Raw genomic sequence first — 72,089 nt, forward strand, 5'->3', positions numbered from 1 at the left:
TGAGCATAGTCACCTCATGGCTGCTGGTGTGTTGCAATATTTTCAGGGGAGGACTTATTTTAGCGCATGCGCTTAGAAGCCCAATTGGGGAGGTTTTATTTTCAAGGAAACAGGGTAATTTTAGCTTAGTTTATTTGTTGCCCTTAAAATACATAATATAAACCGCACACAAACAGATATACATATGTATATATACACGTGATCTACAATCCATAGATATAAAATGCTAATTAAAGAGCTCTTCTGAGATTCTCCTTAACAGTATCTATTTAGTAAATAGGAACATAATATTTTTAATGAGGGAGGGAGGGAGGGAGGGAGGGAGGGAAGGAAAGGAAGGAAGGAAGGAAGGACGAACGAACAGCAGTTGGGGTGGGGGAGAACGTACATATTCCATATCCTTTAATGTAGAAGCAGATTATAGCTCAAGTTGGAGGTCCTAGGTTAGTAAATAGGCATTAGCCTAAAAAACATTACAATTAACAGCTAAATAATCATCAATTCTCTTTTATTTTCATATCCCATCCATTAATTGTTAGTCATTGTGAAAACAAGACTAAATATTAAGATCTTGGTTCAATCCCACAACTCTGTATATAAATATGCTGTATGTTATTCCTGCATGAATTTTACACTGGATTTTCACATGGTTTCATTTTTGATTAATAGCCTTGTAGATCTGAACTGGTTACATTCTCAAATTTACACAAATACTTCAGAAAATGTTTAATAAAACTTGGTTACAATCATCCAGTGGTTATAGATGTTAAAGCCTTATGGTTTGGATTTGTCTTATTATTTTTGCAAATTAGGCCAACATCAATATGATTGAGAATATATCCCAGGAACATTCTCCATATGTTAATGATACAAATGATCTTCATGCAAAAACTCAATGTCTTTGAGATGAGATAAACATAATTCCTTGATGAATGTAACACTTATTCAAGCCAACCATTAAAACCAAGTCTACTACATGTAGAGATAAGGTAGTTTTTACTTTTGGTAGCATTGTACCATCCATCAACAATTACCATATTTTTCGGATTATAAGACACACCTTTTTCCCCTCAAAAAAAGGCTGAAAATCTGAGTGCGTCTTATACACTGAATACAGCATTTTTTGCCTCCAGAAATCACGCCCCCTTCACCAAAATGGCCGTGCATAGCTTGTAGGAGACTTTCAGAGAGCTGGGGGCTGAGGAGGGCAGAAATGAGCAAAAAATAGGCCATTTTTTGCTCAATTTTGCCCCCCAGGAGCACTCTACAAGCCTCCTAAGGGCTATTCATGCCCTTTAAAAAAAACAAAACAGGCCCATTTTCGTGAAAAACGAGCCATTTTGGGGAGGTTTGCAGAGTGCAAAAACTTTTTTTAAAAATTTGCTTCTTCAAAACCTTGGTGCGTCTTATATTCCTGTGCCTCTTATACTCTGAAAAATACAGTGAGATTCTCACAATAAGAGGGATGATGCAATATAATCACATAGGACAGAGGTCTCCAACCTTGGCAACTTTAAGCCTGGACGAAATAAAATAACTATAAGTACAAAGGAATAGCAATCCTATCCTACCCAATAAATCAAAACAGTTAATTAAAACCAAAAGTTTTCATAGTTTAAAGGCAAAGCCAGGTATTAAAACATCAGTGCCAAACCAATGAAAAGAAAGCCTGTAGACATTGCTAAAAAGGCATTAAGAATTGTTAACCTAATTTTGGGAAGCTGCTTCTTTAGTAACATTATACAGTTAACTAGGGCATACAAAACCTTTGCAAGACCAATTCTCAAATACAGCTTGTCTGCCTAGAATCCACACTGTATTTGGACATTAATATGATTGAGCAGGTCCAGAGATACTTCACGAGAAGAGTACTCCACTCCTCTACTCACAATAGAATTTCCGATGCCACCAGGCTTGAAATTTTGGGTCTGGAGTCTGGACAATCTGGAACTGCGCCACCTGCGGTCTGATCTAAGCACAGTACACAAAATTGTCTGTTACAGCGTCTTGCCTGTCAACGACTTCTTCAGCTTCAACCTCACTAATACTCGGGCAAATAATAGCTACAAATTCAAAGTAAACCGCTCCAAACTCGATTGCAGAAAATACGACTTCAGAAACAGAGTGGTCAATACCTTGAATGCTCTACCTGACTCAGTTGTTACATGCTCAATCACCCACAGCTTCAACCTTAAACTGTCCACCGTGGACCTCACCCGATTCCTAAGAGGTCCATAAAGTGGGCGTGCATAAGTGCACCAGCGTGCCTTCCATCCCTGTCCTACTGTTCCTATTTATTTGTACCCATTTCCTTTGTTTATGTCCATGTTTATACTTATACCTGTTATCTTGTACACCTTTGACGAACTAAATAAAATAAATAAATAAATAAAACGTGCAGATTTCTTCCCTTTACCCTGAAACTTGATAGAGCAGTAATGGCAAATCATTTTGGCAACAAGGGCCAAAAAGGGAGCGTGCATGGGGGGGCCACAGAGTGCCAAAAAGGGAGCACTTAGGTGCGTGCACGTGTTTTGTGCACACACATGCTTGTCTGAAACACAACCAGGAAGAGGAACTGCCCAGGGGGCATGCACACACTGGAAAATGAATTTCTGATTTCCGGCAGGTGCATGCACACCAGCCAGCAAGTCTTCCAGTTACTGCTGCACATGCACAGGTGCCAATCAGCTGGCTAGTATGCATGCTCATGCTGGAAATGGAAGACCAGCCTTTTGGGGTTTCTGGCACTGCCGCACATACAAAGGCTGGGTGATCATTGTGTGCGCATGAATACCAGAAACCCCAAAGAAGAACAGGCGACACTGTGTGTGCCAGGCGACATGGTTCTGTGTGCCACTTCAGACACATGTGCCATAGGTTTGCCATCATGGGTATATGGAATGCAATTTAATCTGGCTTCATTATAATGTATTATACCAGTCATCTCCAAACCATCAAATAATTTTCTGAGGACAGAAACACTTGGTTCAGCACTTCTAGCGCCTTCTCTATTAATAGGTGAAGCCAAATTCAAGGCTGCCAAATGTTATAAAGTCTGCCAGTTGTTATCAACTCTGAATACAATTTAGGTATTGGAGGCGAGAGACAATTTTTCACTGCTTCTCTTTATTTAGCAACTGGAGTATGATACACAGGGTGCCTGGGCTGATGTAATTTGCCTAGTTTTGTCTATCTGCTAATTTACACAAGATATAATATTAGTGCTTTTGCTTATGTGGGATTATCTTCTCTTTGTAGATGGATCTCTGAAAGCTGGGCCATTTTATCCTTGAATCAAGCAAACAAAAATATAATGAGATTGATTTTTTGGGAGGGGGGAACAAAAAAGACAACCTGGTTTAAAAAAAAGCTGTCTTTGGAGAGTAGGCAAGTGATGGAATAATGATTGTGGAATGAGATGAATATGACTAAGTAATAAACAATATCGATTAAAATTTACATATAAATAAAAGTCATCTCCATCGCCTACAAATCTGATTAGTTTCTCCTTTGGGATATAACTGTAACAGCGCCTGAATGGCAGATATTGTTTAGAGTGGTAAACAAGAATGAAATTTCAGATAGCAAGGTCTTTTATTCATTCATGTCCTTCCTTTGCTTCTATAAATATACTCACTTGTGATTTGTGTACTTACCTTTCTGCAAACTCTGAAATAAGAACAACTAGATTAAAAAGCACTGATCTTTATCACTAATAATAAAGAGAACAGAATGTTTTATTTAGCCATTATTCCAAAAGATCCATTAAGCTTTTAAAAAATACTGTGCAGAGCTTTCAATGCTTGTTCAATTTGAACTTCATAATTGCACTGTTACATAGCTGTGCTGTTAGTGACAATAATAATGGTAATCTCTTGGAGAAAAAGTAACTTTTTATCAAATTCAAGAGTAGCCTTTTTTGCTGGGAAGTTATGGAAAGATATCCCATTCCATATTATGTTGGGGATGGGATATATTTCTATAATATCCCATATTGGGGAGAGCCAATGAATTTAAAAATTGCGAATGGGATGGAATATCTGTGAATGGAATAAAAATTTGATATATCAAATGTACCCTTTTTATTTAACAGCTTTTATGATAATCTATTAAACTCAATGAAAAATTGCCACTGCATTATATGGAAATGGGGATATATCCTGGGTTTGTAAGGTGTATTAATGCAATGTTTTACATAATAATGTAAAGTGCATATTGCAATGTTTTACACAATCCTGTAAAATGTTCAACTTATTTTATTTTACAGATTATTTTGTCTGACATTTGCTTTACTTTGGCAAATGTCATATCAGTGGTGGGTTTCAAAAATTGTTGGAACCTACTCTGTGGGTGTGGCCTCCTTTGTGGTAATGGCTTGCCACCCATGTGACCAGATGGGAGTGGCTTGCTGCCCATGTGACCAGATATGAAATTATGAATTAGTACTTAGGTCAGTCCAAGTAGCTATTCAGAAACTCTGGCATTGAAGCATGCAAGTCTTAAAGCTGTCAAGTTACAAGATCCTTGCCAGTGGTGGGTTTCAAAATTTTTGGGAATCTCTTCTGTAGTATGGCCTGCTTTCCGGGTCCACTGGTGGAACCTCTTCTAACCGGTTCGGTAGATTTGACGAACAGATTCTATCGAATAGGTGCGAATTGGTAGGAACCCACCTCTGTGTCATATATAACATGCAAAAATTAAGGGATAAATAGTTATTCTATGTGAATCTGTATGAATATGCTTTAAAAATAGAAAAGATCACTTCTAAAAGTGATAGAATATATCCAACCAGTGGATTAGAAAGTCTATTTTTAAAATAGCATTTCCTGATGAAAGAATTTTTCAATACAGTCTTATGATTTTGGAAAGAAATTAGAAAATTTTGGAAAAAAATAACTTGGTTACAATTAAGAAAGACAAACCACATCATTTAACACAGGGATTGCTCAGATGTTTCATATCATTGCAAATACAAAATTCTTATGACATGTGAATACAAAGAATGAATGAAATATAATCGATCTATAGCAGCAATAAGATAAAATATTGGAAAGAAACTTCAATAAATTTTAGGTGAATGGATTTTCCTTGTACTCGTAGTAATTAAATGTATTCGTAGTAATTCAAGAAACACAAATTCAGTGGTGCTAAAACTTCAGGATTTCTTGTCTTTATACAAAAAAAGAAATAACAATACAAACAAAGTATTTTAAACAAAAGATAGTTTGCATACACAGATATCGTTTTTCTCTCATTTGAGTAAAACATTTCTATAATGTTAAGGGGAGATACAAATAATTTAAGCATCCTTATTTTTCTCTCTAAAACAAAATGTATACTAAATGAAGATAGTCTATTTTATTACATAATAAAAAATGACCAACACTCATTGAAACTATTCTTCACTGTCTGCAAATCTCTTTTTGGCCAAAATAGTAATATCTGTGAATGGCAAAAGAGGTATGGCAAAATGATGTCAGCATGAAAATGCTGCTATTTGGAACTTACTGTTTAATATATAATGCAAGTTATTTCACTGCGCCTAGACACTACAAATGACATTATTTATTAAAATGTTTGTTGCCCTATAATTGCCCCAATTTTAATTATCATAACTTTTTCTGAGGCTATTTGCAATTGTGAATATCACAGTACAGCATGTCCTTTTTCTGTATAGAGGCACTTGATGTAACAATGTTATCCCATTTCTAAATCCTTGCTTATCTTGGTTGATTTCAGAAAAGCTAAGGACAGTTGGACATGATTAGTATTGTAATGATATACTATCATAAAATCTTCATACTGAAGACTATACTTGGAAGGAGAAAAATTATCCCTGAAGAATGCAATGACAATTGACTTCTGTATTGTTCCAAGCAAATAACATTACTACTAAGTATCACCAGCTAACTACACTGAACATTGCTTCACACAATACAGTACTTGCATTATACTTATTGATTAGTTAAGATGAGAGGAAGTTTAAAACAAGGAACAAGACAGCTCCAGTGTGGCATAGATTTGGTCTTCATGATACTTTAATTGATTCATAAAAGGCTTTTTAATTCTACTTCTAGGGTGAGATTGTGGAGAAAATTGGAAGCCTCTCCATCAGCTGACAACTATTGTAGTTGATCATGATGCTGCACACGAATAGCTACGTGCAGGTTAGACATGCTGCTATTGGAGGTCTCTGGCAATTACTTTCATGTAGGGCAGAGAGAGGTAACCTTTTTTGGCTCGGGTGCCAAAAGCATGTGTGTGTGCGTGATAGCACATGTGCGTGTGCCCACACCCATAATTTAATCTACCCTGCATGCCTCCCATGTATGTGTGCATGATCCCCCCACTGCCTTCCCCGCATGTGCACATAATCACCCCCCCCCCCCCATTTTGGGCCTAGCAGGCTTCACTGAATTCTCCGGAGGCTGGAAACGGTCCATAGGTAGGCCCGGTAGGCCCGTTTTTCATCCTCCCCAGACTTTGGAGGCTTTCCTGAAGCCTGAGGAGGGTGAAAACAGATTCCCCTGGCCATCCAGAGGCCCTTCAAAGGCCGAAAATCAGGTGGCCGGTGTAGGCATGCGCATTGCAGCTGACCTAAGTCAATGGTGCACGTACCCTCAAAGATGGCTTCGCGTGGCACCGTGCGATAGGTTCGCCATCACGGATGTAGGGTGTCAAGCTACGACATATTCTATCAAAAAAACATGCAACTCAATTTAGGTGACAATTCCATCTTATCTACTTTATGATAATGGTGTAGTTATTGTTTCACACATCTGGTTTGATCTTGGGTGACACTTGGGAGGATTTAATGGCATATGCCATTTGGAATATTTGAGGGAAGATATAGCAATATCTCATCTTTGTTTATATTTCTGAATGGATAAACCGTTGAAACAACTGTCTATGATTATTGTGCTATTCTTTTTATGCCATCTGGCATTCTGAACTAATAATTACCCTTTCACTGCCCTGCCCTGTAAAGCAAACATTTTATTTTCTATTCTATTTCTATTAGTATCTCCAAAAAGTAGCTAGATTCAGTTTAATGGTTATTGCCACCAATATGTACTGTGGAAGGTTAGTACAGTGATAGGTAACTAAAAGCAGAAAGTACGCTCTGGGAAATTCCGTATTGCAGCCTGAGTTGCTGGTCTCTCTTGTGCTCACCCCTGCTTTGTAAGGCAATTTTAGAAATTCCACTTTTCACTGTGCTGGGTTGGCAAAGGGCTATGGTGGTGGTCACTCAGAACTATGGCCACTGCAGGACTTGATGGGTCATTCTCCAGTTGTTTGCTCACCAATGTAGAGAAAGTGTCAGGCGTGCCTCCTTCAGTAACCAAGAAAGAAATCTCCCAACTCCATTGTTTGAGGAATTAAAAGTACTTTTACTGGTTATGAATAAATAGCAGCGAAGTAAAGCAAGGACTGAGTCAGAAAAGCACAAAATCATCAGGGACGTGCAGTCACTAGAGGCAAGGGAGGCGGAGCCTCACCAGTCTCCTCAGGAAAAAGAAAGAAATTTAAATATATTTTTTAAAATAATTAAAGCCAAGATAGTTGCTACCAGATTCCAGGTCACAGTGGCTTGGTGTCTGCTTAGTGTTAACCAAAGGAGGAGGCGAGAGAACTCGGGGCCTCCTTTCCATAAGGAATTTTTTGCCTTCTAAAAGTTAAGAAAGAGTTAAAAGGCAAAAAAGTTCAGATGCAAAAGAGGCACTAATTCTTCCGCCTCCTGATCTGGAAGCAGCGAATCATGTCTTCTTGAGCACGCTTACGTTGGGCGGGGCGTGCTTCAGAGGAGAGAGGAGTGGGAGAGAAGGAGGAGGCTGGCTCTCTGCTGCAGACCTGGGTGCTTGGCGGCTCCCGCGATGCAAAGTGCCCCACTGTCCCCGATGCTGCCGCCCGCCCGCTGCCCCGGCCTGCTTCTCCAGGCTCCGCCGTGGAAGTCCCGGATCACCTCTGGGGGAAGGCTGGGTGAGAAGCGGAGCGAAGCTTCTCTGCGGCCTCCCGGCGCTGCGCAGAGGCTCTCGCAGGAGCGTTTGTCAGCGGCCGGCAGCCTGCAGCGGCTGCGAGACAAGGGAGCACGGGGTGGCGGCGGCGGCAGCGGCTGCTTTAAGCGCTCCCTTGTCTCGCAGCCTGGCCACTCTGGGCCACCGGCCGCTGGCACGCGCTCCTGTGAGAGCCTCTGCGTAGTGCCGGGAGGCCGTGGAGAAGCTTCGCTCCGTTTCTCACTCAGCCTTCCCCCAGAGGCGATCCGGGACTTCCAGCGGCGGAGCTTGGAGAAGCAGCGGACGCAGGCTGGGGCAGCGGGGGGGGGGGGGCGGCAGGGCACTTTGCATCGCGGGAGCCACCAAACGCCTTTGCTGCAGACCCGGGCGCTTGGTTGCTCCCGCGATGCAAATTCCCCCCCCCCCCCCGCCGAGGCCGACCGCTGCCCTGCTGAGCTGCTTCGCAAAAGGATGCCCAGCTGAGCCTCACCAGGTATAAACCTCACCGCACGTCACTGGAAATCATACATATCAAACATTTGCCCAGCCCCCTCCCTCCAACAACCCCCACCCCATTGCCCAATCTGCAACTCCCTTAGGTGTCATGTGGGTTTACTGTTTACTGTTTACTGTTTATTAGGATTTGTATGCCACCCACTCTCGAGAGACTCAGGGTGGCTTACAGATAAAGGAAGGAAGGGGGAACATATAAAAATTAAAAAAACAGACATTAAAATTTCACAACATTCATATAGGTTAGAATGGGGCATATAGCTTAGAATGGGGCCACACTACAGAAGAGATTTCAAAAATCAATAGCTCCAGGCCTGCTGGAACAGCCAGGTCTTAATCGCATTGCGGAAGGCCGGAAGAGTAGTAAGGGTCCAGATCTCCACGGGGAGATTGTTCCATAGGGCCGGAGCAGCTACAGAGAAGGCCCTCCCCCGGGGAGTCGCCAGCCGACATTGACCGGCAGATGGAATCCGGAGGAGGCCTAGTCTATGTGATCTTATAGGTCTCTGGGAGGTAAATGGCAGGAGGCGGTCTCCCAGGTATCCAGGTCCTAAACCATGTAAGGCTTTAAAAGTAATGACTAGCACCTTGAAACGTGTCTGGAGACCAATGGGAAGCCAGTGCAGCTTGCGGAGGATAGGTGTAACGTGGGTGTACCTAGGTACACCCATTATCACTTACGTGGCTGCATTCTGGACTAACTGAAGTCTTTGAACACTCTTCAAGGGCAGCCCCATGTAGAGCGCATTACAGTAATCCAGTCTTGAGGTGATGAGGGCGTGAGTGACTATCCGAAGGGCCTCCCGGTCCAGATAGGGTCGCAACTGGTGCACCAGGCAAACCTGGGCAAAGCCCCCCCCTGGTCACAGCTGACAAGTGATGTTCCAATGTCAGCCGCGGATCCAGGAAGACTCCCAAATTGCGAGCCTCTTTGAGGGGCATATGGTTTCACCCCCCAGGCTAAGAGATGGAATCGTTGGACCATCCTTGGGAGGGAGCATCAATAGCCAGTCAGTCTTGTTGGGATTGAGTGCAAGCTTGTTCGCTCCCATCCAGACCCTGACAGCCTCCAGGCACTGGCACATCACTTCTACCGCTTCGCTGAATTGGCACGGGGCGGACAGATACAATTGAGTATCGTCCGCGTATTGATGATATTTGATCCCGTGCCAGCGTATGATCTCACCCAGCGGCTTCATGTAGATGTTAAATAGGAGGGGGGATAGGACCGAGCCCTGCGGCACCCCATAATTGAGGGGCCTAGGGGTCGATCTCTGCCCTCCAACCAACACCGACTGCGACCTGTCCGAGAGGTAGGAGGAGAACCACCATAAAACGGTGCCTCCCACTCCCACCTCTCGCAACCGTCGCAGAAGGATACCATGGTCGATGGTATCGAAGGCTGCCGAGAGGTCAAGAAGCACTATGATAGAGGAGTGACCCCTATCCCTGGCTCACCAGAGATCATCGATCAGCGCGACCAAAGCAGTTTCAGTGCTGTAACCAGGCCTGAAACCCGACTGAAAGGGATCCAGATAATCAGTTTCATCCAAGGTCCGTCGGAGTTGAAAGGCCACCGCCTTCTCAACAACCTTCCCTACGAAGGGGAGGTTGGAGACTGGAGGATAGTTGTTCAAGATGACTGGGTCCAGAGAAGGTTTCTTCAGGAGGGGTCTCACCACCGCATCCTTTAGGGGGTGCGGGAAGGATCCCTCCTGGAGAGAGATGTTGACAATCGTCTGGAGCCAGCCACGTGTCACCTCCCTGCTGGTTGAAACCAGCCAGGAGGGGTTGAATCTCCAAGAAGCATCATCAGGTTGGTATGCAGGACGGTTGGCCTTGACCAGGTCCAAACATCGGCCATCAGCATGCGCAGAAGATGGTGAGAACAAAACTCCCGTTTTAATTATCACTCCTGTACCAATTATCCCAGCCCAAATACCATGCCCCCCTCCCCATTTCCATGGTAACCGAAAGCAAGCAAGTGAAGCAGAGGCTGACAAAGTAAATGAGGGGGTCCTTGGTGCTCTCTGGGCTTGTTTATTTTCTTGCAAAATTTCATTATCCTAACTAGGTAACATCATCAGTTCTAGTGACTCCTTACCAACACAGATGATATCTAGTTAGGGTAATGAGACGTCTGCAAGAAAACAAATACGGAGAGCACCAAGAACCTCTCATTTCAACCCTGAGCTACAAATAATCTCTTTAAAATAAAGTAAACCTTGCTGGCTGGCTCTTGTGCGAACCAGCCTGCCAGGGATCGCCATTGAGGTATTGTTCTTCCTCCACTTATTCTAGGCTGTTGCCATTGCCTTTCCAGATATTTGAATGCATAGAAATAGAATGCATTGAATTACTCATTGTTCTGCAAATTATTTTTAATAGTAACAGTGGCCTTTCCCTCCCTCTGTGGTATGATCCTGGCTTTGCCTGCTCAGTGATGAAATCAACAGAGGATAAGATTGTTCTTTCTATCTTTTCTCTCTCTCCCTTCTATAGGTGTATGAAAACTTTGTAGCAAGGAGGGGTATCATAGAAACAAAATAGCAGCATCCCTCTTGCCATTTGAAGACGTAAAAGAAAAGAAAAAAGAAGGCAAGAAAATGAAAGGTCTGTAGTACTCTAGACAGAGAACCATGCTTCATCCAGCTTGGGTGGAATCCAAAAGGGTGCCCGCTGGCAGATACAAGGACTAAATGAAGCATGCCTTTCAAGTGGTGAGGATAGGTCATTGTCTTAACAGCCCATTGTTAAATCAACAAGAAGATTATGGGGGAAATGACAGCTGTCAACCAGCAGAGAACATAGCAGCCTGGTAGCCCAGGATGAAATGAGTGCACAGGACAGTGACCAGTCCTTGAGAGAAAAGTCACTGCAGCCAAGTGAATTGCATCTGTCAGTTTGGAATCAGGCTTTAAAGGCCATCCAGTGTAAAGGTCTCAAATTATGGGTAACATAGATAGAAAAACTATAGTTTTGAATGAAAGTTGGAAAGCTTTGTGGGGTGGGGGTGGGTGGGGGAACAGGGAACTGGGAGAACCTTATCTGTTCCTGCAGTCAGGATGGGGAAGGTGGTAATTTCGAGGAATAGCATGGTGTGGCTTTTTTACTCATAACAATCTTTCCCAAATGAATACTAGTTAAATACATTGAATTCCAATAACCAGCCGGTAAGATCAGGCTGATTTTTGCCTCCAAAATCATGTAGTCCTTGTCCTTAATTTGCGCTGTAGTGAATGACTTGCTCTGAGAGGAGAAAGTGAAGATGTCTTTGAAGAAGGTATTAATTAATGCATCTCCTCAAGAAACTGTCTAAAGATTTAACTCTACTGTTCAATTCTTGCATAGTATCCAATCTTTTGTTTTTCGGAGGTTGTTGAGAGGTTTGTTGGCAGAGTGAACAACCTCTGATGGAAACTGATCAAGGAGAGATTCAATCTAGAAATAAGGAGAACATTTCTGACAGTGAGAACAATCAACCAATGGAACAGAAGTTGCCTTCAGAAGCTGTGGGAGCTTCATCACTGGAGGCTTTCAAGAAGAGATTGGACTGCCATTTGTCAGAAATGGTGAAGGGTCTCCTGCTTGGGCAGGGGGGGTTGGGCTAGATGACCTATAAGGTCCCTTCCAACTGTTAATCTCTTATATTACATTTATTTTAAATAGTGTTAAATGGTAAGAAAAAATATACATACATTTACATACATAAGGAAAAAAGAAGGAAAGGTCTAAAGGATAAAATATGGGAAAGGCATGTGAAACCATGACTATGTGCAAGCATCTGGAAAACCAGGAAAAGAATGGGGAGTAACAAGGTAGTAACAGTCCCCCAAAGTAGAAGGGGAACACTGATAGACATACTCGCGTTAGTTTAAGATGGATGGGATGATCAAGATTTGAGCTAAGGGCTAATTAGGGTCCCCACTCCACCCTGAGCACCAGCCTGGCCCCTTTGCCAACACATCTTTATTTAGACTGAATGTTTTAAAAGTTTTTTTCCAGTGTAGCTGGGAGCAGCAAAGAATTTCAGCTGTCATTTGGAATTTCCCTTGGTTCTATCTAAGAGATTTAAAGAGTATTTAAGTTCATTCATCTTAGTTTCTGCAGCACATGGATGATTCTGTTTTGTCTTATCAGAAAGGTCACAAAGAAGTCCCAAGGTTATATAATCTTTAACAAACTTAAGGTCAGTTCTTCTTAGTTGTCTTAAATTTTATTACATGGCTTACATTTAACATTTTTATTTTAAAATGGCAATTTAAAAAACTTGGAATATTTCTGGTTACAGGTTTTTTTTGCATACCTAAAATCTGTTTTTCTTATTTATGAGTTTTATTTCGAAAATGGTGCAGAAAAATAACACAATTCATTTGGTCTTAATGGGTAACTTCAAGAGAATGGAACAAATGGAGGCCATCACTTGGAATAGTTTGCATATTTTTGGAGATTATAAAGTTACTGTTATCCCCCAGACAGAAAATTTAACTCCACACAAACTTGGAAAAATTATAATGTTATAATGTTAATTATTTATGATTAATGACTAAAATAGTCAAAATTCAATGCAACTGCCTCACTCTGTTCAAAGAGTGAGCTTGCCCTGTTTGGACATATTTGCATAGGCAAGTCCTTTCTTCTTTTATACCCATTTACTGGGAAGTGCATCTCTTTGAATTCTCAACTTTGTTAATACCAGGTTTCATTATTTGTATCTGAAAATATTATGTGGATCCAGCTAGATAGATGTAGTCTAATGTGTGAAACTCGGGATGTGATTTTTACCACGATGCCCGTTTGGGTGACTGAGGCCCCTGAATAGAGACTTTGATCACAGGACAGTAATAACTATCTTACTACAATTGTCCTTTGTTATATAATTGTTCAGCAAGCGGTGCGTTCGTCTGAGTGTAAAGCAAGTTCCGCATAGGACCAATAATGTTCCAGAAAGAGCTTCCTCTCATGCATATTAAGTCCCTGACTTTCGAAATATTTTAAGGCTGGAGGAAAAGGAAAGAGACACTCAACCGCACCCAGGGCCCGCCGAGTAGCAGAGTAATTCGGGGTGGGGCCCCAGGCAGGAAGACCAGGATCGACTCTAACGGAGAACCGCGGGGGAATCTGAGCGCTGGGTGTGGCAGGCCGCGAGAGCGACGCGCACTTTCTCTGGCTCTGTCCATTTCCCTTGCTTCCCTAAAGGCCATCGCATCTCGCAGCTTCGCCCCCTCATTTTAAAGGCTACGGTACGTATCGGCTTGCTTTTCGAGCGGGGAGGTAAAACAGAGGCTAGAAAGTAGCGAAAGATCCAGCGGAGGAAGCCATTGCCGAATGCTCTTAATTGCTCCACGTATCGGGTCTTTGTATCTCGGAGGCCTCGGCTGAACCCAGCCTGGAGCAACAGGGCATGGAAACGTCACAGGAGAAAGTGCTCGGGCGGTTTCCTGTGGCCGAAAGTTGAGGTTCAGCAGAGACCCGCTCCTCCCCCCCCCCCCGATTTGGAGTGGGTGCCTATTGGGTTACTCCGAAAAAGGAGCTGCTCGGAGGAAACCAAAGAAAGTGGCCGTTCTTTTGAATTCTCGAAGGGTAACCCTCTGCCCCTTATTTTCCTTCGCAGCTTTTGCTCTTCACCTAAACGATCCCCGAAGCCATGGCAAAGGTAAGCCCTACCTTGTTTTTTCTCCTCGCGGTGTAATTTAAAATCTAATTTACAAGAGGGCTGAAGAAATTTTGAAAGAAGCCAATCGATTTGATGAATATATAAATAAATTGTAACGCTACCGCCATTTTGCAGGACACTTTTTTGGGGGTATTTGTACAATGAGATACTTTCAGCCATAGAGATTCCTAAATCCCGAAGGGCGACCTGCCATTCCTGTGAAATAGGTTTTTTTTTTAATCCAGTTAGTTTGTAATGCCAAACGAACGTTTTGGTCTTAAGGATGAAAAAAAAGTGAAGGGTAAAAAAGTTATTTTTGAGTTTCTGATTGAACTCTGGTGGCTCTGCTCCCTGCACTTTTACATTAGTTTCCCCCAATATGATATTCTCCAGCTGTGTGGGGACTAAAACTCCCAGAATTCCTAGTCAATCAGTTAGCTTTTTTATAATTTGTCAGATAATCTGAAGATGAATGACTGGGGATAAGAAATTCCTGTTTGGGGATGTGGGAGGACAGTTTCTTCCTCTCTGTTTTTCTTGTAACTCTATGCTGATTTGATCTGGGCAAATTCATCTAAATATTTAAAGAGGCCAAGTTAGGAACAGGATGAGCTCATGTTGCTCAAATGTTCCACCTCATGCTTTTTTTCCATTTTCCATTCTTTTAGCCATTTTTTTTTCTTGAGCTGCAAATTTTTTGGCTGTAAGTTGTGTCTTCTTTTTAGCAGTGCAAAGGTCAACAATTAGCTAAATAATGAATTTCCTATTCATTCCATTTGTATTTTTTTGCATTTTGGTATTGGATTACCATTATTCTATATCCTTTTTTTTACAAGTCAAATAGCCTTTTTGAATATTTTTGAACCAAACTAAATCTGAAGTAAGTTTTACAGAGTTTTCTTGAAGTTTGCAAAAATGATAATGACGTGAGGAACTAAGATTATTCATAGTATGACTCAAATTCCCAAATGTCATTTAATTTACAAAAGTTAAATGCTCTAAGGGCAGGGACGATGCTGTTTAGTCATAGCTCACTCAGATTGTATGCTTCCTCGACCTATGTGGATCTTTAACTTGATGGCCTCCAAGTTTTGATATAGAGTTGTTAAAATTCATATCAACTAACTTGTCCTGTGTTGGATAAACATTGGCAGTTGTAGCTCAACACAATGGAGAGTTCCAGACAGCTTTACAAGTGGTTCAACAAATGAACTCCTGTACACTTATTGTGTGCAAATAAGATTATGTTGAATGGCTTGTAAACTCATTTCACAGCCCCAGAGAAATGTTAAGTAGCAAAGAAACTGATTTGAACTGACATAACTAAAGAAGTATTTCAAATGCATTAGTACAGCTTTCTTTGTCTCATCATGAGTTGTAATATACTATATAATCTATCTATCTACTTTGATAGATACTTTAGAGGCAATACAGAATACCTGCCAGATGAATGGGATAAAAAGTTCAGTCATTCTATTGAGGGAATAGAAACTGCTATTGGAAATAAATGTTTGGATGTGGGAATTAGATTATGTATTTGCATAATGTAGGAATTAGATTATGAATTTGCAAAATACATCACTGAAGATACTTTCAGAAATCATAATTATAAATAATATTCATAATATAATTTAAAATGATAAAGCCTGTATATGAAGTGGATCAATACATAACTCAGCATAAGTCCGCCTTTACTAGTACTGTCTTCTGTTCTTGGTATGCTACATAAAAATTCTAAAGGGGAACCAACCTGTGCTGATCTAATTAATTAACAATGATTGCTTTATGATTGTTAATTAGGATGCCAATGTACACGAAGAAGGCATCTTGCTAAGCAAAATGCATGGTATTTTTTCTTCAGATATGTCTGACAATGAGAAGGAGTAGAGCTACAGGGAGTCTTTAACTTATGATTGTAATTGATCCCAGAATTACTGTTGTAAGTTGTGGTGGTCATTAAGTGGATCACCATGTGATCTTGGCTAATTTTATGACCTTTTTTGTGGCAGTCTGTAAGTGAATATCATGATTGTTAAGTGAACACAGTGGCCATTAAATGAACCCATTTCCTTCAATGGGGGGGGGGTGTCTTAAAGTGAAAATAAACACCAGGAATTTTGATTATATAACTCCAGAATGCTTTGAATGGTCATAAATGCAAGCTGATTGCCAAGTACCCAAAATACGATCACATGGCCACAGGTGGTGGAGGAGTTGCGGCTGTCAGAACTCCAGAGCTGGTCATACCCGCTGGGAGGACCATTGTAACTTTGAATGGTGGCTCGGTGATTAGTTGTTAAATTACTTGTAGTATGGGCAAGATGGTGGGAACATACAGAGAATAGCTTGTCGTGGATACGATGGAACAAATAGTTATAATAGAGTTGTCTGAAATCTTGATCCACTTTATACAGTTCTTAGATTTCTAATACTCAGTGTGGATTGGAATAGAAGTAGAGGCCACCTTGACAGTAGTTTCAAGACTGTTATTTAATAGGCTGCTGTAGGAAGTTTAGATAGGTAATATTGTTTTGGAAGGAAAATACAGCAGAACCCCACATGAAGCTCAGTACTGCTCCTGGGATGCTGATGCCATAGAAACCACAGCCCATGTTCTTCCATATTGCTAATTCTTGAGGGAGAGTTGTCAGCAATTGATTGCTCCCCTTTTATTTAAATATATGGGGCACTCTGATAGCAATAGCACTTGGACTTATATACCATTTAATTTTTATTTGCATTATCTAAGATCAGTTTATTTCTTTAAAAGTAGCATTATGTGTAAACATCGCCTACAAATGGTTGTGATAGTTATTGTTAGGAGATAAAGTTACTCTTCTGTTGCTCTGAATTGAATGTATATTTTAGTAGAAGTCCAACAACCTCGTCTCCATTCTCTTCTTCCTGATCTAGTGACTTTAATTGTTTTTAATCATTGAGCCCTTGCATTTTATAATTTTGTATCATTATTCTAGGCAGCCAGCCAAAACAACTTTACTTAGCAAACTCTCAATTTCTTGGTTTTATATGTTTAACTTTGGTAGGATTGCTATTATGTTGTTTTGCTGTAACTAGAAATGGTGCTTTAATTATTAAAATCTTTGGAAGTCCTTAAGAAAGTTGTAATATCTTTTGATGATTTTTTTAAATATTTGAACTTAATTTGATAAGTCCAATAAGTTATGATACAAAAGTAATTAATTTTTGAAGATATATGGTCTGAATCTTAATATTTCATATTTTAAAACACATTGAAATGTGCATACTTTTCATTTTCTGCCTTCAGCAATACTTTTTAAATGAATGTTAATGGAAATGAAAAACAAATTACACTCTTTCAACTTGCTTTTGACATTTATAAATGTGTCTTCCCTTTTATAGTGCACAAATTTAAAAATGCCTGCCACAAACTAAATGGGACATTATGTAGATGTTCCACAGTCAACAGGTTGTTTTTGAAAGTAGCCTTTTGTCTTTAGTTTTAGTTGCTAGTAGGAAGATTTGGGGGGAAAAACACCCTGCTGTTTAGGATTGCTTCCTCAAAGTCTGCTTTTTCATTAAACACACCAAAGAGCAGTTTCTGTCCATTTTTAAATTTCTAAATTTCCTGCCATTTTTTCTTCATGAAGGGAGAAGGATACAGGATTCTTCCCATTTTCCTTTGCAGTCCAGGAAATAGAGTGAGATTTCTAAGATAGATGGAAAAAACTTCTTTTTCTTATTCAAATATCTATCGAGATTTTCAGTCATGGTTCTCCCAAAGGTGCTTTTTCAAAAGGCAACTGGACTTTCTGGTTTTTCTTTGAAGACATTTTGCTTCTAATCCAAGAAGCATCTTCAACTTCTTTTCTCGTCCAACTGTTCTAAAAAAGTTCCCAAAAGATGAATACAACATCAAGTGGAGGGTCTCCATGCAACTCCTACCTCATGTTTATTTTGGAGATTCAATATTCAAAGAAATCCATCAAAGATAAAATGTGGGGTATGAGAAATGAGTATGTCGATAATGTAATCAGACAATCTTAATTGCAGTTAAGATATATGTTTAGTCTTATGTTACATTGTGGTGCCACTTGCTGATGTCTAGAATAACTTTCCTTCTACACACACATTACTTACCTGTTTATTTGTAACTGGAGTTTTTTAACCTTCACTTGCCTTTTCTAACAATACTGTTTCCATAGTAGCTGCAAATAGGAACTTGTGTACGTCATTCCCAAAAAATTACAAAGGAGACAAATAATCTAGCTTTAGCAATATATGTATAATCTTAGGTGACTCTCAAAACACATAGACTAAGAAAACCAGAACATGCTGCTTTTGACATCACTCTTTAAATTGGATGTGGTCAGACTATGGCCTCAGAACTCTGTACAGCTTCAGCAGCCCCTTCCTAACATGTTAACATGTAGAGAATTGAACTCTACAGTTTCCTGACATTCTGAGTGAAGAAAAATATGATCCAAAATAGCTGTGCTGTAGTTAAAACTAAGTAACCTATACAAACATACTATGGCTAGATATATGATATATTCCATCTATTTTGTGAACCTAAGTCACTTGCCCCAAAAGTTAAATATAGCCCTTGGTCTCTACAAGGTTGTCCAACTGGCTCCTGATTTAAATAAATTGATTTAATGCTATTTCTGGTTAAATAGAAAATAACTAAAAAAATTGGTCATAATTGTAGAAAATGCAGGATGCCTGAATGTAAATGTTTGAAGCTGGTAGAATTAGGTTCTCCCAAGGCTAAATGTTCATGATAAATAGAAATAATAATCATTTTAGAGTCTTAATTTGAATGCTAATGGATAAGAAAATATAATGAAACCTATATTTTTACAGAATTATTTGTGGCAATATATGCAATTCCCAAATAAAATTGCTAAATTGCACTAAATATGGCAACTTACTTGTGGGGCTGATAGGAGTAAATGAGTAAAAGTGTTCAGAATGTTTTATTAAGGCATGTAGCTTTTTTTCCTGGGCTGAGGAATGCACTTGGCTTTTGAGAAGCATGCAAAGGATAAGATGAAGAGAATTACCGTAAATCCAGAACATGACAATTTTGAATTGCTTTCATTTGCAATGAAATACAGTTAAATAAAGTATAGATAATAATTATTCTAAAGTCATGCTTGTATTTTTTTAAAATACTAAGCATTATAATTTGAAAGTCTCTGGAGTTGAAAGTGTCTGAAGGCCCCATTTGGCCAAGGATGTCAGATTCTATGTCTTTGATTTATGGGATGAAAGTTGGTTTTACATAGAGATAGCATCTCTAATCACGGATAAATTACATGATTGGGAAAAAAACTCCTTTCTGGAGTTCTACACATTTTGTATAGAATCTTCTTAGGTAGCAAAGTATATGAATGCCTTCCTCTCTCAAGGTCAGCACAAAGCAGAGGATGGGAGAAAATAGGCAGTGATTTCATCCTTACTCTCCCTCTTTCATGAAAGATTTATGTTTTTAATCAAGATAAAATCCAATCCCACAAGGTTGATTAATGAAAAGGGGAGTGGGAGTGGATGTGTGGGTCTTTGGTCATCCTGATGTTATCTTCTAAATATTTCCCAGCTTCTTATTACTTTATGTAGAAGATAGATATTGAAACATAATTTTCCCCCATGAGTTCCAAATAACATGGGAATAAAGGAAATAAAATAAGTTATTTCACCTGCTTTAACTTTGGTTTACAACAATGAACTTTCATTTAAAAGTAAAACAAACATTAGTAAATTACATTGGCATGTCCTGTTTGATTTGGCCCCAATTTGATCTTTTGTTTGCTTTGCATTACTCATGACCAGCATTATCTTCTTTGGCTCTTGGGCAGCATTATCGTCTAAATGCTTTCATTTTGTTAGTTATTATCTACAGCAAGCATCACAGTCATGGTGGCCATAGGTGGTAGAAATTATAGAATGCAGTTGGATATGAGAGTCTTGGCTTATCATTTTCTCCATGCATTTGCTCTTGCTCCCCATTCCCTGAGTAGACACAAATAGTTTGATCTAAATTTCTTCCTGCAACTTCAAACAGTATTCATTGCATTGGTGACTAGTTAATAGAAACATAGGTATAGTGACTGGTAGTCAACCCTGAGAAACTGGGCTGTTCTCTTGCAAAGATCTAGAAGTTTTAACTACATAATTAATTCCATTCTTTCTTTTCTTTAGTGTATATTTTTAAAGATTTTTTTCATTCTGCCTTTATTGTTTTACTTTATAAGTAACTCAAGGCAGTAAACATAGATAATATTCCTTCTTCCTAGGTTCCCCATAACAACAACCCTGTGTGGTGAGTTTACAGAGAGTGACTGGCCCAAAGTCCCTTAGCTGATTTTCATGCCTAAGCAGGGGTGGGATTCAGCCGGTTCAGACTGATTCAGACAAACCAGATGTTAATTGTAATCTGGTTTGCCAAACTGGTAGCTGACCCCACCCACCCCTCCCCTCCCAGGAGTCTCCACGTGTCCCATTCATCATGCCAGGAAAGTGAAGGGCCGGTGCAGAGGCTCTTGGAGGGCAAAAAATGGGCCCATTTCCAGCCTCCGAAGAGCCTTCAGAGCCTGGAGGAGGTCATTTTTGCCCTCCCGGAGGCTGAGAAAAGCCCCTGGAGCCTGGGGAGGGAGAAAATGTTCCCCTGCCTCCGTGGTGCAGGAAGCTGACTAGGCCACACCCCAATGGCCACGCCCATCCAGCAACTGGGCAGAGAACTGGTTGCTAAACTTTTTCAATCCCAGCTCTATGCCTAAGCACCTTTATCATTTCACCAAACTGGTTCCCTTTTTTATTTACACAACAAAATCCTAGTCATCTAGTTACTTGCAAGATTAGGGTCTCAGATAGTTCTTTGCATGGAATTATTTGTATTTCCATGTATGCATGGAAATTGATTACAAAATGCTGCATGTTGTTTTCAGTGATTACATTGTTTCTTCTGTGATACCCGTTTTAAAATATTTTGTTGGAATTTTCTACTGGTAGCACTTGTGTTTCAATAAAGTGTAGAGATGAAAATAATAGGAGATATACATAATTCAATTATTTAATGTTGGAAGATCAGATTCCATGCTTTCTTTTCTCCCTTGAACATTTAGAATATGCACTCAAGTTATATAGGTTTTTGCTTTCATTCATAATATAATTGAATAAAGTGCCCCAAAAAGGTAGTTTCCTTGGGTTATTGGTTGGCCTTGTTAATTAGGACAAGCATTGTTTTCATAGCTTTCCTACCACCACCAAAAAAGTAGGTCTCTGCCTGCCTTTCCAATAGAAGAGCAATTAGAGATGATCTAGGTTGGACATTATAGGGAATTGGAAAGAAAGCATACCTAGTTTCTGATTGGCCAAATAAATAATACATGCCTTTCTTGTGAAGTACTTGGCCGCTGACTAATTAGCCAAGGAGGCCTCCTGAGAGCTTTACAACCAAACACTTGTCAGGAATCCAAGCTGGAGTAAGAACTGCTGGCTAATTGCTGGAATGAATCTTCATACTCTACCTCTTCAGCCTCAAAGGGAGGAGGGCTAGTCATTTATTCCACTTGCCTAAGAACTATCAGCATGGTTATTTTAGTTTGTCAAGATAGCTATCCCATAAGGAGATGGTGATTCATTTCAGGATTCAAAAGACATATATTTGTTGCCAAATTATAAATGATTAATAATCACATGGCAGCTATACATTTTTTTCCACTAAATTTTGGTGGCTTTCTACGCCAGTCCCTTTTGCTGATTTTTAACAATATTGTGGACTTAATATGTGAATATTTAATAATTGAACAAACAATAGTTGAGTTTGCTTTCCGAAAATAAAGAATATAGCTAGTTTCTGAGAAGTTAAGAATGAGGAAGTAGTTGTTCTCTACAGTGAAATGTAGTGATATTGAAAATGTTTCCTCTTAGATTGAAATACTGAGATTTTCCAGAGTGGGAGGAGGGAATGGTCACACGTGGGTTTTATCACAGCCTGATTGGTCCAAGACTGAGAGGAAATCTATAAATACCGGTGCCTGTCCATTGCTAGCCCAGATTCTCTCAGTCTGGTCCAAGTTCTGTAGAGTAGTTTGTTAGGATTCTGTTTCGTTTTCTCCTTTTGGGTGAGTTCTATGCAATCTGATTCCTATTTGGCTAATTGGGCACTTTAAATCCTTTTAAATTCTAAATTGATCTGCTGTGGCCCCAAGGGACAGATCTCTGCCTCGGGCGGCTGGGGGAGGGCCCAGTGGGGCACTAGTCTCCCCCCCCCAAAGGCCAGGAGCCTTCGCCTGTCCCCGGGTACGGGGGTGCGGCTCCTTTAAGCTGCTTAAAAGCAGCCTTTTTTTGCAGCAGAAAAGTTACAAGTGGCTTCGAGCCTCGAGGAGTGAGCGGCCTGCCTTACAGCTGATTGCTCCGTAGGGGGCCTCGGTGCAGGCTCCTTTGTTTGTGTTGCCTGGGGACAAAAGAGCAGGGGGAGGAGAGCGTGTGTGTGTGCCGTGTGACTCTCCCTGCTAATTTTAAAGTAACGGCTAGAAAAGCCTGGCTGGGCTGCTGGTGATTATTTCCAGCCCTTTTCTCCCGCGCATGGAGTTCCGGTGGCCATTTTGGAGGCTGCCACGTGCGTGAGGCCTTGCCTTTATCGACGGGCCTAGTGCGGCCTAGTGAGAGGCCTTGAGCCTAGGTCTCCCCACAGGCTTCAGGCCCTGGTCTCAGGTGGGACTTTGGAGGCCGGTTCCTGCTCCTTTTCGTCAGGCACGTGAGTGGGGCATGGACGAGGGAGTGGAGATTCCCCAGGGGCAGGGGGCAGGCCCTACTGGGAGTGAGGAGGCCTTGGATCAGGAGGTGGGGAGGGGGGCTCCCCCTCAGAGATCCCTTTCTTCAAGGCGCCCCTCCAGTTCTGTCTCTAGGAATGAGGCAGCTCGCCATAGGGCGCTGGAGAAGAGCTTTGCCAGGGCAGAAAGGCAGGCCCAGCCCTCCAAGCCTTTATCTAGGGACAGATCCAGGTCCCCTCTTAGGCCCATTTCAGAGAGGTCCCCCCTTAGGGGTTTTAGCCCGGCTTCTTCAGGCAGCTCCCCTGGTAGGTCGCGGGCCTTCTCCAGGAGGGGGCGTTCTCCATCCCCCATAGATGATCCTCTGGAGGGCACGTCCAGAGGCCCCTGTTCCCCCCAAAGGTTGGCCCCCCAGGGCCCGGCTTCCACTTATGGGGATGTGGAGGATCTGGATAATCTCCCTGAAGGGATTAAAAGGCTTATTTCTGCAGCCATCACTCGGGGCATTGCCCAGCGGGACAAAGGCTCCCTTTAGGCATGGGGGGCTGAACAGGGCTCAGTGTCGGGCTTCCTCCCCTTCCATGATCAGTGAGACTTCCTTCCTGGGTGGGGGGGAGTTACCCCAGGAGATGGGATTCTCAGATGATGAGAATACCACTGTTTCGGAGGAGCCTTCTTCCAAGGTCCTATTTATGCCCGCATTGTTTAAAGTTCTCTTGGATAAGGCGAGACACACCACCAAGGTCGGAACTGGGGATCCCTCTGTGCCCCCCCCCAAGGGATCCCGACATGGTCATGTTCTCTGCCACGGCCACCAACAAGGAAGAGATCCCTGCTCCTCCCTTGTTCCTTGAGGTTCTGACCGACCAGTGGGCTAAACCTTCCAATTTCTCTTCTCCAGGTAGTACCGACCGTCGGCATTATAACATGGAGCAAGCCTTTGCTCAGGCCATTCGACGGTTGACACCCCTGTGGCTGCATTGGTGTCCTCCTCCCCGGTGGTGTCGGGCGATGCGGCAGATAAGATGAAGCCGGAGGATAAGCGCGCACAGCTTACTTTGCGGAAGAACTTCAATGCCACAGCGTGGGCCATTAAGGTGGCGGCCTCAGCTTCATACTTTAATCGTGCCACGGTCATGTGGCTCAAGAAGCTGCAGGAACGCATTCCCATACAGGAGGACCGGATCCATCAGGATCTGGTGAAGATTCTGGCAGCGTGTCAGTTCTCAGCTGACGCGACCTTGGATACGGTCAAGTTTGCTTCTAGCGCCCTGGCCACCTCGGTCACCTCCCGTAGGCTCCTGTGGTTACGCCATTGGCAAATGGACAACAAAGCGAAATGGGATTTGGCGGCTGCCCCCTTCAAGGGGCCCGATCTCTTCGGGGAGGCCCTTACTCGCATCCTAGTGGAGGATAAGGACAAAAAGAAGGTCCTCCCCTCCACGGCTAAGAAGGCCGAGAACAAGTCACGTCCTTTTCATAGGCAACAGTATAGGGCCCCTAGCTTCGGCTATAACCAGCGCTTCTCTTCTTTCTCTTCTGACAGGCAGTTCTTGGGGCAGCCCTTCCAGGACAGGAGCCGATTCCAGGGCCAGGCTCGGCGGCCCTTTCGTGGGGGAGGCGGCCGTCCCTTCCGCAGGGGGAAGTGACTCGAACCCGAGTCATCCCATCGGCGGCCGCCTCGCTCTTTATGCGGACCGGTGGGACGACATCACGTCGGATGCCTGGGTCCGAGCCACGGTTCGTTACGGGCTCAGGTTAGAATTTCTCTCCACTCCTCCAAATCTCTTTCGGTCGTTCCCTCCATCCCGGAGTCGAGAGCGCCGCCGCCTGATGAGTCAGGCGATCGCCCACCTCCTCGAAATCCAAGCGGTGGAGGCGGTTCCCGCAGGGGAACGGGGCCCGGGCCACTACTCAAATCTCTTCCTGGTCCTGAAGAGCACGGGGGGTTGGAGAGCAATTCTAGACCTCAAGCGCCTGAACAGGTTTCTGGTCTACAGGCGGTTCAAAATGTCATCGCTCAAGTCCATCCTTCAGGGCATCAGAAAAGGCGATTTCCTGGCCTCCGTGGATCTCACGGAGGCCTATCTTCACATTCCCATCCTGCCCGCTCATCGCCGGTTCTTGAGGTTCTCCCACGGGTCCTACCATTACCAGTACAGGGCTCTTCCCTTCGGCCTGGCCTCGGCCCCGCGGACCTTCACAAAGGTCCTGGCTGCTCTGGCGGCCCATCTGAGATCAGTCCCGGTCCGCCTCCAATGTTATTTAGACGATGTCTTGCTTCAGGCGGGCTCCCGGTCTCAGGCCGTTTCAGATCTTCGGCTTACCATTCGGAGCCTCCAGGCCCTGGGGTTCTCGGTAAACTTCGAAAAGAGCCATCTCACTCCTTCCACTCGCATTCTGCATCTGGGGACAGTCATAGATTCCAAGTTGGGGGAGGTGCGTCTGTCTCAGGAGAGGCAGGTAAGCCTTCGTCGGCTGGCGGAGAGCGTTCGCACAAAGAGCTCCGTTTCCATCCTCTCTCTGTCGCAGTTATTGGGCAAGATGGTCTCTTGCATAGGGATTGTCCCGTGGGCCAGGCTCCATCTTCGGCCCCTTCAATGGGAGCTTATCCCCTATCAGAGGGGACGAATGAGCAATTCCCTTCAGACTCTCCGCATCTCGGCGGGAGTCCATGCATCCCTGGCGTGGTGGCTCTCCCCGGCCATCCGGCAGGGGTGTTTGTTCTGGGAGCCGAGCAGGGTGACCGTCACCACGGACGCGAGTCTGTTCGGGTGGGGGGCCCTGGTGGGCTCTCGGATGGCTCAGGGCAGATGGACGGCCTCGGACCTCCGTCACAACATCAATTGGCTGGAACTGAAGGCCGCGCATCTGGCACTGAGTCACTTTCGCTCCTCGGTGGAAGGGAGTCATGTTCTCCTTCTGACGGACAATGTGGCCACCAAGGCGCACATCAATCGTCAGGGCGGGACCCACTCGAGAGCCCTCTGGCTGGAGGCTCTGCGATTGGGGTCATGGGCGGAGAAACACCTGCAGTCTCTGGTGGCGGAGCACATTTCGGGACTCTCCAACGTCCAGGCGGACTGGCTCAGTCGAGCAACTCTGGACAACGGCGAGTGGCAACTCCACCCGTCGCTGTTCCGGGAGATCTGTCGTCGGTTCGGGTCCCCCCGGGTGGACCTGTTTGCGTCTCCCGAGAACACACAACTCCCGCGTTTCTTCTCCCGTTTCCAGTCCAGCTCGGCGGAGGGCACGGATGCCCTCAGGAGCCGGTGGCCCCCGGGCCTTCTCTATGCCTTTCCCCCCATTCCGCTCATCCCGGGGACCGTCAGGAAGGTGGTGACGGAAAGGGCCTTGGTCATTCTGGTGGCCCCGTTTTGGCCCAGGAGACCCTGGTTTGCGGACCTGGTTCAGCTGTCGGTGACTTCCCCGTGGAGGATCCCGCAAGGGGAGGTGGTCTTACGGCAGGGGGCCCTGATTCACCCAGAGCCTCAGTGGCTTCAGCTGACCGTTTGGCTCTTGAACGGCGGCTTCTAAGGGGGGCTCATCTGTCTTCCGGGGTCATTCGCACCATCGAGGCGGCCCGTCGTCCCTCGACGACCCGCATTTATAACTCCACCTGGGCAGCGTTCGTCCGCTGGTGCTCCCCCAAGGGAATCTCTCCCGACAGAGCCACCATTCCCAACGTCTTGGATTTCCTTCAGAAGGGCCTGGAGGACGGGCTCTCGCAAAATACCTTGCGACGCCAAGTGGCGGCTCTGTCCTCGGTCTTGGGGGGGCGGGGTCTTCTTCTCTTTCCCAGTCTCCTCTGGTCAAGCTGTTCCTCAAGGGGGCGGCAAATCTCAGGCCTCCCCCCGTTCATAGATTCCCTACGTGGGATCTTCCGCTTGTCCTCAAGGCCTTAACGGGAGCCCCGTTTGAACCTCTCCGCTCAGTGCACTTGCGCTTCTTATCACTGAAGGTGGTCTTCCTGCTGGCCATCACTTCCGCCCGGCGTATATCCGAGCTGGGCGCCCTGTCTTGTAATGACGACCTCTGTCATTTTCACCAGGACAGAGTGGTCCTTCGCCTTGACCCGGCATTCGTCCCCAAAGTAAATACCCCCTTTCACAGGGCTCAGGAGATCGTCCTGCCCGACTTCTGCCCGAGTCCGTCCACTGACAGGGAGCGTCTTTGGCATCGTCTGGATGTCCGCCGTGCCTTGCGGATCTACCTCCGGCGGACCAAGGATTTCCGCAAGTCGGAGGCCTTGTTCGTCTCCTTCCTGCCTGGAGCTCTGGGTTCGAGGGTGTCCTCTGCTACCATCGGCCGTTGGCTGCGTCAGGCCATCTCAGAGGCCTACGTGGCCTCAGGGCGGCCGGTTCCGTCGGGCATCACGGCGCACTCTACCAGGAGCGCGGCGACCTCGGCAGCGTGGGCCACGAGGGCCCCGTTTGAAGACATCTGCCGGGCGGCTACCTGGGCCACTCCGACCTCGTTCATCCGACATTATCGTCTGGATGCTTTTGCGTCCGCAGACGCGTCTTTCGGTCGTAGGGTACTACAGGGGGTGGCAGCGGAGGCTCCCCTTGGGCCCTAGAGTTTCTGTTCTCCCTCCCTGGGACCTTAGCTTGGGTATGTCCCACATGTGACCATTCCCTCCTCCCACTCTGGAAAAAGGACGTTGGTCTTACCTGAATGTCTATTTTCTGATGGGAGGAGGGAATGGTCACAACCCGCCCTGAGTTCTGTCTGTTGGGGCCAAGGGGAGGGCCCGGGGGGGGGGTGTTTCCCGGGGTTGTTGTGTTGTTGTTTCTTGTTTTCAGTTGTACCGTTCCTGTTCGAGAATCTGGGCTAGCAATGGACAGGCACCGGTATTTATAGATTTCCTCTCAGTCTTGGACCAATCAGGCTGTGATAAAACCCACGTGTGACCATTCCCTCCTCCCATCAGAAAATAGACGTTCAGGTAAGACCAACGTCCTTTTCATGCTACCACTTTTCTGTAACAAGATGGGATCTAGAATAAATAAAGCTAGAGAGAGAATCCTGTTCTACTTAACATGTTGTGGGACATGTTGTCCCAGCAACACTTACGATTGGGCATGCTTAATGGGGCTGCTGGGAATTTAAGTTCAGCATTTGGAGTATTGTGGGTTGTTTGCTGATTCAGGTGAACTGAGAAAATGAAGTCTAACAATGTTCTTATTTCATGATTCGTGTATGTTAATTATGCCACATACTCATCAAAATAGTTTCTCCAACCTGAAGCTCTTTAGAATTGTTGGAACTATTTGCCAGAATTATCAACTGGTGTTCTTACCCCCCCCCCCCTGGCCTGTGAGTAACGCAGACACTGCCCAGGGTCCTTCACATCTTCCTTAGCAGACACATAGGGTTCCTCGCTATCCAAGTCCATCAGCGGCTCAGACGGATCCTGCTGGGCCACAACATATAGGACTGGGTTCTACATATACAGTTAGACAGACTATAAATTGTATATCATAATTTTATTATCTGATTTCATTCATGTTAAAGCTTTTTTCAGGAGTAAGCTCTTTACAACTGTGTTCCATATAACTCCTATATAAACTAATCACAGAATATGAATTATTTTTAATATAATTGTGCTATGAAAGAACTGCCAGGAAGATATTGTTAAACTCATTTTTTTATTCATATGCTTCTGGGAAAATTATTTTTAATATTCAATACCTGTTTTATCAGTAAACTCTGGAAATGTTCTTGTCTTTCTTGTTTGTAACAGAGTGGCTAAACACATACATAACAACACATCATTTTGTTACACAGAAGAGACCATAAATGCCTTTCTAAGGAATTGTTAGAGAGCTGATTCCCAAACCTCCAAATTCTACTATACAAGCTTTGCTCAAGATCTGATTTGTAATATTTGAATGCAAGCTTTTACCATATAAGAAATCTTTGCACTCAATATTTGCAAATTGTGTCAGATCATATAGATTTACTACTATTAGGTTTAAAGCAGATTATTTTCTAAGGGATCAATATTTAGATTTTTTAACTCATGTTTCTTGATTATCAGTTTTCTAATAAATGTCACTAAAAGGATGCTACATGAACAAAATTTTATTTTCCTTCTAGTATACAAGAGGTACTGTAAAAGACTTCCCTGGATTTGATGCCAGAGGTGATGCTGAAGCTCTTCGCAAGGCAATGAAAGGATTGGGTAAGCAGAAGCAAAATAATGTCCCATTGAAACCTTTCCTGACATACAGTTACTATTTTGTGAAAAGGAATGCGTACTCTCTGCAATCATCCCTCTCCTTCCTGTCTCCCGTGAATTTGGGCTCAAATTTCAGTAGCAGAGAATCTTCATTTTGTAGGCTTCCTAATGATCTAGGATGGGTGTTGGCAACGTATGGTTACTGAGCCACATGGAGCTCCTTCATTCCCCTGCTGTGGCTCCCTGTTGGCTGACTGGCCCCAACCCTCACCCTCCCCTCCCAGTCACTCCTTGCGTAGCCTGAGAAGGTAAGGGAGATAGTGGGTATTGAGACTTGCTCCATATTCCAGAACAGAAGGAAAACGCCCCTGTACTTGCCTCTCATCTTGCAGGCACTTCTTCCGGCTACTGCGTGCAATGTTCCCTCTAATTTTTTTTCAGTGTGTGTGGAAAAGTATAGTGTTTGAGCGGCATGTTTTCATGCCTGAGCACCTGAATTTTTTTTTTAGCCATAATTGCCATCAGAGCAGATGTTGGGGAGGGGGGCAAGGAGGAAAAGGGTCCCCTCCCTCTCCCTCAGACCCCCAGGAAGGAAGGAAGGAAAGGAAGGGGGAGGGAAAGGAAATGGGAAAGAAGAAAAGGAAAGGAAGGAAAAGAAGGGGGAGGAAAAGGAAATGGGAAAGAAGAAAAGGAAAGGAAAAAGAAAAGGAAATGGAAAAGAAGGAAACGAAAAAGAAAAGGAAATGGGAAAGAAGAAAGGAAAGGAAAAGAGAAAGGAAAGGGAACAGAAGGAAAGGAAAAAGAAAAAAATGAGAAAGAAGAAAGGAAAGAATGAAGGGGCAGGGAAAAGGAAAGCAAAAGGACAGGGAAATAAAGAAAGGAAAAGAGAGAGGAAAGGAAATGGAAAAGAAGGAAAGGAAAAGGAAAGCAAAGAAAAAGAGAAAGGAAAGGAAAAAGGAAAGGAAATGGAAAAGAAGGAAAGGAAAAAGGAAAGGAAATGAGAAAGAAGAAAGGAAAGAATGAAGAAGGGAGGGGAAGGGAAGGGAAAAGGATATAAGGAAAGTAAAAGAAAGGAAAGGAGAAAGGAAAGGAAATGGAAAAGAAGGAAAGGAAAAAGGAAAGGAAAGGAAAAATGAAAGGAAAAGAGAAAGGAAAGGAAAAAGAAAAGGAAAAGGAAAGGAAGATAGAAGAAGGACAGAAAGGGAAAGGAAAGAGTGGAAAGGATTGGTACTGCTCAAAAATCAAGGATCCCGTGGACCCCTTTGGCTCAGGCAGTCCAATTCCACCCTGGTTCCCTCTCCCCAAAGCGAAGGGATCGCAGAAAGACTGCCCAGTCCAGAACGGGGCTTCAGACGACGCAATGCCTGAGAAACCCCGGATGTGCAGAGAAACGCAGGCTACAAACAGCGAATCACGTTTTCCCAGGAACCGATGAAGCCCCATAGGACCAATGGGAATTCTCTCTTCTGCAGCGTCATTGGTCTCCGGCAGAGTCTTCCTTGATTTCACCAATCACCAGATGGAGGAGAGAGTTCAGTGCAGAGAGAGAAGAGAGGGAGGGGGGATATTTTCAGTCACATTTAAAGAAACACTGCGCTGCAGTTTAATACGTCTGCGTGGTGTTTTCTTGTTATGCGCACAGGCGCGCAGCGTAGAGGGAACATTGACTGCATGCACCTCAGTCACTCAGGGAGACGCGCAACTTGATTTCCACCTCGAGACACTTGCCCCTGCCTGGCTGCAGCCAATTCTCTGCATCTTAATGGGCTCCAGGAGGAGGAGGGGATGCCATCTCCCCCATTGTAAACGATGCTAAATTTAAGTGTGCTGCGAAAGGTGCTGCAAGAGCAGTGCCTTACACAGCACACTTAAATTTAGTGTGCTTCACAATGGGAGAGATACCTTCCCCTCCTCCTCTTGGAGCCCATTACGACACGGAGCATCGGCTGCAGCCGGGCCGGGCCAGTGTCTCAGACCAGAGAACGTTTTGCATCTCCCTGAGCGACCGAAGTGTGCATAGCAATAAGAAGCACCTGGTAGATAAGAAGCAAGTACAGGGGCACTTCCCTCCCACTCTGGAATATGGAGTGAGTCTCCAGACCTACCATCACCCTTACCTTCTCAGGCTATGTGAGGAGTAACTGGGAGAGGACGGCGAGGGAAGAGAGAGATGAGAAAGAAAAGGAAAGAAAGAAATGAGAAAATGATGGAGGGAGTGAATTAGAGAGAAAAAAGAAACAAGGGGAGAGGGACACAGAAATGAGAGCCAGAGGGAGAGAAGGAGAGATGAAAAAGAGGGAGAGAAAGAGAGAGAGAGAAGGGGAGAGAAAGAAAGAGGGAGAGGAAAAAGAATAACGAGGGAGGAAGGGAGAGAGAGACCCATTTTCCATGGAAAACACTCAGAACCATGTGACTGGGTGGGAGTGATGTTGAGTTGGCCACACCCACCCAGGTTTTGTGATTCCTAATGTTTTCTGAGGGAAACTGGTCCAAATGGCTCTTTGAGTGTTGGAGATTGGAGACCCCTGATCTATGATCAGGAACTAATTAGTTCGGGGAATGATCAGAAATAGAGTTGGCTTCCTGCTGTAGTGTGAATATTAGACAGATAGAGTAAAATAATGTTAAAGGATGTTGGATTATTTCTCTTTACAGGAATCTGATTGGATGTGAGATAAAATTTAAAATAGACCTTAAAATGTTCTACTGGCAGGATCAGAAATATATCACTGTGGTCACCAAGTTTTCTTTATGCTTTGGCTTGGCAATATTTTCATAGCTACTTGCATAAGTAGACAATAATAGCAAAAGCACTTAGATTTATATACCGCTTCACAGTGGTTTACAGCGCTCACTAAGTGGTTTACAGAGTCAGCATACTGCCCCCAACAATTTTGGTCCTCATTTTATCAAACTTCGGAAGGATGGAGGGCTGAGTCAACCTTGAGCTGGCCAGGATGACACATTAAGGAAACAGTCATTAGAATGGGAAGGGACCATTTAGGCCATTGAAAGAAATCCCTTATATGGTATAAGAATCCAAATTAAAGCATTGCCAGTTTCTTCAGTATCCCTTCATAGTCCCCTTGTTGCCACTGTTGCTCTTTGAACATGTTTTATGGAGCGAGTTTCAACTTGCTGCTCCTGAGGAAGTGGACAAGGCCATGGGAGCGGTGAGCGCCTCCACCTGTTTACTGGATCCGTGTCCCTCCTGGCTGGTTTCAGCCAGCAGGGAGGTGACGCGTGGCTGGCTCCAGGGGATTATTAACACCTCTCTTCAGGAGGGATCCTTCCCGCACCCCCTAAAGGATGCGGTGGTGAGGCTCCTCCTCAATAAACCTTCCCTGGATCCAGCCATTTTGAACAACTATCGCCCAGTCTCCAACCTCCCATTCGTGGGGAAGGTTGTTGAGAAGGTGGTGGCCTTTCAACTCTGACGGACCTTGGATGAAACAGATTATCTGGATCCCTTTCAATCGGGTTTCAGGCCTGGTTACAGCACCGAAACTGCTTTGGTCGCGCTGACCGATGATCTCTGGCGGGCCAGGGATAGAGGTCATTCCTCTATTCTAGTGCTTCTTGACCTCTCAGCAGCCTTCGATACCATCGACCATGTTATCCTTCTGCAACGGTTACGGGAGGTGGGAGTGGGAGGCACCGTCCTAAGGTGGTTCTCCTACCTCTCAGACAGGTCGCAGTCGGTGTTGGTTGGGGGACAGAGATCGACCCCTAGGCCCCTCAAATATGAGGTGCCGCAGGGTTCGGTCCTGTCCCCCCTCCTGTTCAATATCTACATGAAGCCGCTGGGTGAGATCATACGCCGGCACAGGATTAAATATCATCAATATGCGGACAATACACAATTGTATCTGTCCGCCCCGTGCCAACTCAGTGAAGCAGTTGAAGTGATGTGCCAGTGCCTGGAGGCTGTCAGGGTCTGGATGGGAGCGAACAAGCTTGCACTCAATCCAGACAAGACCGAGTGGCTATTGATACTGCCTCCCAAAGATGGTCCTGACATTCCACTTCTTAGCTTGGGGGTGAAATTATTCACCCCTTGGAGAGGGCCCGCAATCTGGGTGTCCTCCTGGATCCACAGCTGATGTTAGAACACCATTTGCCGGCTGTGACCAGGGGGGCCTTTGCCCAGGTTTGCCTGGTGCACCAGTTGAGGCCCTATCTGGACCGGGAGGCACTTCAAATGGTCACCCATGCCCTCGTCACCTCAAGACTGGATTACTGTAACGCACTCTACATGGGGCTGCCCCTGAAGAGTGTCCGAAAACTACAGCTGGTCCAGAATGCAGCCGCGCAAGCGATAATGGGTGTACCTAGGTACACCCATGTTACACCTATCCTCTGTGAGCTGCACTGGCTTCCCATTGGTCTCCAGATCCGCTTCAAGATGCTAGTCGTTACTTTTAAAGCCCTACATGGTATTGGACCTGGCTACCTGAGAGACCGCCTCCTGCCATTTACCTCCCAACGACCAATAAGATCACACAGGTTGGGCCTCCTCCGGGTGCTGTCGACCGGACAATGCCGGCTGGCGGCTCCCCGAGGGAGGGCCTTCTCTGTAGCTGCACCGGCCTTGTGGAATGAGCTACCTGCTGAGATCCGGACCCTCACCACTCTCCCGGCCTTCCGTAAAGCGACCAAGACCTGGCTGTTCCGGCAGGCCTGTGGCTGTTGATTAATTTCCAGCCCCACTTGATGGAATGGATGTTGTATTGATTTTAATTTTGTATTTTTAAATATTTTAAATGCTTTTACTTGTTGTGAGCCACCCAGAGTCCCTAGGGAGTGCGCAGCATACAAATCCTATAAAAGTTTAAAGTTTCTCTTAAATGGTGCTGTTTAAAATTTTACATATATATATAGAAATAATAATTGGACATATATCACCCCATAGTGCTTTACAGCACTTTCTGGGCAGTTTACAATGACAGCATATTGCCCTCAGCAATCTGGCTCCACATTTTACTTGACCTCAAAAAAATGGAAGGCTGAGTCAACTTTGAGCACCATCAGGATTGAACGGCAGGCTGTGGGCAGAGCCTGCAATACTGCATTCTAACCCCTTTGTCACCAGGGCTCCCTAGATATACTACTCAGATTGGATAGTATATGTAACTATAGTATATGTAACTATTAATCTGTACTCATATATATATATATTTATGTATGTATGTATGTATGTATGTATGTATGTATGTATGTATGTATGTATGTATGTATATGTTATATTTATGCTGATAAATAAATAAAGGGAGAATAGAGTGTGACCTTCCTCCCATATTTGGGCATACCAGGGGTTGTGACTTTAAATATATATGTTTTCTGAGGTTTTCGCGGGTGTAAGTATGTAGGTCTCTAGTTGTTCGGGTTTTCTCCCGCGTAGAATTGGAGATGTCTTGGCGACGTTTCGACAAAGTCTCATTCGGCATCTTCAGGCTGCTTCAGGTTACTTCAGGCTTGGTGTTTCCAGGAGTACTCCTGGATACTATATATATATATCTTTACTTTACTTTACAATTATTTCAATTGTACTATGTAGAATGTTTATGGGGATTCTTAATCGTTCAGGTCATGGTTGTCCCAAAGGTTTTTTCCCTCAAAGAACTGAAGGAGCTTCTTGGATGAGAAGTGAAATGTTTTCAAAGCAAAAAAGCAAAAAAATGCCACTTCCTTTTCGAAAATGCACCTTTGAGGTACTAACTTGTTTTCCCGAAAATAAAACCTCCCCGGATAATAAGCCCAATCGGGCTTTTGAGCGCATGTGCTAAAATAATAGCAATAGCAATAGCAGTAGACTTATATACCGCTTCATAGGCCTTTCAGGCCTCTCTAAGCGGTTTACAGAGAGTCAGCATATTGCCCCCAACAATCTGGGTCCTCATTTTACCCACCTCGGAAGGATGGAAGGCTGAGTCAACCCTGAGCCGGTGAGATTTGAACCGTTGACCTGCTGATCTAGCAGTAGCCTGCAGTGCTGCATTTAACCACCTTGGCTCTAAGTCCTCCCCAAAATATTGCAAACACAGCAACAGTTATGAGATGACCACGCTCGCCACCGCCTGCACCTCAAAAATAATAAGACCTCCCCGAAACTAAGGCCAAGTGCTTATTTCGGGAGTCAAAAGAAAATAAGATCCTGTCTTATTTTCAGGGAAATACGGTGTGTAGAATCTTCTTCGGGACAATAGAATTGTTGCTTTGGTGTTTAGTTTAGTTTTTTTAACTGGAGTTCCTGAAAAGTTAAAGATTGTCTCAGTATCTTTATTTTAACTTTTAGTCATACAAAAGAAATATTGACTTAACTTTATCTTAACTTTTATTAATGTAAAACAAATTCTGAAGGCCAGATAGTGAATAGGAAACAGATGTTTTATTCAAATGTGTTGATTTATACTGTCAGGCTCAAGCATCCAGAATGACCTGGGGATAGTTTCCAAAAGAAGCTTTATTGCTAGTCACCAACGTTACAAAACATCTTGCCAGATTGACTGCATTTTCTTGGGAATGGTCAGATAAGGGATTCTAGGAGAGGTCAGACTTGTGCGGCTTTCTGCTCGGCCCCCTCTTAACACCTTCCTTCAGTCTAGTTCAGAGATCTTCAAACTTGGCAACTTTAAGACTTGTGGACTTCAACTGTCAGAATTCTGGGAGTCCACAAGTCTTAAAGTTGCCAAGTTTGAAGACCTCTGGTCTAATTGAAGATTCCACCACATATATTGACTTAGTCTCCAAGAAATATTGAGGCAAACAATGTGTTTAAATGCGGAGGAAACACGTGTATGAAAGTTTTTGCTAATCAGTAATGATTGCTTATTCAAATCCAGTTAGTTGTGCAGTCTTGTTCATAGTTTTGTTTTTTTGTTTTTGAATGAGAGTACATACACCTTCTATTGTGAAAATTGTCACAAAGTTAAATCCAATTTGCTACCTAATTATGTGATGTCACTCGGAATTACTTCAAATTCTACTGCTAGTTTTTGCTTTTTTTTCGTTTAAAAGTTGCTCAAACAGTGGATTTGAAAAGAAGCATAGGCCTTGATAATTATTCTCAATCATCCACACAAATTTGGTGGAAAACAATGCTTGAAATGAAACAGAGATTGAAAATGAGGAATGCAGTGGCTCAGTGGCTAAGATGCTGAGCTTGTCGATCAGAAAAGTCGGCAGTTTGGCCTTTCTAATCCCTAGTGCCGTGTAACAGAGTGAGCTCCCTTTACTAGTTCCAGTTTCTGCCAATTTAGCAGTTTGAAAGCATATACAAATGCAAGTAGAAAAATAGGAACCACTTTTGGTGGGAAGGTAACAGCATTCCGTGTACCTTTGGTGTTTAGTCATGCCGGCCACATGACCACAGAGATGTCTTCAGACAGCACTGGCTCTTCGGCTTTGAAATGGAGATAAGCACCACCCCCTAGAGTCAGGAACGACTAGCACATATGTGCGAGGACAGCTTTTACCTTAATGCTTGAAAAAAGTAAGAGGATGATATTACAAAATTGTCTCCTTTTGAATTTTTATTTTGCTGCAAATATTTTCATAGGTGAAAACTAATATACATTCCATTTTTTTCATTGCTGAATATATGTGTGCGTGGTTATTTGTGCAGTAACTGACTCATAGGTACAGTAGTGACAAAAAGGTAGCTTTGAGACCAATCCTTGTATTTATGACCTTCACAGGGATGTAAAACAATGGAAAGCTGAAATAATTGTTAAATCAGGGTGTTTCACTTAGTGACTGCTTTGCTTAATGACTGAGTTGCTGATCCCAGTTATGATCACTTGAGAAGTGAGGACTATGTTTACATTAATATAGAGTTTTCCAAGTAAGAGAAGATTTCAAGAATAGAACTATATGGACTTAATGTTTACATTCATTCATAAACTATTGCTGTTCTTTCAGTGAATGATTTTATTTTAACTTGCATAATTTAAGGAACTGATGAAGACCCAATCTTGAAGATTATAACAGGCAGAAGCAATGCTCAACGCCAAGAAATTGCAGTACAATTTAAAACTTCTTTTGGCCGGGTAAGTAGGTGATTCTACTTGTGCTTTTTCATATTACAGATATTTCATGATGGTTAATTCTTTTGGTTGGCTGATTATTACTTGTTTATTTTTCTTACTGTTCACTTCTGTGTATGTGTGTGTGTGTAATATATATATATATATATATATATATATATATATATATATATATATATATATATATATATATATATATATATATATATATATATATATATATATATATATATATATATATATATATATAAATATATAATATAATATAATATAATATAATATAATATAATATAATATAATTAATGTAATGTAATGTAATGTAATGTAATATAATATAATATAATATAATATAATATAATATAATATAATATAATATAATATAATATAATATAATATAATATAATATAATATAATATAATATAATTAATATAATATATATAAATACAACACAAATGTAACAAAGGCAACAGTAAAAATATTGGGTTTCTGTTGTGATGGTCTCTTGTGACGAGCCGATAGACAGAGAATGGAAGCAGTTTGCTTCCTCCCATGTTTGGGCATACCAGGGGTTGTGACACTAATTACATACATACATACATACATACATACATACATACATACATACATACATACACACACACACACACACACACATACATACACACACATATACATACACACACACACAAACATATATCATATACATACACACACACACACACTCATACATACATACACACAGCATTTTTTGACTCCCGAAAGCCTGGCTCCTTTACAAAAATGGATGTGCATAGGCTTTCAGAGAGCTCCTGGGGGCTGGGGAGGGTAGAAATGAGCAAAAAACAGGCCATTTTTTGTTCAATTTTGCCCCCCTAGTCCCCAGGAACACTCTATAAGCCTCCATAAGGCTAACCAAGCCCTTTTTTGATGAAAAATGGGCCTGTTTTTGCAAAAAAAGGGCCATTTTTATCATTTGAGGGGCACCCCCGGGAGCACTCTACAAGCCTCCTAAAGGCTACCCATGCCCTTTTTTTGGAAAAAAAAACGGGCCCATTTTTCGAAAAATGGGCCGTTTTGGGAGGTTTGCAGAATGCAAAACCTTTTTTTTTATTTGCCTCTTCAAAACCTTGGTGTGTCATATACTCCGGTGCGTCTTATACTCTGAAAAATACAGTACATACATATATATATATCAGAGGTGGGTTGCTCCAAGTTCGGCCCGGATCCTGTGAAGTGGTAGTAGCGGCGGCGGGAGACTCTACCCAGCCACCTGTACGCTGCTGTGCATGCGTGCACGAGCAAACCAGTAGTAAAAAAAAAAAAATGGAAAACCACCACTAGTATATATACATATCTCCCAACATTTATATGGAATATTAATATGGCAAGGTCTAGATGGAATAATTAGAACTGAAATACTGGTATTGATATGTATTTCTCATTAATTACTTATTCTTTATTCTTTCATTTAGGATTTGGTCGATGACCTTAAATCGGAACTTACAGGCAAACTGGAAACGCTCATAGTTTCCCTGATGAGACCTGAACAGATTTATGATGCACATGCACTAAAACATGCCATTAAGGTAAAATGGCAGAACTTTAAATTAAAAAGTTAATTTATTTATAATGGAATCTTTCCTTTTAATTCTGAAGTTAACAGTTATGACAATTGATCTGTTTGGTTATAATGTTAGTTTTCATTGTAATAAAATTTACTTTCAAATCAACAGATTTTAGCATTACCTGTGGGCTGGAATAAGAATGTTGTTATAAAACTGTTTATAATATAATGTTCAGGGAACAATGCACCTGTTAAATTACATTTGTGGTTGAATTTCAATTTATGCTGCTTTGTATCTATTGGGTGATTTTTAAGCAGCTGCTTACAATTGTTTTGTATTAATTAAATACACTGTATGCAAAAAAGTAAGAAGATGTTTTGAATGCTTTTGTAAACTGAATTAAAATGACGTGTGTGAGAGAGACAGATAAAGACAGACAAACACAGACAGACAGAAATTAATAGGAGATTAAGAAAAAGAAAAAGATTTTGGAAAAGAACGAGAATTGCTCAGTGCCCAGAGAATTGACAAAAAAAGAATAAAACAGCAAATAGAAACTGATTGGAAAAAAGTATCTTTGGAAGGGAGGACGTTTGGAAGGGAAGACAACTACATTTACATATTGCTATAAATCATGTTAAACAAAACATAACAACCTGGGATTTTGAATAATTCCAGTAACAAAAGTAAAGTGTGTGATAAGGAATTGACTAAGAATGTAAGTGTATAAATGTAGAATGAATGAATCAGCAGTATTAATGCTACCCATTCAAAGGAATAAATTCACAAATGGGAGAAATATTGCCCTCTTCAATTTCTTAAGAGGGTACATGGTCATTGGATAGTTGCTATTTGAGGTTGGGGCAAAAAATTTGATAAAAGTGGAATGAAATGGTGAATAAGCACACCTGAACAAAATAATTTCATACTGAAACATTTTGTTGCAGTCCCAATTATTAAAGGCTCATAATAGCAATGAACTTCTATTTGATTAATTCAACTGACTGTGCAAGTTCTGTAATATGCAAGTCATGGATAATTAATATTAATATTTTTGTTGACAGTTTTCTGCTGTCATTCAATTTCAGCATATGAGTTAAAAATATTATTCTTAAGTACTCCTTAGAGCCTTGTGATCGTGGGTAATTTTGTTACCAATACTGTCACTCGACAAAAAATCCTATGTAGTATTGCAGTCAAATATTGATTTTTAATGCTAATATTTGAAGGAAGATAGATACAGTTTAACTTACTGAGTCAGTGGAAAAAACCCCTAACACTTAGGACAGTGATGGGCAACCTTTTTGGCATGGTGTGTCAAAAATCGGCAAAAAATCGAGCATAACTCGCGTTGTGTGTCACTTCAACAAAAACATAATTTTGCGCAATTTATAGTTTAAACTACAAAAATGTATAATTGCAATATATAATTGTATTTAATAAACCAAAAACAAATTATTTAACATACCTGCTTAGTAACTTCTTTGTTCATCAGTCGATTTCGAATGTTGCCCTTGATATTATTGAACTTGTTTGGGGTGCCGTGAACCAGGGCTGTGGAGTCGGCTGCTTCCAGCTCCACGTCCTCATCAACATGCCGCTCCAGCCCGCCCCTGCTATAAATATTCCTAGTGACGCGAGGGCGAAGAATATGAATATTCATAGCGGGGGCGGGCCGGAGCGGCATGTTGATGAGGACGTGGAGCTGGAAGCAGCAGACTCCACAACCCTGCCGTGAACTGAGATAAGTGTGGTGCGGTCGTAACCGACAGTCCCAGGAGTAGACTCTCTGTGCCGGCCTGACTGGAGAGAGGCGCGCACTGTTCCCGCGCTCCTCTCCTGCGGGTCCTCCCTCGCCGCGCTGATGACGTGTGTGCGCACGGCACGCACGCCTTACCAGCAGCCCCTGCGCTCAGAAAGGGGCGGCGGCGATACAGTAAGTGAGTGTGGGCGGGGGAGATCACACGTCCCGCCCCCCCCATTCCTCCAGCACAGATTCTTTCATCCTCGGCGGCCGTGCAGGAGCCGAGGATGAATCGCATGAAATCCTGTGCGTGTCACCCCAAATGGCTACGCGTGTCAGCACTGACACGCGTGTCATAGGTTCGCCATCACTGACTTAGGATCTGATTCAAGTGATAATATCAATAAGGTACTGGACAGAAGAAAGAAGAGAAGTAGGTTGGAAAATCAGGTGATTTTTCTTCCTCTCCCACAGAAGAAGCAGCTGGGAACTTTGGAAAGGGATTTTACGGCAGTCGCACTGTGTTAATGATTAAAAATGTACTGTTAATTTCATATCGATTGCAGAGTGACTAGATGTCTTTAGCTTTTGAAACCTAGAACAAGCAGCCATTGACTATTTCTCTCGGGCCATTCAATTGCACTAGTTTTTTCTTTTTTACCTCAGGAACTAGATCTATACATTTGTCAGGAAGTTTCTATCAGGTCAGCTCATGACCATTATCATCTCTTCATAAGTGTAGGTAGATTTATGAGACTCTGACAGAGTGAGAAATGGTAGTTATCTACTTATCTGAAGGAGGGGACATTTTCTCCTTTACCAACCTACTTACATGCTGTGAAAGTAATTTCCAAGGCTATAGTGGGTGACTTAAAACCAGTGGGTTTTATGTGGTCCCTTGGCAACCCTGTTGATACCTCAGAACCCTGAAATCACACTGGAAAGTTTAGCCATTTCCCCCAAGGTTCTAAATTGGGCTATGCTGCAATGTCACCTTTGTTTCTCCTTAGTGTGATATGTGAACCCAGCCAACATGCCTTGTTCCTCAATCACAGTTAAAATTAATCCTGCTTAGTATAATATGAATTTGAAGTGTTGGGTGTTTTTGTTCTTGTATTCTGTTTGTAATTGAAACCAGCCATTTCACATCAATATTATTAAATAAGCCAAAATTGAAATGTTTAGCGATCGTAATTATGATGACACTAAAAAAGCGACTCGTGACTTTAAACTGTCACACCATCCTCTTGGTCATAGGATCGCCTTTTATGACCTTCCCAGATGGCTTCTGACCTGAAAAGTCAATGGGAAACCCAGCAGGAAGTGTCACAAGTCATGGTCATACGATATCTCACTTAATGACTGCATTACTTTACAATGAACTCTCTAGTTCCTTTTGTGGTTGTAAGTCGAGGACTATTTATATCTTCCAGTTACTACACTATTACTTGGTTACATTTGGATCCAAAATAAGGCTATATCACTGACCTGTTATTTCCAAAGTGAGTGAGTTAAAGAAATAGTAGGATAGTGACCATGTGAATATAGTTTTTTTCCTGCTAGTTGTGAAAAACAGCTACCTGATCTCTTTACTCCTAGTTGCACCCACTTCTATAAACCATTATTATATGAACTGCCAGTTATGAAACATTCCTATAAATTTTCCATATTTATTTTATGCCAAAGTATTTCCGATATATGATAGGCATTTGTATTTCATTCCAAAATTCTCAGAGCAGGAAAATAAATTGCTATTGGTTGCCCTCCATGAAATTGCCTCTATTGTCATAGAGCAAAACTAACTTGTGATGCTACGTCAGAGAAAAGCTGATCCCTAAAATATATTCCTTTGGCAGAAATTCCTTGTATGTATATGAGTACTAGAACAAAGATGCAAACAAGTGCTAAATGTATTGGCAGATAAGTAAATTACAATTACCTAAATTTAGGAAAATGGAATATATTAATGTAATTATTAGAATGGTTTAGGAAGGCCAAGTGCTGCAAAAAAGAAATCTGCATAGTTTTAAGAATAAATCTTTTACGTAGTACACTAATCTGACTTTAGCTTTTTGCATTCCAACTGTGCATACATTTTTATAAGATTTATACAAACTAGAATGCCAAACATGTTCAAATACAGAGCTTCCTTTATTAAACATAAGATGGTTTTACCAGTTATTGAAAAAGTATGACAATTAAATGTTCAATCCTGGCAAACAGATTTATAAATTATAATAAAAGTCTATTTTTGTTAAACATTTGTTAATTTATTTAACATTTTAAAAAAAGAGAAGCAATCTGAATTCTTTTGAGCTAAAAAAACTGTTCAGCAAAATCTGTTGGACAAAAGGACTATATTACAGGAATTCAAATTTCAGCAGTAAGCCTTGCCACATTTCCTGTATGAGTCAATTGGAATCTATTTATGTAGTTTCACCCACCCTTATGGATCTTATGGTTAGGCATTCTCAAACTAAGAAATAGGCATTCTTGAACATTATGGATTTATTTCAAATATATTGGAGTTATGCTAGTATTTCTTTACATTCTGATTATAAAATAAAATTTTTGATCTGATATTTCAGCTTAAAAGAAGAATTATAGAAAGAACTGCAAGTTAGCTTGATTGTTAATACTATACTAAGAAAAATGATACGATTTCATGATCTCATTACATTGGTTTCAGGGGGCAGGAACTGATGAACAAGTCTTGACTGAAATTCTTGCATCTCGGACACCTGCTGAAATCCGAAATATAAAGCAAGTTTATCAGGAAGGTAATTTTTGGTTGTGGGAATGTGGCATGTTTCGGGGGTGGACAATTTATGGAAGCTTACCATGTTTCCCCTAAATTAAGACATGTCTTAATGCCACATTTTTCTGGTGGGCAAAAATATAAGCCCTCACGCGCAAATAAGCCCCCTGGAAAAAGCCCCACATCCGGCCAGGCACAGCGCAGCTCACCAACCTAGCGGTATCCCAAAGGTGCCAAGCCGTGGGAACCGGGGGGGAGGTAAAGGTGATCACATTGCTTAGCACCTTCAGGATACTGCTAGGTTGGTTGCTGTGTTGCGCTCCTGCGACAGCGCTACACAACCATTCGCCCATGAGGCTGTGCTTGGCTCTTTGGGAGCCCGCTCACAAGAGAGCAGCCACCCGGCAACCCCAAAACAATAAACCCTCCCCTCATCATAAGGCCCAAGCCATATTTTGTGTGTAAAAAGAAAATAAGACACTGTCTTATTTTTGGGGAAACACGGTAGATCTTTTAGCCAATTTTCTCAATACAATATGTTCTGTTCAGGAATAAATGCTTATGGCATTCTGAAACTAAAGTGACTGGCCTTTGAATAAAGGAAATGTTTAGTCATGTATTTTTTTATTTTTGAATTCAAATTTTCTTTAATAATGCAAATGGTTTTGGATTTTTTTGCAGAATATGGAGCCGATTTAGAAGATCATATCACATCAGATACCTCTGGCTACTATCAGCGAATGTTGGTAGTTCTTGTACAAGTAAGGTTCTAAGATTGAAATCAAATAAATGGTTCAGAAATTGACCAGCTTTTATATTAACTTGTGTATCTTGGATCTTTGGGACTGGACTTTGGAAACATATTGCAGGCAGCTAGTGGGCTTTGTTGAGGAAGAAGAAAGGAAGGATCGGTGAATGGATAGAGTTGGTTTGGAAGTCACATGCAGCTCTAGAGCTGCAAGATACCTAACCTGATGTATCTTTCTTTTCCAAATTGTGACAAAAGTAATACCATTGATGCATTGATAGAGAGAGAGAGAGAGAGAGAGAGAGAGAGAGAGAGAGAGAGAGAGAGAGAGAGAGAGAGAGAGAGAGAGAGAGAGAGAGAAAGAAAAGAAAGACTTGACTATGATATAATAACCACTGATTTTTAAATACTATCTAATTATAGTCTTGATTCACAGAGTCATAAAACTTTTACTTGTACTCCTTTTAGGCCAACAGAGACCCTGATGGCCAGATTAAAGAAAGCCTAATTGAGCAAGATGCTCAGGTAGGTAAAGATTCCCTCTTTCTGTTTCACCTCAACATATCTAAAATGGGACCATCGGGACATTAGAAAGTAAGAGATCTCAAGTGATTGAACAAGCTGGATTCTCGTATGGAAACGATACAGGCAATTTTTTCAGTTAAACATCATTACCGCAAAGAAGCCAGGAATTCTAGTTATTTTTCCCTTATATGAAGAATAATAATTGTATAATTACTGCATTATAAATACGTGAGAAATAAGTATATATTCACAATAAAGAAGTAAATAAATGAATCACTTTTTGGAATTAGTGCTGGATCCAGATGTCTCCTTGAATTGTATGGTTCCATTCTCAAACTAGGGTAAATTATTTCTAGTTTGAATGTTTATGTGTGCCTGCAAGTAGGTGTTTAAGACAGCAAACATCATTTAGTTTTGGAAACATAAAAAATTGAGCCTATTGTTTCCATTCCTCAAAATAGTTCTGGAAAATGGTATGCTAGAAAAATGAAAAAGTTGGTAATAAAAGCTTGAAGAGTTTATAATTGACATCCCCTTTTAAAAATTGGAAATAAGGGATATGGTTTACGTTTTCATGTCTCCAAGAGACATCAGTTTGGAATACTGTCCTGGAGATCAACACAGGATACCTTATTTTTGTACTAAAATCTGTAAATCTGGTATCTGAGTAAGTGGCAGCACCTAACTGACCTTGATTGATCTTAAAAAGGCAAGCTGAATTAGCCATAATTAAAAGGACTTGAACAGGAGACAACTACCCAACCACTACCCTATTGTTATAAACTTGGAGGCCAAGTTTCTTGAAGTCTAAGTAACTATCTGGAGGCAGCCTCTACTCAGCAAAGAAGTAGTTACTTTTTAACCCATAACTCCAGTTAATGCTTTCTATATGAAATGGAGAAAGGAGAAGGAAAGTTCAGGCTTGCTTTATTTGCAAAAATGTTTTGCTAAATATGAGTGTCTCATTTCCATTATGGAAAAGCCTTGAGCTAGTGGTTCTTTCCAAATATTGGTGGACTATATTTTAGCAACTTCAAATATTATTTAGAATGCATTTCATTTATTGTTCTAGTTGTATCCAAGAAATTCTCTAGTGAGATTGATTAAGCTGGTTAGGCAAACACTATATTGTGTATATTGGTAGTTTCATAACTGATCCTTTCCTACTTTATTCATTCAGACTTCTTCCAGGACCTGTATATGACAATGCTTAATTTATTTGTGTCTATTTTAACTCTTATTCACTGTGCCAGGTTTTTTTTTTAATAACTTGGTACATTTTCAGTATTAAGGGCTGGAGATTGTAGGAGTTGAAGTCAAACATATATGAGAAACCACCAGATGGAGATGAGGGTACTATGCTGTACTGGCTGACTTTGATGTATGACATAATTAATATTACTTAGAATGTATGAAGGATTTAAAAGAAGGAGTGCTAAAACTACTTGTGTAACATTATTTCAAAGTAATTATAATTCACAGCATATAAGTGTTCCAGGAATCTTAGGAAAGCAAATATTCCAATGAATAATGTTTTCCATTGTTCTGTTAATATTTGGTTTGCATGCTGGAAAAAAGAGTTGTGGCAACCAATAAGTTTGTTGCTCATAGAATATCATATTTCTTCTTAAATCAGATAAGCTTTACAGTTAATCATAGTAATTTAACTGTTTTTTTCATAGGATAGTGTTTTCTGTCAACAGATATTTAAGTTTTAGATGGTTGAGAAATGTATGCTCCCCCAGAAAAAAGAAGACAAAAGGGGTCACCTTTATGTTGCTCTTGCCTTCACATATTGTTTGTTCTGTACCTTTTTATGCCTTGTTTGATACAGATTTTAGTATTGTGCTAGCTAACAAATTGTACATGGATATCTTCTTTGTATAACCAAGTAGTAGATCCCTCAATAGTAGCAGTGATGTGCAGTCAGGTGAGGCAGGGGAGGCACAGCCTCACCACTCCCATCATGAAAAGAAAAAAAATGTAAAAGGAAAAAGGTGAGAGCTGAGGTCAGGCTGAGCTTAGTTGCTGCCTCTCCGTGGATGACTCTGCTTAACTGTTTAAAAAAGCCTCTAAAAAAACGCCCTCTACTATGAGGCAGGGGAACTGTGTGCCTCATCTAGTCTGACTTTAGGCATTTTATGATTACTTGAACAGAGTTAAGCAAGGGTTAAAAGCCTAAAAATTCCTGACATATGTGAGGCATGCAGTTCTCCTGCCTCATAGTAAAGGGCGCTCGTTTGGGCGGGGCTTCTTCAGAGGACCTGAGGCAAGAGCAGAGTTGAAATCCTCTCTGAAACAGCTGAAAAAGGTACGAGTGGGTCAGAGGGAGGGGGAAGAATTCAAACTTCATCCTCCTGGTGCGGGGCTTTGGGCAAAGGCTGGAGGGAAGGACCCAGGCTCGCTTGTGCTCTTCCTCCCCAAGTGTAGCTTGCTTGCAGGCAGTGCCACGTGTCTTTTCAAACCTGTAATCAGTGAAGCTGGGCTGGGGGAAAGTATGTGTGCTCCAGTATGGCTCTTTGACTGGATTACTTCCTCCTCCTGTGATCTCCTCGCTGGTGCTCTCCCTCCAATCCAACTTTGTGTGTGTGTGTGTGTTTATGTTTTATGTTTTTTTATGTTTTGCCTTTATTTGTATGCCGCCCTTTTCCCTGGGGGGACTCAGGGCGGCTCACAATTCAAAAGAGGGAGGGGGAGAAGACAAACAATAGACAATACAGCATGTTAAAAAGAAAACACAACAATCGCACAATTCGAGTTTAATAGAGAGTGAGAGAGAGAGGGAAGGGGGGAGGAGTCCAATCCAACTTCTGTGTGTTTGTGTGTGTGTGTGTTTGAGAGAGGGGGGGAGGGAGGGAGAGAGGGAGGAAGGAGGGGAAGGAGAAGAAAAAGAAAGAAGGAAACTTCTTTCGCAAAGGAGAAAAACAAATGCTGTCGCTTTAAATCGGAACTGAGCATGCCTGACTGTGGAATTCTGGGAGTTGAAGTCCATAAGTCTAAAAATATTTGAAACCATCACTGTGTCAGTGCCTCACCATAAATCTCACCGTATGTCATAAATCTCACCGTATGTCACTGAATAGTAGTATGTATTGTCATACAGAGGTGCTGAGAGGAGACTATATAAATAAAATTCTATGGGGGCTTGGCCTTATTTTCGGGAAGGTCTTATTATTTTTGAGGTGCAGGAGGCGGCAAGCCTGGTCACCTCATGGCTGCTGCTGTGTTGCAGTATTTTGGGGGAGGGCTTATTTTGGGGGGAGGGCTTATTTTAGCGCATGTGCTCAAAAGCCCAATTGGGCTTATTATCCGGGGAGGGCTTATTTTCATGGAAACAGGGTAATATTGATACCTGTAGTAGTGTGTAGGAATGTCCTTGGAAGACAAGAGGAAAAGCTGCACAGTAACAAAAGGCAGCCAAGTCCTCAGAAAGAATGGAGTTAAGGCAAATGCCTCAGAAGAGACCCTTCCTAGTTTCTTGAATTATAAAGACAAATTTATACTTGCAGACTTCCAAGATTCTGTTAATGAAGCTTGCAATAAAGTTATAGCTAATACTTCTCTGTGTGCCTCTTGTTTGAATTACCTTGTGAAGTTGACAATAACTCAGCTTGTAATGTTTACAGGTAGTCTTTGAGTTATGATCATTTGTTCTATGACTGTTATGATGGTGCTGAACAAATGGTACAGTAGTTAAAATTGGTTCTTAAACTTCTGGCCATTGCAGCACCTCACAGTCATATGATCAAAATGTGGGCATTTGATTTGATTTGATTTTATTGAAATTTGTAGGCCGCCCTTTTCCCTGAGGGGACTCAGGGCGGCTCACATAAAATCAGGGAAGGGGAAATGCAAACAGTAACATAGACACATATAATAAAAACAATAGGCAACATGCATTCATCATTCGGGAGGGGCAACTATCTTTATCCCCAGGCCTGACGGGCTAGCCAGTTCTTCAAGGCTGTGCGGAAGGCCTGGACGGTGGTGAGGGTACGAATCTCCACGGGGAGTTCGTTCCAAAGGGTCGGGGCTACTACTGAGAAGGCCCTCCTCCTTGTGGTTGCCAGCCGACACTGGCTGGCCGATGGAATACGGAGGAGGCCCAATCTGTGTGATCTAATTGGTCTCAGGGAGGTAATTGGCAGAAGGCGGTCTCTCAAGTATCCAGATCCACTACCATGCAGGGCTTTATGGGTGACTAATAGCACCTTGAAGCGCATCCGGAAATCGACAGGTAGCCAGCGCAGCTCGCGGAGGATAGGTGTAATGTGGGTGAACCGCGGTGCACCCACAATCGCTCGCGCGGCCGCGTTCTGTACCAGCTGAAGACGCCGGATGCTCTTCAAGGGCAGCCCCATGTAGAGCACATTGCAGTATTCCAGCCTAGAGGTCACAAGGGCCCGAGTGACTGTTGTGAGTGCCTCCCGATTCAGGTAGGGTCGCAACTGGCGCACCAGGCGAACCTGGGCGAATGCCCCCCTAGCCACAGCCGTCAAGTGATGGTCAAACGATAGCTGTGGATCTAGGAGGACTCCCGAGTTGGTGATTGCCCTGCATTTATGTCTGGTCACAGTGTCCCATAGTCAAGGTATTCTGCTTCAACTGCAGGTCCCAGATCTGCCTCTGTTTCAACCCCAGGTGAATTGGAGACAATGGAAGGGAATAATAGCTATACTGTAAGTGTAGGTAGTGAAATGGAGGACAGCCAAAAGATAAGAGATGAGAGGGAAATGGAGGAATTAAAACAGAGGCAGTTCATGCAAGACAGGAGAAGCATGATGTCCTTGCTTAATGATCACATTGTCCTGGCCTAACAACCACAATCTGGACTACTGAAACTGTCCTTACTAAGTGATGCAGTCATATGATGTTTTGCTTCATAACCAGTTTGCTCAGTGATGGAAATTCCAGTCCCAATTAGAGCTGTAGTCCAAGGACTACCATTGGGCCCAAAAGTTTTTCCAACATGTTTATACTAACTTATTACTCAAATTTCAGTACAATCTCAATACTTGGAATTAGTTTGTCAACAATTATCCTTTATGTAGCAAGTTAAAGAATGTCAAGCAAGCATAGGAAATCAGGAGTCCAGGCAGTTTAAATGCATATTATATGCTAATGCTCACTACAAGAATCTGAACTACTAATGGTAAAGCAATGGTAGACAATAGATAAGAGTCAACAGAATTCAAGGTGGACTGGACTTAGATCTCTTGTGGGTACAAAAGGACTCGAGACTAATGATGTGCTTGACACCTCCCTCAGGCTCTGCCTAGTTATCCCCTATAAGGATAAAGTTATCTTTTCTGCTTTATCATTTTAAATTGAATTATGACTTTGTCATAAGGTTGTTATGAAATTAAAGGTACAGAGATGATACTGAATCATTCTGTTCCAGAGAGGTTTTTGAAAAGTCATTAACACTTTTTATGTAAACACAGTTCTGTTTCCAAAAAATGGATTAATCCATGATACATCTCGTGATCATTAACTTTCTTTTATAAGAGCTGGACTTAGAATCTGCTTTTAATCAGATAGAGTGGACATTTTAAAAACAGCCACTTATTAAAAGAGGAAGCATATTAATTTTATAACAGATCGTCCTTGACTTATGACCACAATAACACTTTATATTAAAATTCTTTGCAGTCATGTCAGATGCAATTTTATGACAGTTTTTACAATGGTTAAATGAATCACACTGTCATTAAGTAAATTATATGGTTATTAAGTGGATTTGGCTTCTTCAATATTGTGTGTGTGTTTATGTGTAGTATGTATGTATGTATGTATGTATGTATGTATGTATGTATGTATGTATGTATGTATGTATGTATTTAGTGTCACAACCCCTGGTATGCCCAAATATGGGAGGAGGCATACTGCTTCCTTTCTCTGTCTATCGATTCATCACAAGAGACCATCCAGACAGAAAGCCAATACTTTTACTGTTGCCTTTGTTACATTTGTGTTGTAGTTGAACTGTATTTGAGTCTCCCTTTATTTATTTATCAGCTCAAATACAACATACACACACACATACACAAATTTACAAGGTCTATTCTGAAATGGTTGAAATTGTGTGGTTTTTAAAAGACATCTAGAATTTATTTTCTTTTTGAAAGTATTTGAATTATTCAACAAAAAACATCACGTGAGGCATCATCTCCATTCCACAATGTGAAGCTGTTGTCTCATGAGAAAATTATAAAGAACAGAAATAATGGTTCTTACTGAGATGGTGGGAAGTCCAACACATTTGAAGAGTAGCAATATTGGGAAGGTTGTGATTGGGAATCATATTGAAGTGGCCAAAAGAATGAATGCAAACATACTAATTGTGATAAGGATGGTTCAAAAGTCTTCTAGTAAACACATGATCTAATATTGAACCCTTTACCTAAGATAAATGTTGTCTTTATGACCCTTAGTTTTATGTAGAACACAGAAAAATCTTACTATTTCTTTTTATTAATAACTTTCTTTTTATTCTAACAGGAGCTCTTTAGAGCTGGGGAACTGAAATGGGGAACAGATGAAGAAAAATTTATCACCATTCTGGGAACTCGAAGTATATCTCACTTAAGGAAGGGTGAGTAGTACTAAAAAGAGTAGTGATAAGTGTTTTTAATGACTTAAAGAAATATGTAGATGCACAATAAGCTGGATGTATCTTTGAATATTTAAATTTTCCCTTTTTGTAGCTGACTTAATTGTCCTGCCCATATGTTGAGGCATGTATATGAGTTTATACGTATGTTTTTCTAAGCTTGTTTGAAGAAACTAAAAGTAAGTAATATGTAATAATTAAAATGTAGATACCACTTTTACCTTTTTTTTCTTCTTTCAGTTTTTGACAAATACATGACAATTTCCGGTTTTCAAATTGAAGAAACAATTGATCGTGAAACATCTGGTGCACTTGAAAAGCTGCTTCTGGCAATTGGTAATGTATAGTCCCATTCTTGAGGAATCTTAAGCTTGTATATACTAGGCCTGTGTTATCTAGCAACATAGAATCCATTAACTAAGTGGGTGGCCTCAAATCACTTCAGGACAGTGTTGTGAAAGAAATTTCGTCAGTCTTTTTCTGCAGCTCTGACCAAAGAACTTCCAGGCTGGGTGGTTTATGGATTGCTACAGATTAAGGCTCACTGATGTCCTAAGCACTGACAAATCTTGATGCCCCTCCTTTGTACATATTGTACAAATCTTCATTGTTTTTTTTTCTTTCTCAACTTTGTGGTGCCCCCTTTGGGCATGGTGCCTTAGTCTGCTTAATGTTTAATACACCACTGGATTGATGATATTATATTCCAAAATTGCACAATCTGGAAGACCTTCAGACAAGCTACAGAGTCTTTGGACTGAACAGTTGCACTGCAGATAACAGTTATATTGCTATGTAAGTTATAGATAGGGTATAAAGCCCCTTGTTGCAAGAGGCACTGGGCTGAGCAGCTGTGTAATGGATGGTCATGCTGTACAAGGAGCAGTTGCCATCCATAGTCATTTAAGCAGTAGTGGCATGATTAGTGGCTGTGTGTGCTCCAGATATGTTTTGGAACAAATTTGCTCCAAAGTACAGCTAATTAGTTGATGACCCATAAGCAATGTCACCATTTCTGCCTCGTAACTGCTCAGATGAAGCCCCTTTAATTACAAAGTTCCTGCTTAGTCAATGGAGGAGGGGAGTGGCATGGACATATTAGTCAGGAAATTTGGAAGTTCTTAGCTGGCTGGCCCATATAAAAGCACAAGCCAACCCAAAGTTCCCTGAGAGGCTGTGGGTTGGTGATAACCATGTTGCTATGCATGTCACAGGTAGCTCTGCTGGCTCTCCTTTTTTTGCCATGTACATATATACATCCTAACTAGACTGTGTTGTTTTTCTGTGTCATATAATATATGTGGGTATAAGCATATTTTTAAACTAAGACAGTGATGGTGAACCTTTTTTGGCTTGTGTGCAAAAAGTGGGGGGAGCACAGGGGGGTCATGCGTGCATGCTACACCCATACTGCTATGCGCACACCACAGTGTGCATGACCAGCGCTCCCCCCATTTTTGGCATGCTTTATAGGAGCCTGGGGAGGACAAAAACAGCCTCCCCTGCCCCCCAAAGGCCCTCTGGAGGCTTCAGGAGCTTCCCTAAAGCCCCTGGAGCGTGAAAAATCAACCCTATGGGCAAACCAGGAGTTCAGAAATGGGCTCCCGGTTTGCTTGTAGGGGCAGTTTTAGCCCTCCGGAGTCTTCAAGGGCCTCCAGGAGGCTTCCCTGAAGGCTCTGGAGGGCAAAAAAATGACCCTACAAGCAAACTGGAAGCCTATTCTTGAACTTCTAGAAGTGACTTCCGGTTTGCTCATAGTTTCATTTTTTCCCCTCCGGAGCCTTTAGGGAAGCCTCCTGAGGGTTCCGGAAGGCTAAAACCGGCTATATGAGCAGGTTTGCCCGTAGGGCCAGCTTTTTGTGCTCCGGAGGCTTTAGGGAAGCCTCCGGAAGGCAAAAAATGGCCTCAAAAGAAGGCCGAAGTCAGCTGGCCAGCACGCGCATGTGCACTGGCCTGCTGACAGGGCAAGCCTCGCGTGCCCTGACAAATGGCTCCACCTGCCACCTGTGCCATGTGTGCCATAGGTTCGCCATCACGGGACTAAGAGAACAACTGGCTTAAAATTACTCATGAGCCCTTCAGTTAAATGAAGAACTAACCTGGGTCTTTAGGCAAATCCAGTGTCAAAGATTTCACTCTACTTCTAATCAGAGAATTGTCAAGGGTTGTTTCGGTTAAATTCCCTGTTTAAATAGATATTAATGTGTGATAGAAATTGTGGATCAAATAATTTATTGTAAATATTTGAAAACTACTTTTCGGTGTTTAGGGGAAAAATGCCATTTATATAGCTGTTTGTCATCTGATAAAGTAATGTTAAAATATTTTGTGATTCACATAGATTGTTTTTCTTCTAGTGAAGTGTGTCCGAAGTGTTCCTGCCTATTTTGCTGAATGTCTCTTTTATGCAATGAAAGTAAGTATTTATCATTTTTAAATAAAATCAACATCTTCAAGCACTACTATTTTAAACAATCTCAGACTGACAATATCTTAGTTACTTTCTTGAACATAAATATTTTGGCTTCTTGTTATTCCATATATATTTATGCAGAAACAAGGCTTGTTGTGTTCAATGACCTTTATATTTTAAGAACACATCCGTAGGATTTCAACCTCAGTCTACTCTTGGAGAAAAATTGAAAAGGAGATAAAATGAAATGAGGAAAACATTTCATTTTATGAATTTTTCAGTTCTCTTGGTATTTGTAACGTTTACAATATAGTATTTGAAATATAGATTTGAGTATTGAGTGATAAGTATTAATTGATCTGATGTGAGGTGTTCATTATACAATCCATTTTCAATATGTTGCTTAAAAATTTGCAGCAATTTCTATGTAGCAGTAGTCATTTTTTAGTTTTGTTTCTCTTTTTGTTTTGTCAAGTTTTATTTTACCTAAATTCCCATGTTTTGAATTCTTTTTGAAGTTGCATTACAGCAGGGGTTCTAAAACCGAAGGTAATTTTCTCCAATGGATTAATGTATATATTTTTTTATTTATCAAATTTATTTGCCATTCATCTTGTGGTTTAGAAGACTCTGAATGACTTGGGCGTAGAGTGGAGCTAATGGACCAATTTCTAATTGCTTTGTTAGCAAGTTGAGAATCCAGTTTGGGATTGTCCCTACTGCCACACTGACAGAGTCTGGCTTTTTTTTATGAGGGTAAATGATACTATTCAAGGCTGGGAAATGGGCTCATGGGATCCAACAGTTTAAGAACCTTTGTTATTAAAATAATAAAATTTAAAAAATGAATTGTTTCTCCTGAGTTGCAAAAAATTCAAACATCATGCTAAGTCATTGTTTAATTTTAACTATGGTTTGTGAATAAGCCACAAAAGTGGCTCCAGCAGAAAGAATTAAATAATGGGAATTGGTAGAATTACTGGCCAGTGCCCTTAATCGATTGCTTAACTTTGTTTTACTAGGGAGCAGGCACCGATGATGATACATTGATCAGAATTATGGTTTCAAGGAGTGAAAAAGATCTACTTGATATCAGACAAGCATTCAGAAGGGATTTTGCAAAAAGTTTGCACCATGTAATTCAGGTAAATTTTACCTCACTTATGATTATTAATTCACATTATTTGTAACAGAAAATACTGCTGCTTCATGTGATCATTTTCTTAAGAGTAATTACAATCTACCAAGCTTTGAGTTATGTTTCAACTTAGATTAGTTAAAACAGAAGAATTTTAATCATAGTTTGTTTTATTACTTACTTATATGTAAAATGTATGTCCCACCCTTCTTCTAGGAGCTCAAGATTTATACCAACCACAACTCTGTGGCATTTAGGGCTGAGATAGTGATTGCTCCTAAACCACCTAATTAGCTTCTATGGCTTCTATAGCTGAGGGTGATCTTGAATCTGACACTCCTGATCATTTCTCCTTAATACTCATTCTTTTGTAGGCATTTTATCAAGGGCAACAGCATATTTAAACATTTACTACTAATAGTATTTGTAAATAGTGTTGGTTTTGCAGCTATAGATTTCTGATGAACAAAATTCTTTATTTAATAGTATGTGTCCATCATATGATTAGAGAATAGTCATACAAATAACTCTCCTTTTTTGAGAATCTATAGATTCATTGTTGGTTTATCCTTTATAGAAAGATACATCTGGTGACTACAGGAATGGGCTTCTGCTGCTGTGTGGAGGAGAAGACTAGTGAAGTCTACGATAACACAGAGGACAGAATCTCAAATCATGCCTTGTGCCTTTTCCCAGTTGTATGGCATTTAGATGGCAAAAGCAATGTACTGTTGTTAGTCACATATTATGATGCTGCTTCTTGCACTGGCTTGCTTACGTAGGATTATTTTCCTTACCAGGGAAGTTATATTGTTTCATCCATTTATTTTACATAATTGAAATTTAAAATCAATGGAACAAATTTGGATCCAATCTTTCATGTGTACATTCCTTATTGAAAAAAAATTGACAAAAGTGCCTTTAAATAAATGTGGTTTTATTTTTAAAATCAAAAGTCCAAAATATGGGGTGCTTCTAGGCAAAGCTTTTATTATGCAATTAGCCCTTACTAAAGTTTCACAGGGGGTCCAGATGACACTATTTTCCTGGAGGAACTTACTCAGAATTTTCCACTGCTGTTTCTGACTATTTTGCTCACAGAAGATGAAAAACTAGAACAATTGCACAATGTCTTTGAGAGGATAGTGTTGATAGTTGGCTATCTAGGAACATTCCTCCATTTCAGCAAAAGTGGAAGTAAAATACATTCCAAGAAACAAAACCCAATTTCCTCTTAGCTAAACTTGCACTATATATCTTGCACTTTTTACTCATATTAAAGAACATTTCTGCTAATAGATTTAAAATTGTGAGCTATGCATTAACTGTCCTCAATGTGATTTTGGTACAATTAAAAATGTTTATAAACAACTAAATGGCTAAGTTGTCTCTATGGTACCCTGAGGACCAATAAAAGGAATACAACTAAGCGCACTGTGAATACATGGATTTATTTAAGCTTAAAAAATGTTTTCCCACCTTGTTGGAATTAGCAGGAAAGATCTTATCTTTAACCATTAGAAAGCTTTATTCACAATTTCTGTGTCTTTTATAATTTCAGTGCAGGTTGTTTGTATGCTTACGTTCTGAAGATTGGAAACATTTTTAAAATGTCACAATATTGAATAATATGCTTTGTGTATTACTTCAAAAAAATTGTGTAGAACACAAACATACATATTGAGGGAAACATATTAGTTAGTAAATATCTAACATATTCCTGCTTTAATAAACAGAGTAAAATATCTCTGTAAATGCAAAGGAGAAGAGGGACACTGGTTCGCTGATGTGTTCAAATGCCATAAAAATTACTGCTATGTACGTAGTTTCTGTCCTATTGCCAATATTAATGCTATTATGTTGAAGGGTGTAGTGAGAATACTATTCTGTACTTCAATTAGGAATGAACTTTGAATCCAGTTTAGAATGGGAACATCTTTAACTTCTTCAAGCAGGAGTGGCAGTATCTCATTGTGTGTATAGTCCTTAGTGATTTATTTTACTCTTTATCCTAACCTTTTGTCGAAAAATGGGAGAGAGGAGCTGCAGTTTTCTTGAGCAATAGAATAAAAAATGAATAGGGACAGGCTTCTCAGACAAATGCAGAGTAGCCTGAAACATTTCCAAGTTGAGCATTTGGCTACAAATTAGATGGGAGACTCCTTGTATAACTCTAATTGTTATTATATTCTGCAAAATAACTGCCCATGAAAAGCATTCGGAAACTCCAATTGGTTCAAAATGCAGCAGATGTGTACATGTGTCACCTCTCCTGTGGGAGCTGCACTAGCTGCTGATTTGCTTCCAGATGCAATTCAGGGTGCTAGTTGTTATCTTTAAGAGCTTTCGTGGGTTGGGATCAGGTTATTTGAAAGACCATCTCTTCTCAGTTATATCCAGCAGTTCCAGTAGAGTGGGGAGGCAGGGAGGTTTCAGGGCCTGTCTTGGTACATTTGATGGGACCCAGAAGAAGGGTCTTCTTCATGGTGGTTCTGTCCCTTTAGAACATCATCTTTGGAGATTACACTGGCCCCACTTTCACAAGGACCTGAAGACCTGATTCTGTCAATAGGCCTGGGGAACCCAAGTGGACAAGCAGGTGGCTTGTTTGATTGTGTGTTTTTGCCAGGGATGGTGGTGGGAAATACTGTTTTTTATTCTTTCATACTGGGTTTTTTATTGTTTGTAAGCCATCCAGAGTCACTGAGAATGAGTAGGCGACCATATAAATCAAATAAATAAAGGGAAAGGGAAAAGTTTCCTGTGTTCAGTCATTTCTGACTCTAGAGGGCAGTGCTCATATCCTGTTTCTCAGCCAAGAGAGTCAGCATTGTCCAAAGACATTTCTGTGGTCATGTGGCCAACATGACTATACACTGAAGCACTCAGAACACTGTTACCTTCCCAGCAAAGTAGTACCTATTTATTTATTTGCATTTGCATGCTTTCAAATTGCTAGGTGGGCAGGATCTAGGCAAGTAATGGTAGCTCACCTCGTGGGGCGCATGATCTCCAACCCGGGCTCTCAGTTTTCCAGCTGACAAGCTCAGCATCTTTAACTGCTGAGCCAGCACACACCCTTAAATAAATAAATTGTCAACTCTGAAGCAAACCTGGCTGAAGCCATCTTGTCCTGCCTCACAGTTGCCACGAAGTCTGAGAAAGAAACCTGAGAAAGAAGGGGAGGGGAGATAGCCCAGATTACAGTCAAAACAAAAAGTTTTCCTGTTGGAACCAAGGTCATCGTAACAGGTGGCTGGTGAAAGAGGAGTGGAGTCTGCCAGCCATATTCTTTGGACAATGTGACTGATGACACTGGGGAGCAGAGAAGTATTAATCTTTGAATTAAGTGAAAACCGCTTGAACTTTCAGAGTTGGTTTTCACCGGCTGTGTTGATATGATGTATCCAATAAACATAATCTTAGAGAAATCTACCTGCTCAGAGTTCTGCTTTCAATGGGTGCATTACTCAGAACACTGACATAAATAAATAAATGCTTCTTTTAAGTATAATAGTCTGACTATTTATATAGCTACTGTAGATTGTGTTGTAGCTTATTAGTAAACCTTGACTTGTTTTGGCTTGGAAGTAGACATTGCTTTGCCCTTGAATTTTCCCCTCCTATTTATTCTCTGCTTCCTTTATTTAAAATCACATTTTTCTGCCACAGGATTTATAACATTCTGAGGTATGTTTTGATTAAGTGGTTTCTAAGCCAAGATTTATTGTTCAACATGTTTGAGTTGTACTTTATTCAATAAGATGTTGGTACACTATCATGGATTAAGGCGTGTGACTTTATTATTGTCCATATTAACAGCTAGATATATGGCTTACCAGAAGATGGTGCTGGTGAGTTATTTATGCCTTTATCAAGTTTTCAGTGCTCCAACTTTTTTAAAAAAATTGAAAGCCAATCATTCCAATCAATTTCTAACCCGTAGACATCAACCTCTTTTTTTAGATATATGTTTTCATTCTGTCTAAAATAAAAAGTATTCTATGTAAATATTAATGCTTTTCTGAATTATGTTTTTAAAAAGGACCTTCATTTATTTATTTAAGAAAATTTATATCGCTGCCAAACTCACTCTCAGTAACTCCCAGGGATTTACAAAAATAAGAAGCTAATATAAAAACAATAAAAAGCAGCAACGCCCACTCCTCTGATACTAAACAAGTTTAGTTTCTAATTAAACAGATACAGCAGAGTGGAGAGCTAATCATTTGCGTTTGCTAGGACAAACCAAGAAACACAGCAAAAATTGTCGTTTTGCCAATTGAGCTGAAAGTCTATACTCAAGCATCCCCATTGAACTGAAACAAATTTCTTGTTGTTCAATGCCAGCAGAACCTTTGAGAATACTGTCTTGAATTCCAGCATAGAAAAAGTGCAATATGCAATACAGAAATTTAAAAAGCAAAATATTCTTACTATATTAAACAAGCAGCTCATTGTATGTTTCACAATCAGTTGCATATATATTTTTGTGTATCTTCTTGGAAATTTGATTTGATTTGATTTGATTTATTGCATTTCTATGCCGCCCTATTCCCAGAGGGACTCAGGGCGGCTCACAAACCAAAATAGGGGGGGGGGATACAAACAAGAGGAAAACAACAGACAAACAACTACAACAATTTAAAAACAATCAACAACCACACAATTCGAGCGGGGACGGGAATTCGTCAGCCCCAGGCCTGTCGGAACAGCCAGGTTTTAAGGGCTTTGCGGAAAGCCTGAAGGATGGTGAGGGTCCGAATCTCCATGGGGAGCTCGTTCCAGAGGGCCGGAGCAGCCACAGAGAAGGCCCTCCTCCGGGTGGTAGCCAATCGGCATTGGCTGGTAGATGGAATTCGGAGGAGGCCTAGTCTGTGGGATCTAATAGGTCTGTTGGAGGTAATTGGCAGCAGGCGGTCTCTCAAGTACCCAGGTCCAATACCATGAAGGGCTTTATAAGTGACGACTAGCACCTTGAAGCGTATCCGAAGACCAATAGGCAGCCAATGCAGCTCGCGGAGGATAGGTGTAACGTGGGTGTACCGAGATGCACCCACAATTGCTCGCGCGGCTGCATTCTGGACAAGCTGAAGTCTCTGAATGCTCTTCAAGGGCTCTTCAATAGTCTGTTGACTCTAGAAACATATTTAAAATTATTTTTGGTACAGTTTTGTAATGCAATTACATCTTCCAGGAACCTTGGATAGTTACAAATTTCTTCTCTATTCAAGCTGAGTGAAAGGGAAAATGCCACCAGCTGACACTACTTATAAATTTTGTCAGAGCTCCAATCAAGGCATTTGCCAGGAAAGTGGCAGGCTGAAATTGAATGCAGTGCCTCTATAGGCCATAATAGCTGAGCACAAAGAAAACTTGACAAGCTCTGCTTGTCATGATGGACTAAGAGAAACTCTTGAAACTCCTTGATCCTTGCAACAATAAAGAAGAACAAGGGACTATCATCTTTTTGCATCTTTGTGTTGCTTTACTGTCAGGATTTGGAAATGACAACAGCAACCAAATAACCTAAATGATAAGTGTTCAGTTCCTAGTAGTAGCTCTGGCATAACGTATCTTTGGATAAAAAAAAAAAGAATGACAAAAACAATAAAATAAATCATCTGAGTAAGAGCAATCAGACTCTAATGAAACAAGCAAAATACTAATTTATGATGTTTATGTAGTTACTTATCAACTACATTTAAATTATATTAAAGTAATCAAAATATCTTTACCCTCCCCAAGGCATATCACAACTTTTGAGCACTTCTGAAGTTTGGAAATTGAAAGTTGAAAAAATTGACATATCCTAATAGTACAATAATAGTATGTTTTGGCTCTTCAGTACCATTGTCTATGCTGATTGAGGATGATGTCATTCATCACATTTTATAAAACTAAAAAAATAGGCTTGCCCAAAACTGAACTCTTAAGCTTCTTGAGATATTATCTTTGTATATCCAACCCAATGCTTAGGAAGAAATCCCATCCTGCGGGTAGCTCATCTAATGTCATGTGAAACATGTCTGCAATGCTGTGTGGATGTTGTGAGATTTTACATGTACATAAACATTGGCATCCTTCATCTTTAGATTTCAAGCTCAAGAGAAACCAATTTTCTATTCAGCAGAATTTTTGCCATCTCTAAAGGCTAAGAGACATAGATACGGTGCACGACTGCACCTTTTCTCAAGGCATCTGAGGTAATTGCTAAAAGTCATCAACAAAAAAATAATTCAAGAAAAGTTATCTAATCCTATTATCTAATCCTATTATTCAGAAAAGAGTAACAAGCATAATTAGGGCAATAAAATTAGTCCTATGATGAGATAGGAGGAACTTGGAAAATTTAGCTTTGAGAAAAGAAGTCCAGGATGGGTTGCATATGGTAAATTTCTTCCACACGTGGAAAAATGTTACCCAGAAGATGACCAAGATTTGTTCATCTTTACAAAGTGCAGGATGGAAAATGATACCTTCTAACCACAGGAAACAAATTATTGCCGACTGCTAGAGCAAACACTTCTTATCAGAGAAGTCTGGTGGTGGAACTAATGGCCCAGAGATATGGATTAATAGCCTTTATTTAATGTGTTTAAATAGAAGCTAGACAACTCTTTTTCAGTTCCTGCACTGAAGTGGTTATTCAATGATCTAAATGTCCCCTTCTAATTCTATGATTTTGTGACAAAGAAAAGATGCAAGTGTTGCTTTCTAGAAAGTGCTGAAGAAAAAATAGAAGTGTGTACGTGTGTGTGCCACAAAATATGGGGTGGGAATGGTCAGTGGAAATGGAGAGGAATTAGATAAGTCCCAAATGTGCCACAAATTCAAATCACCAGAACCAGATGGATTACACCCCAGGGTTCTGAAGGAACTGGCAGATGAGAGCTCAGAATCACTGAACTATATCTTTCAGAGATCCTGGAGCACCGGGGAACTGCCAGAGGACTGGAAAAGAGCTGATATGGTTCCCATCTTCAAAAAAGGGGAAAAAATAGATCCAGGAAACTACAGACCTATCAGCCTGACCTCAATACCAGGAAAGATTCTGGAAAAGATAATCAAGCAATGAATTAAGGAACACCTAGAAGTAAACAAAGCAATAGCCAAAAGCCAACATAGGTTTGTCAAAAACTTATCATGCCAGACTAACCTTATTGCATTCTTTGACAAAGTAACAAAATTATGGACCAGAGGAATGTCATCGATATAGTTTACTTGGACTTCAGTAAGGCATTTGACAAGGTAAACCATAACTACTACTAGATAAAGTAGAAGAATGTGGGTCAGACAGCATCACCACCAGATGGATTCGTAACTGGCTGACACTCAATGTGTAGTCCTGAATGGAAATGCATCTACATGGAGGGAAGTATGTGGTGGAGTACCCCAAGGCTCTGTTTTAGGCCCAGTATTCTTCAACATCTTTATCAATGATTTGGATGAGGGAATAAATGAGGAATTCATCAAATTTGCAGATGACACCAAGCTGGCAGGAATAGCCAACACTCCAGAAGATAGGCTTAAGATACAGAAGGATCTTGACAAATTTGAACATTGGTCACTTTCTAATAAAATGAAATTCACTGGTGAAAAGAGTAAGGTTCTACATTTAGGCAAGAAAAACGAAATGCACAGGTACAGTATAGGTGGTACCTTGCTCAACAGTAGTAACTATGAAAGGGATCTTGGAGTCCTAGTGGACAACCATTTAAATATGAGCCAGCAGTGTGTTTAGCAGCTGCCAAAAAAGCCAACACAGTTCTAGGCTGCATAAACAGAGGGATAGAATCAAGATCACATGAAGTGTTGTTACCATTTTATAATGCCTTGATAAGGCCACACTTGGAATACTGCATTCAGTTTTGGTCGCCACGATGTAGAAAAGATGTGGAGACTCTGGAAAGAGTGCAGAGAAGAGCAACAAAGATGATTAGGGGACTGGAGACTAAAACATATGAAGAACGGTTGCAGGAACTGGGTATGTCTAGTTTAATGAAAAGAAGGATTAGGGGAGACATGATAGCAGTGTTACAATATCTCAGGGGTTGTCACAAAGAAGAGGGAGTCAACTATTCTCCAAGGCACCTGACTTTAGAACAAGAAGCAATGGGTGGAAACTAATCAAGGAGAGAAGCAACTTAGAACTGAGGAGAAATTTCCTGACAGTTAGAACAATTAATCAGTGGAACAGCTTGCCTCCAGAAGTTGTGAATGCCCCAACACTGGAAGTTTTTAAGAAGATGTTGGATAGCCATTTCTCTGAAACGGTATAGGGTTTCCTGCCTAGGCAGGGGGTTGGACTAGAAGACCTCCAAGGTCCCTTCCAACTCTGCTATTGTATTGTATTGTATTGTATTGTATTGTATTGTATTGTATTGTATTGTATTGTATTGTATTGTATTGTATTGTATTGTATATAAGATGGCTAACTGTAAATTCAGGAAACTAATACAAAATTGTATAAATACCATAGCAGAGATTTAGAAAAAGTGATCATAGCATGTTCAAACCATAGACCAATAGTCTACAATGAAGGTGGAAGGACTCATGTGTCCTCTTTTGAATGCACTTTCAAAAATGGTCATCAAACAATTGTATAATTTTTGATGATTATACAAGGATGGGAAAGAATAAGTGTAGAAGAGCATCAATAGAATCTATTTTTTTACAGTTTAAATTTAGATGTAAATTGGGTAAATTTAATTTGGTCCAGTCCCTACCTATTGATTAGTAAATCATAGCTATAAGATAAAAGGTAGAGTGGGGCTCTACATCCCTAAATTATTCATGCCCTTGCTGGTCTTACCAATTTCTGGTGACATCATAGATGTATCCAGTATAAAAGGTAAATGTAAAAGTTCCCCTTGCACATATGTGCTAGTCGTTCCCAACTCTAGGGGGCAGTGCTCATTTCCATTTCAAAGCTGAAGAGCCAGCGCTATTCGAAGATGTCTCCATGGTCATGTGGCCAGCATGACTAAATGCCAAAGGCACACAGAACCCTGTTACCTTCTCACTAAAGATAGTCCCTATTTTTCTACTTGCATTTTTACGTGCTTTCGAAATGCTAGGTTGGCAGAAGTTGGGACAAGTAACGGGAGTTCACCCCATTATGCGGCACTAGGGATTCGAACCACTGAATTGCTGAAATTTCGATTGACAAGATCAGCGTCTTAGCTACTGAGCCACCGCGTCCTTTTATACATATCTAGTACACTTACCAGCAGTCCAGAAGTGGTTTGCTCTGGTCTCCTTCCAGGATATTTTCTAAGCCTTGCACTCTATCTTACAAATTTTAAACATTTATATACAAGAAGATGCATTTAAAACAATTTCATTAAAATGGTTAGAACAAATCTTGTACTATGCAAAATTGTTTGGTACAAAAGATGCTTGAACTCAGTGAATCTTCTTAGGAAATTAGCCTATTGCAAATCCATGGAGGAGATAGTGCTATTTAATCTTCACCAGTTTTATATCCCATTTAATTAAAGATGGCAAACTCATCACATTATCAGGTGTGAATAAATGAACTTTGTCAGTTCAGGCAGGGATTTTAAAGGAACCACACTTTACAGAATTTGAATGAGATTTCCATGCCAAATTATTAAAGCCTTTATGGGCAATTTCTCTCAATGTTATCTGGTTGAACAAATAGGAAATGGCCATTTGTGTGTGTGTGTGTGTGTGTGTGTGTGTGTGTAATGACCATTTCCTATATGTATTTGGTACAAATACATGTAAATACAAATAAATATATAACACACACATATACATAATATTGTGTGTATATATACAATACACAGCACATATATCTAATCTAGTATTGTGATCTGTTTAAACAGATTAAAACATTAAATTGTTTTTTAACAGTAAAGAATCCAATTTTATAAAAGCTACATACCAGTTCTATTTCTAATTATCTACCATACTTACTACAGCCCTACTGATGTTTCCATCATAACTAAAAGAAGATAATTTAGCATCAGTATTAGATAGACAGTAGTAGTGGGGAAATGAGTGAGTTACATTAAAATAATGCTCTGTGAGATGCTTTCAGTTGTGAAGAGACATAACATAATTGCACACAGAGGAAACAAAGCTTAAATTTAGCAGTGTCTAGACAGGTATTTATCCATCTCTACCTAGTAGGACCTTGAATCAAATGTTCTTTCTAATTCAAGTGACTACCGGTAATTTACTCCAAAATAATCATACATAGTTTATGAGCTGTTGTTGACTGGGTATATCATACATTGTACTGGCTCGATTAAGACAAGATTATCAGACTGACTTATTATGATTTTCTCATTGTGTATTTAGCTGCTTACTAGAGCAATTTACAGAAAAGCTAAACGTTTTTCTAAAAGCTAAAGACGTCTGCATCAATTTTTTCCTCCCAGGGATATTTGTATTCCTTGTCCATCAAGCTTTTTCTCTCTCCTCTTCCATAACACTATCTTCTATGCAAACATAGTTTTAAGGCTCAGTTCATCCAGAATGATTAACTTGGTTACTAGCAACTCATTTTTGCAGCTTGCACACAAAGCTGTGAACACAAAACTAACCACACGGACAAGTTCTGTACAATTCATTAAGCCACAAAAATGAATTAAGTTAAAAGCAACCAAGGCTAGCACATTATGCAAATGCAATCATCAGGTCTTTAATTGATCTGATCAAATGTGTTGTGCAAATGCAACCTATAGATCATTTCAAAAGCCACCTGGAATAGGAAAATTATATAACCACAGCTAGCAGTTCTTTTAAAAAATCATTGCCAGTTTTGGATAAAATATTATTCTTTATTTAAATTGATTTATATAGTGATCTATCTTACTAATGAGATCCTCGGTGGAAGTAAACGGAAGAAGTAAACGGGAGTAAACAGGAGAAGCTTTGAGAGACCGGTCTTAGTCCAAGACAGGAATGTAACATGAGTAAATAGCTCAAAAAAAAAAAAAAAAGGAAATAAAAAGAAAATAAATAAGTAAAAGGAAAAGAAAAGAAAAGAAAAGAAAAACCCTGCTCCCTAGTTCTTACAAAAATAGAGGAAAGAAGAAAACACATTCAGACTTGGAAGATTCTGTTACAATAGCTTTAAAATAAAAATAGTACTGACCTACATTGGATGCCTGCTCTTGTTACTTGGAAGAGATGACTGCAGCTGTTAAAAAAAATAAAAAAGGAATATGTAATCTAAAAATGCATCTTACAATCAACTAAAACACAAAGTGGCTGCTGAATATATTTATTAAATTTATATGGCCATTCATCTCTCAAAAACAATACTGGGTGGTTGACAGTTAAAACAAGATTTAAAAAAGTAAAATAAAAACACAACTAATAATCATGGAAATAAGTTACATGTTAGTAAGGGTCTCACAATTAACATAACTAGAAAACAGGTTTATTCACACTGTCAAGGTCCCAGGCTTGACAGCAGTACTAAGATTTGAATGCCTTGTGAAAGGCTAGTAAGTTCAGGGCAGTGGTGGGTTACGACCAGTACGTCCCGGTATGGGTGTACCCGTGCCTGCCGGGAGCACAGGGTACCATTCTGGTATGGTGCTGTGGAGGGCCCACCCGCCTGCACGCCTTACTGGTATTTGAGTTCTTCGGGGCTTCCACGCATGTGCAGGGAGAGTACGACACCTGCGTGATACTCTGCCGAGCAGCTGGAGCGTTGTGGAGGTGTCGTGGAGTGTCGCAGGCGGTAAATACGGATGTGCATGCTGCATGTGTGCACGCGTGCTGTGCATGTTCATGTGGTGGACGCCAGGCCCCGTTGCACCATACCGGTTGCAACGGGATCCAGAACCCACCACTGGGTCAGGACATGTCTGATATTGGGGGATCCGATAGCATCGGATGGCGATGATGTTTTGGGTGGGCACCATAGCAAAAATATTCTCTTTGTACATATGTCTCCAGAGAAAGCACTCTCTTGCAACTGGACTCAGAGCATAACTCTCCTGCTGGATTTAATAGGACAGGTAGATACCACTGGGGAGAGATGGATCCATAAGTAACTCAGCATCAAGCCAATTGTACCTGGAAGCATACCAGTAGCCAATGCAGCTTGAAGCTCAAAAATTTATTAAGTGTTTAAGATAATGTATCTATATATTTTTTCTATTCATTTTCATTTACCTATTTTGTATTTAAATATACTTTATAATTGAGGCCTTTGAACTATGGTGCTGGAGAAAACTCCTGCGAGTCCCCTGGACTGCAAGGCAATCAAACCGGTCACTCCTAGAGCAGATCAACCCTAATTGCTCTTTAGGCCAGATCCTGAAGATGAAACTCAAATACTTTAGCCACCTAATGAGAAGGAAGGACTCACTGGAGAAGAGCCTAATGTTGGGAAAGATTGAGGGCGAAAGAAGGGGACGACAGAGAATGAGATGGCTGGATAGTCACTGAAGTAGTAGGCATGAGCCAGTGGTGGGATTCAAATTTTTTTACTATTGGTTCTGTGGGCGTGGCTTGGTGAGCAAGCATGGCTTGGTGGGCATGGACGTGGCAGGGGAAGGAGACTGTACAATCTCTATTCTCTTCCCACTCCAAAGAAGGTTACTGCAAAATCCCCATTCCCTCCTGATCAGCTGGGACTCGGGAGGCAGAGAAGAGATGGGAGCGGGGCCAGTCAGAGGTGGCATTTACCGGTTCTCTGAACCACTCAAAATTTATGATACCGGTTCTCCAGAACTAGTCAGAACCTGCTGAATACCACCTCTGGAGTGAGCTTAAATGGACTTCAGAGGGTAGTAGAGGACAGGAAGGCCTGGAGGAACATTGTCCATGGGATCACGATGGATAGGACATGACTTCGCAACTAACAATATTTTATTACAGCAGTGGGTTGCAGATGGTACTCCCCAGTAGAGGCGCAGGTGCCTGCTCGGAGCACTGGGTACCATTCCAATATGGTGCTCCGGAAGGCCCACCAAGCTCCTTACCTGTATTTGAGCTCTTCGACGCTTCCGCGCATGGAGCACACGATGCCTGCGCGATGCTCTGCTGAGTAGCTAGAGCGTCACAGAGACTCATGGAGGTGTCGCAAGAGGTAAGGACATGTGTGCACACGTGCTGCGCATTTTCATGTGGTGGATGCCGTACCGGTTGCAACGGGTTCCGGAATTCACCACTGCTTTATTACCATATCTTTATACCTTCATTTATTAGCTAGCAAAGTGAGCCAACTAGTGTAGCACATTATCTTTTATTTTATCTAATTGAAGTGGTGCCCTCAACACTTTTAAATTAGAATGGGGTCATATTTCTATCAAGGGAGAGTACATCAACGCTGCTTCACTTGTTTTAGATTCACAATTTTAAAAAAATACTGACAATTAAAAATGTCATTTGTGAAGACAGCTTGTAGAGCTTCTAATTATATGCATTAAAGTGAATGTTTCTGATATTTAGAGAATTTCATGGATTCTTACTAATTTCATGAACCACCTACCTAAACTGTCAAGTCTCAAGAATGTATTTTACTAATGAAATTCTTTTGGTAGCCTCTGTGGCCTTGTTCTCAAAATAAACTAAGACATAATTAGCTACATTGTACTTTGCCTTAAAATGTTGGATTAATCTACCATATAAGCCATGTTTTATGAATTAGTGAACTGTATGAACTGAGTTAGATTTTTAAAAAAATCATGTTTAACAATCCATAGGTTAGTGCACTTTGTGAATTCATTGTTAAGCAGGATCAGATTTCAACATATATCTCAGAATTCTAGCCAGTTAAATACATCAGAGTTCACAATACATTAGCAGTGAAAAGAAGTTTAGGGCATCTATTTCAGATATTTCTTTCTTTTCTCTGAATCATTGGGCTCTAGAGCGTCCAGAAGTTAAAGTAATATTTTTAAAGCAATGCCACTTCAAGATAATATGAAGAGTAATGTGTAGGTACTGACAACCCTAAAACCAAATTAGTGACCTTCAGATGACTTTCCTGCTTACTTTTCTGAGTTTGAAGTTTGAAGTTTAATAACATTTGTATGCCGCCCAATCCCGTAGGACTCCGGGCGGCTTCCAATACAACCTAAATCAAAAAGAAAAGAAGAAAAGAAAAGATAGATTTAAAAAACATAGATTTAAAACACACCATGCACTCCGTTCGAAGTGGGGCTGGACCGTATTTGGGGTCAACAGCCCCAGGCCTGCCGGAACAGCCAGGTTTTAGTGGCTTTACAGAAGGCCGAGAGAGTGGGAAGGGTCCGGATCTCTGCGGGTAGATCATTCCACAGGGCCGGGGAGTGTCATTTTCATTTGGAAAAATATCTTATAATGATGTCAAAATGGAAAAAAAAATTCCCAGTCTTCATTTTGATGAGCTTTTTTTAAGCTTCTCTCAGGTTACCAAAAAAAATTACATGAGACATAAATTAGATTCACATATCACAAAATTTAATTTGACATAATATGTTTTGGTGATTTGTCGACAATTTCCCTCCTATTATTTGAATGCATTTTCTGTAATCATCCAGCCATCTCTCTTTCACTAATGGAGACTATGATTCCTCAGTAATGGCTGTTGCTATGAGATGACAGAAATGACCAGAAGGAAAATAACTTAAACAAGCAGCGTGGGAACCAAATAATTGAGAAGTGTTAGATACTAGCATCAGCTATAATGGTTTCCACCTTCTTCTGTTTCCACCAAGTCTTCTGTTCCATTGGGAACAGAGGTTTAATCTCATTGGTTGAAGGGTCTGACAGCTCCCTATAAAAGGGCTGCTGTCAGACTCAACCTTCGCTAGATTGTACATAGTTGCTACTGAGTTAATAAAGAGCTGTTGTTACCGTTAGCCTGTGTGTGCCTTTCCATTACCTGATCTAACACTGGCAACGAGGATGGGATTGGAAGGCAACTAGGCAAACTGAAAAATGTAGCAATCCAGCAAGTAAATCCAGCCTGGAGCTCAGTGCGGTTTCGAGCAGCCATTTTTGAGCGGCAAACTCAAAATGCCCTCAGAACACAAAATGGCCATGCACGCCCTACTGACTCCGTATGACCCAGTCACCGAGCACTGGGACTTGTATATGCTGAGGTTCAACTGCTTCCTCGAAGCCAATGACCTCATGGGCCTTTCTGAAGGCCGCAAGAAGAACATGTTCCTCGGTTACTGTGGACGGGAAGTGTTCGAAACTGCCAAAGACCTGTCAGAACCAACGCCGCTACAATTGGTAGCTTGGTCCATGCTCCAGCAGACGCTGAGGACTCACTACACTCCCAAGCCATCTAAGCATGTCCGCCAGCACGAATTTAATATTCGCAACCAGAAGGAAGGCAAATCGATCAATGAGTACGTTGCGACACTACCAAAGGCCGCAGCGTACTGCAAGTTCCGAGACCTTGACGAGCTCATTCTTGAACCCATCATATGCAGTGTGTGGGACATAAATTTACAGAGGCAGTTACCCGCCAAATCTAACCTCACTCTACAAATTGCCTTGGACGAAGCCAGGGCATCAGAATCAGCTGTCAAATCAACAGAAATCCTGCAGCCCCAAAGCACTCCACAAGACACGTGAAAGAACACACATGTTCATCGTGAGGCTGCAGAGGCTGAGAGCTCAGAAGGCGAAGAAGATGATAGCTGCCACATGCGCAGTAGCTGCACCAAGCCGGCATGCAAGTTCGAACAGAGTTTCCCGTCTTGAACTAGCTGCGGAGGACACCATGCTGGATTGGCTTGCCATTTCCATGATGCTATCGGCCAGTGCTGCGAGCGAAAGGGACACATTGCCAAAATTTGCAGAAGCGAGCACCCCACGACAACCTGGCAGCCAAGAAGCCGATCCAACCGCCAGCAGAGGCCCAATCAAGGGGCATGGCAGAAGCCACCATGGTGCTCAGAGGGTGACACCAGAGTCACCCACCACACCTCAATCGGCCAAGCCCGTACTAGGCGGCCAAAAAAGCTGAAGGTCACAGTCCTCATTGAGGGCTATCCATGCGAGATGAAGATCGACACGGGGTCATCACTGACCATCATGCCGTAGTCTATACTCAAGTGGGCTATCCCTAGCCTGAAGAAGCAGCATCTACGTGCCCCTGACATCCACCTCTGTGATTACCAGGGGAACTGAGTTCCCATTGTGGGCCAGAGCACCTTCTAGGTACAATTCAAGTAATACAGCAGCCAGCTTCCAGTGACGGTGGTCAGCGGTGACCTGCAGAGCCTCCTGGGCCTCCTGGTTCAAAGCCCTGGGCCTAGAAGTGACCGGTATCAACGTCTTGAAAGACAAGAGCACTGAAGAGATTTTTAAGGAGTTTGAGGATGTCTTTGGCACCGGTCTGGGTAAGTATGTGGGGACTCCAATCTCTTTTAATTTGGACCCCACCATAGCCCCCATAAGGTTAAAACCAAGGAGAGTACCTTTCGCTCTCCGCCCCAAAATTGATCTGGAAACTGACATGCTCGTAGGCCAGGGAATCCTAGAGCCGGTTGATCACGCATGCTGGGAGACCCCTATAGTGACACTTGTCAAATCTGACAGGTCTGTCCTCATCTGCGCGGACTACAAATGCAAAATCAATAAAGCGTTACAACAAAGCGCTTACCCTGTACCCATTGTATAGCACCTACTACATTCTCTAGGGCCCGGCAAAGTATTCGCTAAATTGGACATGGCGCAGGCATACCAACAATTGCCTGTAGATGATGTTACGGCAGAGGCCCAAACCATTGTGACGCACAGGGATGCATTCAAATGCCACAGCCTGCAATTTGGAGTTAGTATCGCCCCTGGACTGTTCCAAAGCATCATGGAATGACTTTTGCAGGGGATTCCAGGAGTCGTCCCCTATTTTGATGACATCTTGGTATCGGCTGCAAATGAGGCGCAACTTTTCAAACGTTTCCGAACTGTTCTGGCTAGAATTAGAGACAAAGGCCTCCATCTCAAAAAAGGAAAGGGTTAAAGAGGCAATTAAAGGATCACCATGAATGAAAAGAGTTATATGGAGCCAGAGAAAAAGGACTCATCCATGAAATGGAAAAAATCCTTACACTTTGGATGGAATATCATATACAAAAGAGGAAGCCAATTAGCCTTGTCCTCATTCAGACTAAGACTCACAGATTTCTCAATACACTGAAGAAACACGGAGGTGAGGAGTTCATAGAAATATTCATTCCCAGCAGTGGCTGATTTATGCAATTTAAGCAAAGATTTAATTAACATAGTATGAATACATCAGATGAAGCCGCAAGCATCAGATAAAGAAGCTGAACTTGATGATATCATAGCAGAAGCACATTTACCTGAACAGATGTACAAGATGGATAAAACCAGGTTATTCCTGAAAAAAAAAGGGAGAATGGACCTACATACACAGAGACTAAAGCAATGCCTGAACACGAATCATTTAAGAACAGAGTAACCTTAGGAATGTCTC

The 72,089-nt window shown here is 41.4% G+C and overlaps 1 protein-coding gene across 1 annotated transcript; it reads left to right on the top strand.

Annotated features, from left to right (window-relative positions):
* Nucleotides 1-13,550: 13,550 nt before the first annotated feature.
* On the top strand, nucleotides 13,551-56,031 carry ANXA5 (annexin A5). Its single transcript, XM_087724431.1, has 13 exons — nucleotides 13,551-13,753; nucleotides 14,125-14,166; nucleotides 29,025-29,109; nucleotides 37,060-37,154; nucleotides 38,624-38,737; nucleotides 43,150-43,240; nucleotides 43,900-43,979; nucleotides 44,435-44,491; nucleotides 50,993-51,086; nucleotides 51,345-51,440; nucleotides 53,462-53,520; nucleotides 54,540-54,662; nucleotides 55,233-56,031. Exons 2-13 carry the CDS (start codon nucleotides 14,158-14,160, stop codon nucleotides 55,290-55,292), a joined length of 963 nt encoding a protein of 320 aa, XP_087580557.1. The 5' UTR covers nucleotides 13,551-13,753; nucleotides 14,125-14,157; the 3' UTR covers nucleotides 55,293-56,031.
* Nucleotides 56,032-72,089: the final 16,058 nt, after the last annotated feature.

Source organism: Thamnophis sirtalis, unplaced genomic scaffold (assembly GCF_051295495.1).
Source record: "Thamnophis sirtalis isolate CommonGarterSnake01/CBP01778 unplaced genomic scaffold, rThaSir2_p1.2 scaffold_10, whole genome shotgun sequence".
NCBI lineage: Eukaryota > Metazoa > Chordata > Lepidosauria > Squamata > Natricidae > Thamnophis > Thamnophis sirtalis.

What these genes read in the sequence shown, in the direction of transcription:
- ANXA5 (XM_087724431.1), top strand. An exon ending in CAAGGCAATGAAAGGATTGG is followed by an intron (nt 29,110 to 37,059) that starts GTAAGCAGAAGC and finishes GCATAATTTAAG; the next exon opens with GAACTGATGAAGACCCAATC. An exon ending in CACTAAAACATGCCATTAAG is followed by an intron (nt 38,738 to 43,149) that starts GTAAAATGGCAG and finishes CATTGGTTTCAG; the next exon opens with GGGGCAGGAACTGATGAACA.